Source organism: Pangasianodon hypophthalmus, chromosome 3 (assembly GCF_027358585.1).
Source record: "Pangasianodon hypophthalmus isolate fPanHyp1 chromosome 3, fPanHyp1.pri, whole genome shotgun sequence".
Classification (NCBI taxonomy): domain Eukaryota; kingdom Metazoa; phylum Chordata; class Actinopteri; order Siluriformes; family Pangasiidae; genus Pangasianodon; species Pangasianodon hypophthalmus.
Genome location: NC_069712.1, coordinates 30,699,063 through 30,760,010, shown reverse-complemented (window position 1 = coordinate 30,760,010; position 60,948 = coordinate 30,699,063). Strand labels below are relative to the sequence as shown.

Below are 60,948 nucleotides of genomic sequence, written 5' to 3'. Positions count from 1 at the left end.
CACAGCTAATGAAGAAAACTTTGTGTACTACTGTATATATATATATATATATATATATATATATATATATATATATATATATATATATATATATATATGTATAGTAAGTGTAGTACACAAAGTTTTCTTACATTTCATTTTTTTCTTTCAGAATTTTTCTTATTACTAATAGCAGTAACTATTGCATGGCACAGCTTTCAAGTCCCTGACGTTAAAGACACTTGTACATGAGGTTCCCCGCCCTGCTTAGTACAGCTTGAAGAGGATCTGAGCAAAGACATGCAGGCAATAACAGAGCTGTGAATGCTCTCTCATGGCTCCAAAATACGCTCCCAGTCTTCGAGCCCGGCTTCCACCTGTGGCTCTTCTTCTGCAAATCGCCTTTATTGTCATATTCACCTTTTTTGTGGAAATAGGGGACTATGAGAAGAAAAAGGCAGAAGAATTCATTTTTTCATATGCAAGTAAGTGGATTATGCGTTAAACAGATGTGTACAGTGTGTGTGCATTAAGACTGTGTCTGTTTTTAAAAATAAAATTAAACAGACACATACATCTGTAATATGTATCAGCAATTCAGTGCAAATTCTATATTCTTTTCTCTTTCTTTAGCAAATCAGTTTACGCGGATTTGCCTCTACTGTGCTTATTTGTAGTGTAAAACATATCTGAGGTGTGCTGGTATCATCTCAGAATTATATATACACAATATAAAGTGATTTACACTTATTTATGTCCACGCATTCAGTGTAAAAGTGTGTAAGCTTGCCATGCCGTTGGGGTGGGGATGAAATACACTACTGGGTTTGGGTGATAAGAGGAATCCAGAAAGCCAGGACAACACCTCCACCCCTTAACACACCACATGTGATGTCACTTGAGTTTGTAAGCATTGATTAAAACAGTATTATTTGCACAAATGTATTGAACACTGCTACGGAAATGTCACTGTCACTGAATATTTTACATTTTACATTGCTTGGAAGCAGTGTAATCTAATCGAATTATGTTAGGATTACTCTTGCACTATTTCTGATCTCATTGGTTTATTAGATTTAGGTTTCTGTGTAGAATGATATTGTACAATTTCAGTGAAAATATACTTATTTTATTACCAAACCTGAGCTGAACATAAAGTGATTGTTACATTCATTAAAAAGAACAAACGTAGAGAAGTGAAACATTTCCGTTATATTTTGATATATAGACAAACAGCATATTAACATTAGATGGGATCCTTTAAGATCAGAGAGACACAATCAGAAATGGATGTTTTACCTCATTAATTCATGTTAAAATACAAAACGCCTCTTTTCCCTCCATAATATTACATCTAAATGTATACACACACACACAAACACATTACACACTCCTGGGCATACAAAATGGCAAAATATTAAGCTTTTAATGGTCACACACACATATATATGTATGGGAGAGCTTTTCCCTTTGATTTCTTTAAATGTTTAAGCCTTGTGGGAGTGAATTGTGAATTTCTAGCTTTTCCCCAAACAGTTCACTTCAGCAAAAGTAAACCAGCAAATGGTGGCACAGGAGCTCTCAGTGCATTCGTTTAATTCTTGCTAATTTTCTGACCAACGATTTGTTGTTGAGATCATTAAAAGCTTCATATTTGCCATGTATATATATATATATATATAGATAGATAGATAGATAGATAGATAAATAGATATATAGATATAGATATATCTTAAATATTATGTTTTATGTTCACTTTGGAATGCTCACTTTTCATACATTAGGATTTCGCTAAGTGATGTCCTAACACTTCACCATATACTATCAGCAGCTACTACGGCTCAGTCCTGACACAACCATGGAATCCTTGCATGCATAGCAATTTCTCTTTTTTTTTGTCATTATTCACTCCTTACATTACACATTTAATCTGTCATTTAAAAATCCTTTTTCACACAGAGTTCCAGGATATCCATGTGATGGTGTTTCTGGGTTTTGGCTTCTTGGCGACGTTCCTGACGCGCTATGGTTTCAGCAGCTCGGGCTTCAGCATGCTGGTTGCTGCCCTGGCCGTGCAGTGGGCCACCATCCTAAACGGCTTCCTGCTGTTTCGCAGTTTCAACTGGAAGATCCGAATCCAGTTAAAAAGGTTAAAAAAATGACTACAAACTCCATTTCATACTAGACCACATCCCACCACTCTGTCGTTGATTGTTTTCCTATAACAGCATGCCCCCAAGTGTTTTATTCCTTACATGTTTCACTTATTGTATTATGTAAATATGGTAGTTACATTACTATCACACCACAATCAGCACTTATTCCTCCTTCAGTCTGGTAGACGCTGAGCTGTGTGCAGCTTCGACTCTCGTGGCTATGGGTGCCATCTATGGAAAAACCAACCCGGTCCAACTTCTGGTGTTCGCTCTGATAGAGGTTACGGGGTTTGTGCTAAACCAGTGGCTCATACAAACAATGCTCCAGGTGAGGTGACAGACGTTCTGCTATAGATACTGTAACTTAGGTTAGATTCGTTAATATGAATGACACAATAAAAGACCACACCACACTTTACTGTTGATTTATTTTCTGTAAAGTTGAACAAAAACATTGAACATCATATGTTGTGGGAAAAAAAAATACAAGAATCTCTCCATCACTAAGTCATATCCACTTCTAACAATTTCCCTGAAATCTGCTTAATGGACAAAAAAGAAAGAGAAAAAAAACGACATACTTCATATGTGACTTTTTTTTTTTTTAATCAAACTGTTTATGCTGGAATTGCTTTTGTTCTGAGTGACAATTTTGCAATTATGAACCACATTTCTACTTCAGTATATATTTTCCTTCTATAAACAGAATCAGCAAGAAGTCAGTAAGATTGAAGTATGGATATCGTATAGATTAACTTATAGAAAGTGCCCATTACTGCTCTTTTATCAGACACGGACACATTGGCTGTACAGCATCGTACTCATCAACATCTTCGGAGCTCTCTTTGGTGTGATGACATCACGCTTTCTTTTCCATAGCGAGATGCAGCTGAAGCACGAGAAAGAGAAGGTCAGCAGGATGACGGGCGTCTTTGCCATGTTTGGTGAGTGAATACAACACCTAATCTGCTCAAATAATCTTAATCCTGCTTGACTATTCCTCACTATTCCTCAGTTTCTACTCAAAGTGATAATTATGCTGCACATCGTTTAATTACAGATGATCTCTCTCTGTCTCTTTTTTTGCCTTCTCTCTCAGGGACTTTGTTCCTGTGGATGTTCTGGCCCAGTTTTAACTCAGTGGTGGAGCAGAACACTGATGTGATGTGTAGCACGTATCTGTCTCTGGCTGTCAGCGCCGTCACAGCAACGGCCGTCTCCGTGCTGTCCAGCTCTAAAGGCAAGATCAACTTGGTGAGTCAATGTAAACTAACCTTCAGCTGTGTTTGAGTTTCAGAATGAATCCTTCTCTCCATACTGACAGTTGGGAAATTTTTCTCAACATATCCTCTAGCTATTCCCCTCTTTCTCTGCATTTTCTTGTACCGAGAAAAGAACAGAAAGTCTCTTCCAATGGAGAACACCTTTGTTGGTTCTTTAGCCAAAGGAATTTGTAAATTACACTTAAATCTGTATAATCCATTTGAAGATGGTACAACTTTTTACTGCAAAGGTCTTAGGCACCCTATTTGTTTTAGTACAAACTTTGTTATAGATGTTTATTTTCTGACTTCTACATTATGGATTCAGTACATAAACATTTTAAATCCAAACATTAGTTTTCCAGCACAAAATTAAATGTTACAGAAAAATGTTTGTATGTCAGTAAAGAAAGCAGCAGATTCCATAAGAGACACTTTTCAGATAAAAACATAATGAAGGCTGCTGGGTTTCGCTGCAGAAATAAGAAGCGAGCTGACAGTCAAAGTCTCCAGAAGAACTGTGGCTGCTTCTGCAAGATGCTCAGTAACACGTACAGCTCATTTCCTTATAAAACTGCACAACATGTACCTGAGACTACTATTTTTTTTTTTAAAAAGTGAAGGATTGTCACACCAAATATTGACTTTGTTTCATTTATTACTGTTTACTGCTCTTTATAGTATTTTTTAAAACGTAGAAACATTTAATTTCATTATTTTTGAAGGCATCTTTGCTCTACAGCATTTCTTTGCATGTGCCTAAGACTCTTGCACAGTACTGTAGTTATCATAGTTCAAGATAAGCACAGCCTCAGTGCCTTACATACACAGTAAACAAATTGGAAACCTACAGTAAATTAAGTACTATTTGGACAAGTTTTAATTAACTTGGGTGCTATTAATTAACGTTGCTGGAGGAATTATGATTGAATCGTGTCCAATCAGACGAGGTATAAATTACCAGAGTTTATTTTACTGGTCATTTTATAGAAGGGGAAATACAGTGTAATCCTTCCAGATACATAAAAGCACAGGTCATAAAACAAAATGTCTGACTCCAGACTCAGGCAAGACTAGAATCCTATAGCTACACCAGTAATAATTACTTTACCCCACCTCCCTATTACAACTAATCTAATCCGAATAGTGCTTACTAGCTGCAGAGTTGCCAATTAGTTACTGTAATTAATACTTAAACAATTCATACTATATTGTACTGTATTTTTTTTTACAGGACTACGTATTGATAAGAGTGTATCACTGTAAAAAACATAACAGCAATTTGACAGTTACACTATACTCTTTTACTGTCAAATATACATTTTATGTAAATGGGTTATCCTATGAAATATCAGTCGAGCTTGTGAACGTAAGTCACCTAGCCAAGGTTACAATTGTGTTTTTGTCCCACTTTGCTGGTAAAATGGATGAGATGAATAAACAGTGATGTGATTTGCCCTGAAGGTGCACATTCAGAGCTCCATATTGGCCGGCGGCATCACTGTTGGAGCCGTCGTGACCTCGGCTCCTGCTCCCTGGATCGCCATGACGATCGGCTTGTGCGCTACTCTTTTGTCAACTCTAGGACTTCGATATTTGAAGGTAGAATTCACAACCACGATAACTGTTTACAAAACTGATAACAATCACGTTTTGTCATATGTGCATTGTCATTAGTGCTGATACATTTAAAACAATGTAATTTTTTTTTAAATTACTTGATACATTAGTATATATTTAATGCAGTTTTAAGAATTTTCTCCTGTATTTCAGTATTTGATTAGAATGAACTACTGTAAATCAGTACCTATAATTATACAGTAGGTATATAAATATTATAAAATATATAAATAAATAAAAATATATAACTATAAATCAGTACTGTAATTACAGTACTATAGGCACTATAATTCAGTATTCCACGGTATTGACTCAGTAATATAATTATAAGATCCCGTTTCAATAATAGACTTAATACCATTTTAATAAAATACCGCATTATAGTTATGAATTTTATTTGAATACTACAATTTAGTATTTCACTGTAAGTCACTACAGTAATTCAGTATTTGATTAGAATTTAGTAGTATAACTCAGTATTCGATTAGATTTCACTATTATAATTCAGTATTTGATTAAGATTCAAGAGTATAACACAGTATTTGATTAGAATTCACTACTATAATTCAGAAAATGACTAGATTTCAATACTATAAATCAATATTTGATTGTAATTCAGTTTTAAAATTCAGTATTTGATTGTAATTCTACACTAGAATTCAGTATTTGATTGTAATTCTACACTAGAATTCAGTATTTGATTATAATTCAGTACTTGATTAAAATTCAGTACTTTACTATAAGACAGTACTTGATTAAAATTCAGTACTGTAATTCAGTATGATTAGAATTCAGTACTATAATTCAGTATTTGATTAGAATAATTACAGTTCATTATTCAATATAATTTAAGTATTATAATTTAGTGATTAATTGTTTTTTATTAGAATTCAGTACTATAAACCAGTATTTGATTAGAATTCAATACTATAATTCAGTATTCAGTTAGAATTCAGGACTGTAATGTAGTATTTGACATTAATTCACTACTATATTTCAGCTTGCCTTCAGTAGTTTTGCTTTAACTATGATCATCCTGATTTGGGTGTTATTTATATCTCTGTCCCTCAGGACCATATGCTATTTGCTTTTGATTGCCACGATACCGTCGGTGTCCTGAGTGTTCATGCAGTGCCGGGAATTCTGGGATGGTCTGCTCAACTCATCTTGCGACTGGCGACTTTCAGCAACAGCACAATGTAAGACATCTTAGATTTTCTATAATCATGAAACCACAAATAAAAAAAAAACAAAAAAAACAAACAAACACTTACTTATTTACCAGGTAAACAGTCTGAAATGAATAGTTGATAGTCAAAACCTGCTTAAGCTACAACTCTGTAACGTATATATTCTGTACAATGTATATAAACCTCTGGATTATGTTGTTAAAACTTCACTCTATTCATGCCATTGTTTTTTTTCTTAGTGCTGTCCGGTTTGCGGTGCATCACATCTGTATTTTGCTCATTACAGTCTGTGTGAGTCTGGTGATGGGTGTTATCACAGGTCAGTTTTTATTAGCATTCATATATTAGTGTTAGTATATGTCTAAGTTCTTGTACTAATAAAATCACTAACATTTTAACCTGTAGATTTGGTTTTAGTAGTGAAAGCTAAGAGAATCGATTTTTATTAATCTGCTTGATTAACTTGAGAATCTAAGCTAGCTATAGTACTACATTTATACTGCATGTATAAATGTATATCAAAACCAAAACATTTGAGGCTTGAGTTGAATAATAGAGTAAGTTTATTTTTTTTAGAGTAAGGTATATGAGATATTGGTTTTATCTAAACATTTTTGTACTTATATTAATTTTATTTTACTTCACTGAAAATCCACATATCCTGTGGACACCTGCATGCAAAACCTGAAGAACGTTCATGAGATAGATCATAGATCTGCGCCATACAGATCAGTGCACTTCTGTGCAAGACTTCTTATTAACCACTGTGCATTATTAAGCACTGTCTGTGGAGTGATTCTCCAACATTCAATATACATTCACATGAAGAAAGTGTCACTCATATCCAAAATAGATGTTTGAGTTTCAGTACTACAATTCAGTATTTGCTTTTCATTCAAAACTGTAATTCATTCAAAATTTCAGTATTTGATTAGGATTCATTTTTATAATTCACTGTGTGATTATAATTCAGTATTAGCTTATAATTCAGTATTTCATTATAACTCACTATTATATTTCAGTATTCACTTAGAATTCACTATTTAGTATTTATTAGTATAATTCAGTATTTAGTTTCAGGTCAGTACTATAATTCAGTATTTTATTAGAATTCACTACTGGTACTCAGTATTTTTGATTAGGTTTCAGTACTATAATTCAGTATTACATTAGAATCCATGACTATATTTCAGTTTTCGATTAGAATTCACAACTATAATTTAGTATTTGGTTTCAACTCAGTACTATAATTCAGTATTTTATTAGAATTCACTACTGGTACTCAGTATTTTTGATTAGGTTTCAGTACTATAATTCAGTATTACATTAGAATCCATGACTATATTTCAGTTTTCGATTAGAATTCACAACTATAATTTAGTATTTGGTTTCAACTCAGTACTATAATTCAGTATTACATCAGAATTCACTACGGGTACTCAGTATTCACAACATTTCAGTATTTGATTAGAATCCACAACTATAATTTAGTATTTGATTTGAATTCACAACTATAATTCAGTATTTGATGCACTCACCTTCAGTAGTTTTAGTTTAGCTCTAACAGACCCGATGAATATGACTCATATGTAGTTCATCTGTGAATCGTGACTATCAGACTTCACTTGTAAAAGCGGTTGTTACATTTAGTATCACTTCTGATATGAAAGTTCTGTTTAGTCGTCAACATGCTCCACACCAACATGTTATGTAGAATTATGGAGGATTTTCTGTATATATTTTCCTTTTTACTACAATTTACAGGACTGCTTTTGAAATGGAGCTTCTGGAAACCTCCGCAGGAGAATAAGTACTATGATGACCAGGCCTTCTGGGAGGTGCGTGGGGGTTTTTGCAGTAAAATCTGCCATGATTCTAGTTTGGGAAAATCTCAAATGGCTTCCTATTCACTTTCCTTGTGCCTTATATAGATAATATAACACACCCTAGCAAGTAGTGTAGAAACATATTTGAGATTCAGACCCAGAAAATGCATGCCTGCTTGTGTGTGTGTGTGTTTTGATGGTAAACGACGACACACAGTTGCTTCCTGTTTTATTCCAGATGAACTCATATCTTTCAAACGACCTCCTCAAAGTTTAATGTAAATACATTTAACTTATTCGAGATCTACAAATCAATATTTACTGCCTATATTTGCTTTTGTCTTTTTTGCAGTTCCCACATCTGCTGGTGCACAAGTGAGACCAGTGTCGATGACCCTAAGGAAACATTGTAAAAATATAAGGACTTGTGTATGCGTTTTCTGTTTATGATTTATCTTGTGTATGTGTGTGTGTGTGTGTGTGTGTGTGTGTGTGCACTGAAATAAACATTCAACCATGCTCAGTAGGATGAAAATGCACTCAGGTTACCTGAGACTGCCGAAACGGAACGGTGATGGAGGTTATTGTTCTTATCACATCATTTTTCAACACGCTTTATGATGTTACTTCGCAGATAAAATGGGAGTGGGAATAAAATTAGTGGTATACTATTTAAAAAATACATTTTCAACGTGGTTTATATGTTATATTGGTACAACTTGGAAATGTTAGTGAGAATTTGGGAAGGTTTTCATGTTGTGGTACATTTAAGTCAAAGTTATAAACCTTCTATGCCATGAATAGAAATTAAATTCTTGAGGATTACTTAGTTTTAGTTATTATTATTAAATCATACATCTGCATTTTATATACATTACAGGCCAAAAGTATGGCGTTTCAAATATAATTTAGAATGATTTTAATTTCTCAACAGCTAACTTATTTACTGGAATCTAGTTTAAGAAGATACAATATTCCCTTTTCAATGGCTTAACATATTACACACTCGTCGATTTACAGACTCCTAATTTAACCCCTAACTCAGCCGGTCAAGCCTGAATATAATTAATAAAATTAATATTTTTAACACAAACTGCAAAACAAATGAAGAAACAGGGAGCTGTACACTACTGCTGTATGCATTTAGTTAGTTTAATAAATTTATTATTTGCTATCTCGGTGGGAATCTAGCTTTTTTCCCCCCCTCAGGAAGTTAGTGCTGATTCCAAAGTGTTTATATTGTCCTGTAGTTTTACTATATATATATATATATATATATATATATATATATATATATATATATATATATATATATATATATATATGTATTTGACTACTAGTCACATGTCTTTATGGAAAATCTCATTACAAAAGCTAAACTAGTTTTTAAACAATTGTTCTATATCAGTGTTCATGGAAATGATTATGCTAGTTTTGTTTACTATTTGATCCAATTTACATTTTTATTTTACAGCACATCTATGACCTGTTTGCGTCTCATCGATCCATACAGCTTACTGAACTGGCATTAACACTGCACATAGAAAATATATTCCAAATTAAAAAAAAAAAAAAAAAGTCAGGATAGTACGAGTTCTTATAGTAAATCATCCGAAAAATAAATTTCAACCTGAAAACAGTGTGCGGAGAGTTTCTGTCATTTTATTTTTTTTTCGACAAATACGGTTGCAAAAAAACAAATGAAAAAAAAAAAAAAAACTGTCAGACGAAATGAGAGTTTACATTCCTCTAGTGTTTTAATTTAATAAACCTTTCAGACTGATTGGTGCTGGACAGGCTGCTTTTTTTTTTTTTTTTTGTGCTTGCATTTATGACGTCTTTGCTGTACAGCAGCCGTGTTACATAAATAGAGTGCAAACGTAAAGCTAAACATGTACAAAAATGAATACATGATACAGAATAGAAAAAAAGGGATTCGCAAAGCTGTTTATCCGTTACAAGAGCGTACACTTGCATTCTTACAATAAGAAAACGTGAAATTTAATGAGATGCTTATGACTTTGGAACAAAAAAAACAAACATCTGAGACCCACAGAACTCAAGTGAAAATGTTATCAAATGCATCAAATTTGCTGATGAAGCTGGTTAAGTGAAGATTTGCGCTTAATTCCCATTAACAGATACAAGAAGCAAAAAAATTAATGTTTTCACACGTGTTTTCCCCACAGACTTCCAAAAGCAAGTGAGGAAACAACATAATGTTCCCACTCGCAGGTAAACTACTTGTTAAATATCCCAGTGAAACAGTGAAGGCGACTCCCACAGACTGGAGTAAACACGTGTGGTGGTCTGGGAAAACCTGGAGACGTGGCTATGGCTGAATTCTGGAAAAAAATTCAGGGTTTGAATAGAAGGACCTAATAAAAAGACATTTGGTAGACAGGACAGAAGCGAGTGGATGAATCAGCGATTATTTCTGATGTACCCATGTAAGTGAGAACAGAGATCCGTCCAATGAAGAGATGACAAATTATTATTAAAAAAAAAAAGAATAATTTCTCATTTTTACAGATTTTTTTTTTTCATCAGTAGCTTATAAATGATCTTAGCAATGTAGAGGTAGGCGGGGCATCTTTCATTGGAATTAAGATTAAATCTTTAAATGCGACTTTAAAATGCTAGATCTTTACTTCTATATATGCCACATATTCAGCAAAGTTTGTAGTTTTGAGACCTGTATAGAGTACAAAATGTCTCAATCTGACCAATTTGAAGGGTTTTCCCAGGCCGCCACACGCACCAAGCGTGAACAAGAACTAAAACGAATCTGAGGGAACAACTAAAGCTAAATGTGAGGTAAAAAGAACAGTGCAACGTGAACAGGAGTGCAGAGCGTCATTAAACAAACATGTTCGCTACGTCAGTGTTCCCTGTCTTCTTTTTTTTTCTTTTTTCGCCCGACATTTCAAAAAAACGTCTAGCTGAAGTACTTTTGAATTCTGAGGCTAGATGCGTCACGCTTGGTTTGTACGACAGCAACTCGTCACTGTTTATCTCGACACACATCTGGCAGTCGCACAGCAAAAAAGGGGGCGTGCTTGTGAATGGGAAAGGGAAAAAATGATAGAGAAAAGAAAAATAGTACAGACAGATTCAGGGTGTATGATGGTCAGGAAGAGAGGCTTTTCACTGCCACAGGTCCTCTGTGCGTCCAAACTTGAACACCAGACCCCTGTAATAATAATTAAAAAAAAGGAAGTATAAAATTACAGCTTAAAGGACGTATAAAATTATTAATATATAAAATAATATACTAAATGTAGTCATGGAGTTGCATATGTCCTATAACAATCTACCGAAGAATAAAAGTAAAATTATAATTATAATAAAATTATAATTAAATTTTTGTGCCTAGACAAAGAAGATCAGGTTTCAAGAGATTTCAATCCAACAAAATCATATTTATATTAATCGTATTAATGGTTTTCAAATAATAATTACGGCGTTAATATAGTTAATGCCTTAACGCATTTTCATTGGATGCAAATACTCTGTTTAAGAAACATTAGGCTTTCCCGTTTTCACATCGTACCCAAAGAAGATGAATGCGTTCTGGAAGAAAACTGCAATCCCAGGATACACTGCTGCCTTCGCTGTTAACCAAAAAAAACAAGAACAAAAAAAAAAAGAGACTCAAATGATTCATATGATTAAAGCAATAACAGCTCATCGTGGATTAAATAATGATGGTAAAGTCACATATTGTCATATATTATTGTTTTGCCTGCTAGACATAGCCAATAATCTATTTTCATGACTTATATTACAATACAATGTTTTTTACTGAAGCAGACCAAGAGAACGATTTAACGCAGTCATGCATAGAGTTATCAATGCGGCACGATTTTCTTTATCATGTGACTTGTTGTCGTTCTTGCCTCTACACTCGTTTGTGGAGCTTTAAATGCCTGGGCCAGAGCTCTAACTATCCTCCCAGCGAGTTCACACCAGTCTCGAGTCAGGTTTAAGTCGAGGTTAAGGTTAAGGCGTCTAAAATTCACATCCAGGTCAAGTCCATAGTCCCTAGGCTGCTATTCAAGTCGAGACTGATCTGGATCCTGAGATGGAGAAGGAGGCTGTAGGACATGTAGTGTTATTTAATGTTGAAGAAACATCACCTAAAAGAAGATTTCATTTCAGAAATGATCTTCAGGTCATTGTATAACACTGGTCCGTGTATAACACCATGACTGTTGTTGTTGGTCTTGTCTGGGAGTACCATATGATATGCGCGAAAGAAAAAAAAAACACAAATGTGGTTCACCAAAACGAAATCTTACCAGGCACAACAAAACCTCCAAACAGAATCCACATGGAAGCAATGAGAGAGCCAAAGGCCAGCATGAAGCCGATGAAGAGCCACACTCTCGCACCTGTACGAAAACACGACACACACAATCACACAATCAACACCTACGCAGCACACAAGAGCATGTCTGTGCCATATAATGAAAAAAAAAAGGACAGCTGTCTTTCTAAATGCAATAGGCTTCATCTCACACAGGTTTAAATGAACACGCTTGTTTCCATAGTAACAGTTCATTCACAGAGACTTAAAATAGCAGACACTCCACATAATCGAAGACTAATAAGAAACCATTTAAAAAAAAAAAAACATGCTGCTGTTTAACAAGAAAAATGTCTAATTGTTGGCATGGTGAATGTTTTTGTAAGAAGTGGTTTATTTACCATTTTTGGAAGGAGTCTCCAGTGTCAGCACTGAAGATTTTGCATTTTTGTTTAATTAATTAATTAATTAATTAATTAGTAACTTCAAAAGAGAGAGAAAAAAGAAAGGCAGATGGGACCTAATTTGTTTAAATGTAACTATGAATGGATAAAAATTCAGTAAAAAATGTTGGGAAAGGTTTAGCTCGTTCACAGCATTTATGGACCACAAACAATATAAAACACAATTCACTTTGGGTTATGTTTTTTTCTTTTTTTTTTTTCTTTTCAAGAAGCTGTTTTTTTCTCCTGCATTTTCAATAAGAGATTTAAAGAACAATATAAATGTGGAGTTTCCTGACTGTATTTGACGAGAGACTAAACTTTTTAGTCAGTCTAATTTATAGTGTGCGGGCTTAAAGATTTTGTAACAGATGTTTATTTTATGACTTCTGCATTACTGAGTCAGTACAGAAACATTTTAGATACCCAAACATCACTTTGCCGACAAAAAGAATTTAAAGTTACAGAAAAATTTGCATGTCAGTAGAGAAAGCAGCATATTATGTAACAGATCACTTTTCAGACAAAAAAAAATAAAATAAAATAAAACACCCCGTAATGAAGACTGCTTCATTAAGACTTCTGCACAGTACTTTACATTGTGAAATTTTTAAACTATACCCTGATATACGTTTTTGGCCCATTACTACGCTTTATTATTGATTTTAAAACATGGAAAATATTTAAAAATGACTGAACCCCTTGTTGTGTTGATAACGTTGTGTAGTGCTGTATGTGACCATGGACAGGACGATGATAAATATCGATCTGAGCGGACTATATAGTGCACTGAGGATGTGAGAGAGCAGTACGGGTATGCTATACTACACTGGTATAAACGATACAAGGGTGTGTGCTTTACAATGTGCTAGATTAGGCTACTTTTTAATAAATAAAAAAACGCATGCTAGAATTGCATTACAATCCTGAAGGCTTAGTGTTGTACACAATACAGGCCCCAAACCCCTACAATCTCAGCTGACATTCTTCTCAGTTCATACACACTCCCTGTGTGAATCAAGCCAGACGAGTTTGTCTGCTCATGGTCAGGCTATTTATACTCCCCGCTTCTGTTCAGCGTTGGGCTTATGTTAGGTCAGGAATTATAAATCTGTCTTAGTGGTATTTCAGATACACACACCTGTCTGTCCCATGCAGCCTTCGCTGTAGCTGTCACCTCTCACCTGGCCGTTTGACACTGCGTTGATCCTGCATGAGACATAAACAGAGAAATAAACGCGGATCTGTCTGCGTTGTGTTGACCTTCTCCACTACAAAGCCATTGTGCGTGGAACTATACAGGAGTGCGCGTGAATAGAATTTCGACGCAGTAAAAGGTGTGACTTACATGAGGAACGCTATAGTGGCGATGACTCCACAGGTATGGTACGCGTGGTGAAAGTCCTCCTCTTTGGGGTACATTATTGCTGCGTCGATTATGATCCACCATCCTGTGAAGAACTGCACAAAACGAGACGGAGCTGATTAATGAGTTGAGTCAGGGCAACTAACAATTTTATGATCAATGAGAGGGGAAAAGACTGTAAGATATATATATAAAAAAAAATTATATATCTGTTAGTGTATTTGCATATTAAGTAGAGCTGGCAGGAATTATTTGAACACCACTTTTGGTATTAGTTCCTCTATTTCGTTTTTTTCCCCCCAGATGATCTGTCTTTACCTTCTGACTCCCTATACAAGTGCACTGTGTAGTAGGGGTGGGTGATATGACAAAAATATCACATCACATCACATCTACAATACACAATATGCATCATTATATTATATAGCTTTCCTAACAAACTGCCAGTAAAAAACAAATCTTTCAAAAAATTGTTTGATGTCTACAATAACAAATGAGCAGGAATTTTTTTTTAAGATCTGTAAAAATTGTAAAATCACAATACCTCAGAAAAGTGTATCATGATATAATTATCACAATCTTGATATTATATCATCATACTGCCCAGCCCTATTATGTAGGCAGTGAAATAATGGTTTCTCCACTCTGTGTAGTGCACTACATGTTCAAACCGAGAGCCATTTGGGACTCAAAATGCAGAAAACATCTGGAAAGATTGTCATGTGACCTAAATAATGTGCTGCCTTTCACGTGACACATGATGATCATGTGCTGCTTTTAACGTCAGTCTTAATTTGTGCAAGCACAATCTAATACAAATAATATGTTGTATAAAGTACTTGACATCAAATCAAGCTTATTATTGCTTTAAAAAAGCTGAAAAAATATATATATAAAGATATAATTTGATGTATGCAATGTGGAATGAATTTGGACACACAAAATGTACACCTATAACTCTTATTTTTAACTTTTTGCTTATTTTCCTTCTCTTGTGCAGCTTCTTAGGAGGCACGTGTTCACTGTTATGTCATTGTTTTCAGCTCTCTGTGAGCACTGCTTTTTATGGAGTTTTATGGACGTCACTAATTGCAAATCTAAATGCTAATTTAGGAGTAAGTGGCATTTATCAACATATGGATGTAAGCATGAAAAAAATCAGCACTACTGAAACGTTCGTAAATCTGACAGGAGCTGAGAGTTCAGTTTGGCGTACAAAAACACTGACACACAAATTCACTAAAAGATAGATAATGGACTTAGAGATAACAAAAGTTATTTTCATATAGCACTAGAATACTAACGTGACATCATTGTGGCCAGCGACACACTCTCACATAGTGGTTTTGTGGCGATTCTGCGGTAATTACATCCTATTTCTGAAGATTTTGATAACCATTTGTCATGTGAGCCACAAACCATTTAGGCGGCATCGCTCAAACCATACACGTGGAGACTCAAATCCCTCAAACTAGCTGGCAATGACACGGACCCTACGTTCAGGATCACTATAGTGATGCTAATGGAAATTGCTTAGCACTGACAAACATACAGGTGGATAGCTAAATAGATGTACTTTATTGATCCTCAACTGGAAATGTAGTAAAAAATAAAGTTAAGTGTTATGGGGATAATGCAAATCTAGGAAATTTAGGAGTAAATAATACTTATCAACATATGGATGTAAGAAAAATAAAGTCAAACTCCGTGAGATCAGGACCGAACCCAGAACCCTGCAGCTGTGAAGTGATTACGCTACCCACTACATCAGCTGTACTCTCTCGTGAAGCCCTGATTAAAGTATAAACGGATACGCCTAATCATGCATTTCGACATCCAGAGAAAAGTAAGTTGTGATCTCGAGAAAACAACTTTTATTATCTTGAGATCACCAAAAAATAAATAAATAAACCAACAACTCCCAGCCTTTCTGGCCTTGTGTAACCCAGTGATATTTTATTTAGTGTTATTCATGATTGCGTGGTCAGACAGTTGAACTCAGGCCACAGGAGATATATGAAATATGATTTGCATACCAATACTCCAGCTGCTATTGAGGCAATGGTGTTTCTTTTCTCTGCCCAGTCGATGTTGCATTCACAGTCCCCACATCTGATACCATCCAGGAATCCTGACATCTTTCTGAACACACACACAAACAATAATAATAATACTAACAATAATAATAACAGCAATAATGATAATAATAAAATAATAATAATTTCAGCATTTATATTTATTTATTAACAGCCTGGACATTCTTGTTATACAGTTTGACATCCTGGAAAGCTCACATCTTTCTGAACAGAGAACATTATAACCTTTAACAACAATTTACTGCATTCATCTTCATTAACATCTGCTTAGGCCAATTATATAAAGACTTATAAAGCAAATATGACGTGTATATAAACACTTCCGGAACAAACAGACCAATAAATAAGTTGCACAATTTTGCATAGGCTGAATCCCAATCCTTCCTCACTCCCTACATTAGTGCACTACATGACGTACAGATGAACTAAAATGAAGTGCACTACAGGTCTAAAAAGTAGTAATTTTGGATGTAGGCAGTAAATACACTGTATGCAGTATTTACAGCCACACCAAACCCAGAGTTAAGAATATTTGTATGTTAATTATATTCTAATTATAATCCTTCTTATTAACATTTAAATCCAGAAGGAGGAAAAAAAAAGTTAACTGTCGTTGCGCAGTTGAATTTAAATACCTTTGTACACACAGCTAACCAGGAAAAGCTACAATTAGCTAATGCTACAGCTAGTTTTCGAGCTTGAACAGACAAAATGGTCAACAAAGCTAAATTTAAAAATACGAAATAATACCAAATATGTGCAGTTTTAACGCTGTCAAGTTACAATTTTGCGAAATTTCATGTCACCTTTCTCAGCATAGCTAGAGAAAAATAAGCACTTAGCGAGCAGTCTAGGGCCGAATCTCAAATCGCTACATCCTCCCTACTTAAGCGCACTACATTATTGTTGGAAATAAAGCGTTCTACCACCCTACCTAGGGCACTACATGTCAATTCGAAATGCAGCCACCCAGACTGGTTAGCTAGCGCTGTATTGTTTGGGTAAGAATCGCTCCATCATCCTGTACACTAAACAGACTGCTGAGTGCTTATCAGATTTTAAACCAGGCTAGTATACATTCTTATAAAAATATCGATGTTTATACGATTTAAATGTGTAAAAGTCCTCACCTTACGATGTTGTTATCGCCTGTAATCCACAACCGAACAATTCTTTCTCTTCCCTCAGAGGCTCAGTAGTGCGCATGCGCAGACAGGCGCCAGTTTGGCCTTGCAATACAATGGCAACTGGCTTGTTTATTGCACATCATAAAGCATGGGAAGAATTTTTATATTGGATTGGATATGGTAATAGTTCTATATGATAGAAGCTATTGAGATTATAAATTAATAAATAGATACCAGAAGTTTGTGGACATCTGACCATTACATCCACATGTGTTTGCTGAACATCTCATTCAAGATTTAGTCCCCCATTTGATATTATAATAAGCTCCACTCTTCTGGGAAGGATTTCCACTAGATTGTGGAGCGTGGCTGTGAGGATCTGTGCTCATTCAGTTCATTCAAGAGTATTAGTGAGGTCAGGCACTGATGTTGGTGAGGAGGTCTGGGGTGCAGTCGGTGTTCCAGTTCATCCTAAAGGTGTTCAGTGGGGTTGAGGTCAGGGCTCTGTGCAGGACACTCGAGTTCTTCCACTCCAACCTTCACATACCATGTCTTCATGGAGCTCGCTTTGTACACAGGGGCATTGTCATGCTGAAACAGGTTTGGGCCTCTTAGTTCCAATGAAGGGAAATTGTAAAGCTACAGCACACAGACATTCTAGAAAATTGCGTGCTTCAGACTTTGTCACAACAGTTTGAGGAAGGCCTTCATAGGGGTGTGATGGTCAGGTGTCCACAAACTTTTGGCCATATAGTGTACTTCCACATGGCAGGCTATAGCAGCCCATAGAATGCTTTGTATACTTTTTATTAAATGTGGCACAGTGATAGAGGACAGTCTCAGCTACCTTCACAGCAATTTTGGTGTACGCCACTCAAGCTCTTTAGCGCCACAAATAGGGCAAATTTGGACATACATTTATTATAACGACTCTGCAATGCAACATCGTAGAAACACTTTCCTCTGATTCTTTGGGTCAACATTCACCTACAAATTGTTGTCCAATCATCATGAAATTTGGATCAGAGCATCAGTCTGGAAAAAAAAAAAAGTTCCATGTATTTTTGATGTGTCAGGATTCGTCCATGCAATATCTCAGCAACAGCTTGACGGTTTGCCTTCAAATTTAGCATGTCTTTGGGAACAAGTGCTGATGAAGTGACATGACGTGACGTGATTTGTGGCCAAGTATGGTGACCCATACTCAGAATTTCTGCTCTGCATTTAACCCATCCAAGTGCACACACACACACACCGCGAACACTCACCCGGAGCAGTGGGCAGCCTTTTTTGCTGGGGCTCCCGGGGAGCAGTTGGGGGTTCGGTGCCTTGCTCAAGGGTCTCACCTCAGTCGTGGTATTGAGGGTGGAAGAGAGCGCTGATCATTCACTCCCCCCACCTACAATCCCTGCCGGAGCCAAGACTCAAACCCACGACCTTCAGGTTCACCTTCAGTTTGCAAGTCCGACTCTCCATCCATTAGGCCACGACTGCCCCCCCTCTTGGTCTTCCTCTGTCGCTAAGGGGTGGGGACAGAAAGTGCTTGGCTCCCATAATCGCTGCTCGCAGCTATATTTATTATTGTTATTATTATTACTATATTATGTTGAAACTGGCCATATGGAATGCCGGAAAAGAAGGAAGATTTGGATCATTATTTATTTATTAATCTAAATGCACTCACTAATTAGGCAACATTCATCTTCAGTAACTGCTTTATCCTGGTCAGGGTTGTGTTAGACCCTGAGCCTATCTAGGGAACACTACCCATGAGGAAGTGGGAGGAAACTGGAGGAAATGTGTCACCTTGCTGTCCATTTAGACAACATATTATATCTACAATTACTACTTTGTTTTTCTGCCTGAAAAAAAATTGATATTAAAATAAACTACTTTCATTTCATACTTTCAAAAATCTAATTTAATCATAATGTCCAAGTATAACAGACTAAATGCCTAAATGTTCATGAAATGGTTATAAATCAAACTAGCCAAAGGAATATCTTTATAAAAATTCACCCATTGTTATTTAGGAGAATGGGAATGAAATTCACAATCATTTTTCTCCATTATGCCATTTTATTATGTAATGAGACAGTTTAAAATAAAAATGTCCACTTTTATTCTGATTTTAATAGCATGTGAAATACAAGACAAATGAAATGTTTTTTTTTAAAAAAAAAAAAAACCACTAAAACAGTGTTCTGTATATTTGTGACATATAGAAACAAAAATGTTAAGCTAATGCTTTTAGAAAGGAAACATAGGGTTAGTGCTATGAATCAGAGTTCATAGTTCTACAAAAGAAATTCATTTCATACACATGTCCACATTCTATATAAGTGGACGTTATGGTCAGTGTTATAAACAAGCTATCACAGGTTTAGAGAAAAATGCCTTTAAACGAAAACTTGGTCAGCGCCATATATGAGAGTAGAGCTTAATTGTATGCTCTTAAATAACTCCAAGCAGTTGCAGAGCAACAGACAGGGACAGGATGATCACTCCTAAGAGGCCGATATAGCCGTACGCCCCGTTCATCCTCTTGGCCGGGTCTAAAAGGAAAGAAAAGAGAACACAGAACAGTGAGCATGACATGAGGTGCCTTCATACTTCCTGGTTGGTCACTCATTCATAGATCATAAGAAATGTCTGGAAGTTCTTACAAATTCTGGATCATTACTGAATTATTTTTTCATCTGTATACACATTGCTACCTCATAGCTACAGTGTCCCCGGTTCGAACCTGAGCCGGGGTGACTGTCAGACTTTCTATGCATGTTCTCCCCATGTCTTCGTGGGTTTCCTCAGGGATCTCCGGTTTCCTAACACCTCCCAAAAAACATGTCGGATTGGCTATACTAAATTACCCTTCAGTGTGAATGGGTGCGTTCAATCCAGGGTGTATTCCCACCTCACACCTAGTATTCCTGGGATAGTCTCTAGATCCAGCATGACCCTGACCACCGGTTATTGAAGCTTAATGAATATATGTTTGCAATTGATCAAATCAGACCCTCTCTCAGTGATTGAGAGCTTTGGCTACATGGACAGACAGCATAGTTGCAAAGTAGCATGTGAAACCATTAAAAAATATATGTAATACAGTGAATTCATCCCAGTATATAATCATATTCCTAACTGCACTGAGTAACAAAACAAATAAAACCAGAGGACTTACTGCCGGTGTAGTAACCCCAGGCGTAAGATAACCTGCTGGTCACCCAGATAACTCCCAGAACAGAGGCCGCCGTCTAAATACAGGGGAGAGAGAACAAAAAGGAGAAAGATTGCTAAATGAATTTACAGCACCTTACATACGGGAAGCTGGATGCTTTTTTATGCTTGTTATTATCAAAGATAATTCGTGGAAGATATCTAATCTGCTTCCTTTCTTGAGACTTGGAATGGCCCCCATTGCTTGTCAGGTAATTCACTTTATGTTCGGTTCATGTTTAGTATTTATCATTTCTTTCTAGTATACAGGTTTTGCTGACTGCTTTTCTTTTCTTTCTCTTTGGTTATAAACTTCTTCACATCACATCTATGTTTGATTTAACGTCTCTGTTTGCTTTAATCTGCCCTGTTAAACATTAACTAACAGCCTAAAAACTGTCCACCTCCACAACGGATGCTCCTGTTTGAGGACAGGGAATATAAAACGAGAACACAAGAGTTTTCTACTCACGGGATATACTAGTGCAGCAATGGTCTGGAAAACCAGCCACTGTGGATAAACCTCCAGTGTGTTCTGATGAGCTCTCTGGATGCAGTTAAATATTTCGTCCTTAGTGCTGTACATAGTGGGGTACTGAAAACACAAACAAGACAATGTACGTTTGACTCAAGCATCAAAACACTTCACTCAAAATCAAGTAAAAGGCACAAAATTAAATCAAGTAAACCCTAGAAACTTACAATTTTACTTACAACGCATAAATACAAGATATATACAAGATAACATTGGTCAAATGATTGCATTCTTTCATGGAGAGCATGCGCCATAATTGGGAATCATCTGCACTTGTGAAGTGACCAATAACACATCACTCCAGATCACAATGACAGATATGAATTATATAATTTATACGGTTATACAAGCATTTTATAACCATTAAAAAGAGCTCTTCAGTAGTTTTCAAATAACATGTAAGTTGAGAAATCAAACACGGAAGTTGGGCATTTTAGCCGACTTTGGAGCTCTATTTTCCCTGGGTCAGACACTTTATTTATTCAATCAAATTTTTGGGAGAAATAAATTGATTTGTTTATTTTTGAGATATGGTGATCCTGTAGTACATTTTGTTTACAATATTAAACCACTGTTCATAGCAATTTTTTAATAATTTAGTTTTATACAGACCAGACGCTTTTTTACATTATTTATGATTCAGACATAAAAAGGGAGTCTTCTCATTCACAATTTTTCTTCATTAAAATTTTGTTCAAAATATTCTGAGAATCGAACTGAATCAAATCCTGAAGCCAGGGGGGTCTGGTCAGATGACTGTATCCCTATCATTAACCGTGAGACATTCCCACTTTTTCCATTTTCAATATTAGATCAAATATTAGAGTATTGACCAATTCCAGCTACTTACATCCTCTTGGTCCCTGAGCATACCCATACTCATACTACACACTTACATAAAACATCAGAGACATAACGGCAGCATGCTATAAGACAAGTTGTGTCCTATGTTGACCGCAGGAATGAGTTCTGATTTACACAAACCTGACATCACATCACTATGGCGATGTAGTTTCTATTTAAGTAGAAAACTTGTTTTTACTTGTTATGTAGTGTTTATGTTGTGAAAACATGTTTTAACAGCTTTGTAAATTTTATAAGAGTTTTTTTAATAAATTATTTTTAAGAGCAAAGATGCACAAAAGAGTTGACTCCCCATTATACCTCTCCTCTGTTCGATAACCACACAGGAATAATTCATGTAGATCTTATTAATATATTTATCAATTTCAGAGACTTAGGCTGCCTTCAGGGACTTAGCTTGCGAAGGATTGCAGCATGATGCTGACAAATAAATATGTCAAATCTATTATTAAAAATGATTTCTGAAAGGATTTTTTAAATTCAATTGTATTTATTATACACATCCTATGCTTTACATGTTCACTCTCTCTATTATGTAAACTCAACACTTCACGCATGTTCTCAGCAGCTGTATCACGTTTTTGCGGATGCTGCTCAGCATCTTCGGACTGACACACACACACACACACACACACACACACACACACACATACACATATATATATATATATATATATATATATATATATAAACGAATTAAAATCACAGATTGTGTGGGGTAGTGGGCTATTCTTATAAAAGTAAAATCTTTACAGAACGAATATGGGTTTGTTTCCTGTCTTTCTAATCAAAGACCACCAGTATTATCCAATTATAACCAGTATTATTCAGTTATAACAGGTTTTATCCAGTTAAAACCCGTATAATCCAGTTATAACCAGTATTAACCGGTTTCATACCGTTAATATCGCGATGTTACATAATCTCGTTCAAACTTCCCGCCAGTTTGGGAGCGGACTCTTCACCTTTCCAAGATTTGCATATAATTATCTAATAATGACACAGAAAGATTAAACTGTTTGACATAGTCCTTCAAAAGGTTTTACCGAGTAGTAGCAGCACTTTTATAAACCGTTTAACATCTGTAAACAGTTGTTATGCTAATGCTAATGAGCTAGAGTTGAACTGGCAGGTAAACAAACGGCGCAGATTGACAGCACGCGCTAGTTGTGGCGATAGCTCTACAGCAAAAAAAAAAAAAAAACATATACAGGACTTTCTTTGTTCCGTTTTTTTAAATAAGTACATAACATCTTCTGAAGTCAATTCCACTTCGTTAAGTTTACCTTGACATCATACTTCTTCCTTGCACGTCCAACGTTAACGCCAAGGTAAGTCAACATGACCCAGCTGTAGAAGTAAGTCAGAATCACGTAGCCGAAGTTGGCAGGGAGGATGTCCAAAATCTCCATCGTTCAACGCTCCAGGTAAAACCTTTCTCCACGACAGATTCCGTGCAGACGTCTAGACTATTTAAAAGGCGAGTAAACTGCACAGTCACGATGCCGTAAATGATTTATATCTGTACAAAGGGAACGAGGGCACAGCTGCCTGCGAAATCTCGCGATAAAACGCGCAACATTTCGCGATGTGTCGTTTGTGGGCGGAATCGGCTCTTTTAGGCGAACAATGACAGTCGACTCACATACAGTATATGTGCCGTGTAAAATTACACGAAACATTTTCAACACTCTCTGGCCAAAGTATCGCAAACTTTTGTATTGTTTAGAAAAAAACCCTGTAATTATTCGTGTGGGGAGCCGCCTCTTTATTTGGTGAGTTGAATCAAATGAACTGACTCATTCAAAAGACTCACTAGGACAACTGGGGCCAAAGTCACTCTGTTTACACTTACAGCACTTGCTATCATGCTACTGATTGTATACTTGGAAAGCATGCACATTTATCTGGTTCCCTACATACCATCACATTAAAAACAGATTCCCAGGCGTTTATTTTTCCTGCTCCCAACACACCTCATTCAACTAATCAACTAATTAACAGGGAAAACACTAAAATGTGCAGGACAGGTGGTAGTCCAGGACCCGGATTGGGAACCTGTACGCTAAGAAACTGCCAGAAACACCAATCAGTGTGTGTTTTGTTTTGTAATTTCCTGGTGATCAGTATAGGCTACTTTTAAATGCAACCTGGTTACCATAACTGATAAGGTTATGCAAGAGAACCGACACCTTTGCACTATATTTTGGTAATTATTTCATTTCGTCAATATTTATTTATTCTCCACATGAATTACATGACCGATGACACACATAGACTCATTGACTATTTTATCAGGAGAGCATCTGCCCTTTGTACATGTACATTTACTACGTGCATCACAGTTACATCAGCTCAATTGCTCTTAGCCTCAGTTTATCAAAAATATCTTTGGTCATGCCAGTGTAATAAACAGTAAATACACCTGGCCTACACTGATTGGCCATTTTTATCTCAAACACATACCATATAGGTTCACATTGTAGATATATATGATTACTGTTGCTATGAAAAATGTATCAGCCTCCTTCTACACTCTCAATCCAACCATTAATGAAAAGGACCACCACTTACCAAATATTAGTTGGTAAGTACAGCAGTGACATTAACATTGCAGTGGCAGCATAGTGTGTTTGGTGCTGGTGTGAGTGCATCAGATGGATGTTTTAAACACCTCGGTGATATAAAGATATACAGTATAAGAGTACAGAGTATTTTGGACTAAAAATGTAGTTAAAGAAGTAATAAATAAAGAAATATGCTCTCAAGAATGACAGTAATATCACAGGTAGAAACCACACTAATTCCACAATACTAGACAGGTTCACAGATGAAATAAAATTAAATACATTTAAGATTCAAGAAATGTATTGTCATATGCTCAAGCTACTTTGTACTGTGAAATTGTAGTCTGTACGTTCTCATGGATGCTGAAGTAAAAAATAAAAGTCAAACATGTTAAAAAAACATGTTGTGGTCATATTTAACATAACCTTACACAGAAACTGCATAGACTTGTGTGATGGATTTGTGCAATATTGGAACACAAAATAACAATATGGTTAAAAAAAATAAGAAGAAGAATAGGAAAAAGTTATACAATTAAGAAATATACAAACTATGGTTTAGACGTAAATAACAGTAAAGGAACCTTGGTCATATTTATAAGTTATAAGGTATTATAACTGTTGAGAGAGGCGTGCAGATTTTTTTGTTTTTATTTTTTTTTTTAACTTTCATTAACAATAAAGATACAAAAAGCCTGAGTTTTAAGAAACCAAAAACATTAGTGGGGTTTTTAATATCATATTATCATTTAACAAAAATAAAACCCCTACATTCCTCTTCACTAATACTTAAATTTTTATCATGAAAATAATTTAAATTAAATTAAAAATAAAATTTAAAATAAGTAAATATGTTTGAAAAATCATTCCTGGAAGTATGAGAATGAATCCAACTAAAGGAAATATGTTCTGTTGTTTCAATTAAAAAAAAAAGAAAGAAATCACTACTTCCTGTTTCTACGCGCTTGCGTCATCTCCTACCCAGCTAATGCGTAAAATCTGATTGGTCAGTCGGGGACAGGTCTGTTCCAACGCATGATCTGATAATCGAAACTTAAACTCGTTTCTTCCACCCAAAACGAAAGTTAGTCACACGAATTCAGTGTTAAAGCACAGCTGGTTGTGTTTACATCTAACCGACGGGCCGGGAAGTAAGTTTTTATTCCTTACTGAGTGTCAGATATCTTTATAAATAGTGTAAAAACAACCTGAACGTATGTATGTTTTTGTTTCAGCAGTCTGGGTTATTTCAAATCTTCTAAATGGACCCCGGGCAAAAGAATTACGTCGGTTTTCTTAATGAATACGCACAGAAACGAGGCTGGTCTGTGCGTTTTGATCTAGTGCAGACTGCTGGACCAGAGCACATTAAAACGTAAGTAGACTTCTGAACCATATTCTGCATGTGCATGCAATGTAACCAAGGCATAATTCATGTCACAACAGCAGTAGATGGTGCAACCTTTTCTTTTAATCAGGAAAGTGAAACTGAATGTGTGAAAAAAACATCTGAATACAAATTCCAGAATTAAATGTCCAGCTTTTCTGACTTTAAGTTGTTTGATTGTCTCCTAGGTTTACTATGAGGGCGGTGATGAATAATAAAATATATCCTGATGGAGTTGGACAGAACAAGAAAGAAGCCAAACAAAATGCTGCAAAGAATGCCCTCAACTTTTTGGAAAATGATGACTCGGTTAATACAGTACGTATTTCTGCTCATTAATTTACAACCATATATGTTAACAGCTTTGAAGAAAAATCCCGTCATAGTCTGAGAACAAATCTGTGTTTATTAAAAGACATCTAAGACTTTAGACGTCATACCAAAAATTGTCATACCAGACTACTGAAAACATAGAGGTCTATTAAACACTTGAAACACTACCCTACTGCACCACCGTGCTGCCCTCTAATTCGCACCAGCTCCACTAAAATTAATGGACAGTTACAGTTTGTTTTCACAGCCAGAAATTCTGCACATGTTGAACTACACATCAGAATTGTTTGGCACAGTGGTGCAACAAGTAGCATTGCTGCCTCACATCTCCAGAGATTAGTTTACTCTCTGCCCGTGTGAGGTTTCCTCCATGTTCTTGTGTTACCTCCCAAAAACATATCACAGTAAAAATTGTGCCTAGGAATGATTAGGTGTGTGAATTTTTTGTGTGCATGGTGCCCTGTGATGGACTCGTGTCCCTTCCAGGGTGTATTTCTGCCTTGGACCTAGACCTAATGTATTTTTGGTAGACTTCAAAGCACTATTGTAAGTCACTCTGGATAAGGGCGTCTGCCAAATGCCATAAATGTAAATGTAAATGTAGTGTTCCCATGTTCCCGTGCTCTGGATCCACCTTGATCCTGACCAGGAAAAAACACTTACCAAAAATGAATGAACATCAGAAATGTTGCAGACTTTGTTGATGGGAGAACTTAGAGTCTATTTTTTGTCCACTTTTCTAAAATGGTCTCTGCTTTCGACTCCAGCTGGGTTACTTGCATGAATTTATCCATAGTCGACTATTCTAGTTAATTCTGTTCTTAAGTCTCCACAGTACATCCTGTCTGAAATACTTTGTGTGTAGGGAATTAATAATACTGGAATGTGATTGAACCGGAAATGTCGTAATGCTTTTCTGCAGGAAACACATTTGTCCTCTTCTGCCAGAGCCTCACCTGTAACTCAAGCCAACTACATCTGCTGGCTGAATGAATACTCTCATAAGAAAAGATTAACTTTCAATCCTAAGGAAACCACCAAGATGAGTTCAGGCTCTAACATCCAGCAAGTATCAAATGTTAGAGACATTCATTGTTTAATAACTGAACACCAGGAGATTTTTAATTGTGAGTTTTTTTTTGTATAGAGTGTGCTCGTATGCTTGTAAGTATGTCTGCGGTGATAAAGAATTCCCTGAAGCTACCAGCAACAGCAAGAAAGAGGCCAAGGAGGCAGCAGCAAAACTTGTTTATGAGATTCTTACAGAACAGGAACAAGAGCAAGTAAGAAATGAAATGTTTTAGCTAATATTTAAAACCAATGAAAAGTTTTGGGCTGTTTTGACAAATCAAATCAATTTCGTATTAAAGGTCCTTGATGAAAACAGAAAGGAAGAAAATCTTAATATCCAAAACCTCAGGTAAGCCACTGTTAAAGTGTAATATGTTAACTGATCTTTTACATCTCATTACACCAGTGAGAAGAGGAGCAAAATCCTGCTAATTAATGTTAGAACAGATCTCTTATTGTCTTTCTGTCTTATTGTCTTGCCTCAGCACCAGTCTACACCATCTAAAGCTGAGCACACCTGCAGATACTGAGAACACAACAGCAGAAAAAAACTTCATAGGGCTCCTTAATGAATACTGCCAAAAATCTAAACAAGTACCCGATTTCAAAGCCGTGGACCGAAGAGGGCCTGCGCATGATCCCGAGTGAGTATTTAGTAATCTTGACTATTGAATGCATTTTTTTTGTGCTTGAATATATCCAGTATGACTGACAATCTTTTTATCTGCTAGATTTGTATACAAGGTTGTTATAAATAAAAAACAATATCCCGAAGGACGGGGAAGGACTGCGAAAGAGGCTAAACAAAAAGCAGCTCAGCTAGCCTGGTTTGAACTTTGTGGCTCTGATTTAAGCAGTCAGGTAAAGCTGATATGTTAATTTCATTTTTCATTTTGGATTAGGGATCCTTTTAAGTAAAATTTAATTTCTTTTCTTTTTTTTTTCAGATTTCATCCCCATCCTCAATGAGGTAAGATGGAAACAAAAGTGTTACTTGGTGATATGGTATTGTACCTATTAAAGAAGAAACATTCTTGGAGAAACGTTACAAATGTTAATACTAACAGTGTTTGTGGGGTTTTTTTCTGTATCTAGTGAGTCAACAGATGATGTCAGCTCGTCACAGAAGACTCCTAAAAATCATAGTCAATCTGAGTCTGTCATTTTCGCAAACTTGTCTTCTGTGAGTACATCATTTGTGGTACTTCTGGTAATACTAGTGTCAGGATTCTAGTGATACTAGTGTAAGGAGCACCATGCCTAGAACACTGAGCAGACAAAATATATTTTCTGACGTAATGAGCCATAATGTACCGCTATTTTGTGGGTTAAATTTCATCAAATGCCTACTCTGCTATGTATAGTTTAAGGAAAATTAGGATGAAATTAATTCACAGATTTAAAATTGCCTATGAGTGATGCGAAGATAGAAAAAAAAAAAACCTTGGGCAGGGTTGGTTTATTTAAATTCTAAAATAATGTGATTATATGTTAATTTGTATTTAAATTATATTTTAATATGTTAATGTGATTTTAGACACCAGAACCACAACCTTTAGATGTTAAACCAAAACGACAGTAAGTGACACGTTCATTTTAAAAAAACATATTTGTTTTATACAAGGTACGATTAAACAAGTTTTGTCTTCTCTTTTAGACTAGCTGCAAAATTTCAGAATTCACCAGTAAGCAATAAAAAGGTATTATGTTAAAATTCTACTCGGCACAGTGCATGTCACCATCTTTAAGCTATTTTGTCAGTAAGTTAAACAGAAACTCCTGCCCAGACACTTTTACTAGGCCGTTTTTCTAAAATGCACACGTTTCTGTGTGTTTTTTCCCCATAATTCTCCAAGGAGCAATCTAATATTAATGTGCTCAAAGTGGCAAAACCCTCAACAAAGAGTACCACAGTCTCCAACCATTCAACAAAATCAAGGTAAATTATTCCTAAATTCTGCGTAGTTTTGTGTCTGTGTATATATGTTTTTAAAGATATTCTTTGTGTAGGACAGAAAAGAAAAGCTTTTCTCCTGTCTATGTCAGCGCATGTGTTTGTAATATACAGTAATAATGAACAGAAGCTTCATATCTGACTGTTCCATCCTGCGTGAGAATAATTTTTTCTAGATATTTTATATATAGTATAATAGAGTTTGTTTGTAAATTTATATATTTATATATTTATATATTTATATAAGGACATTCGTAGAAAATTAAAATCAACATAAATATGAAAGGGTAAGACTTTATAGCTGCTTTAATATTTTAACTATTAGTTTGTTTGGTGTGTTTGACTAAGAATGTTCTTTGGCAAGTCATATTACTCATATTCAACAGAAAAATTTTTTTTTTTACTCTCATTGATAAAATAAATAAAATTAGTAGTTTAATTTCTCTGAAAATGCTCTGATGAGACTCAAACACTAGAGGTTTTCAGAGGTTATTTCTGTTACTTCCTGTAGGTTTTTAGAGGAGTTTGATTCAATAACTAAAATTGGCAAAGGAGGTTTCGGACGTGTTTTCAAGGCCAGGCGAAAGCTTGAAGATACAAATTATGCTGTCAAGATAGTAAAGTTTAATGAGTGAGTACATAAGACCTAATTATTCTACTGCTTTTACCATGTTACTCTTTGACATGCCTTAACATGCACTGTATATCCCTTATTTGTTGTCTTTCACAAAAAAATGGTGTATGTGCTCTAGGAAAGCTCGCAGAGAGGTCAGCGCTTTGTCCCGTCTTGTCCATGCTAACATAGTGCGTTACCACACATCATGGACTGAAGAGACTGCGTACAGAGATGACGCATCAGAAACTTGCAGCACTTCATCGTAATTCATCTTCATTACTTCATCATTACTTTTTAGACATTGGAGGAGTTAAAAAGAGGAAAAAAATAAACCATTAGTTGGGATTATATTAATAGTATATCCATTGGTGTTAACCGATGAAAATTATAAGGTCATAAGGTTATAAGGTTTTATATTCCACATAATTTTGTTGCAGTCATTTATTTTAATGTTTTTTATAGCTCTGGCAGTGGATCAGAATTCCTCTATATTCAGATGGAATTCTGTGAAGGAGAAACTCTGTGTCAGTGGATTGAGGAAAGGAACAGTCACCCTAAAAAATACCCAGAACGGAGGCAGGAAGCAGCAGCGATAATAAAGCAGGTCTTGGAGGCAGTGAAATACGTCCATGTAAAGAAGCTCTTCCACAGGGACCTGAAGGTAGGCCACTAACTAAAGTCCTGCACCTTAATAAACACTAGCAAAGCTAACAGTGAAAGAAAGCCAGTGTATAACGCTAAGTTTCATCTGCTATTTTTCATTCCATTAAAAAAAAGTCTCATAACTGAAGTATTGCAGTACTGTAATTTATAATACTGCTTCTCATTCTAATTTACAAGTGATTGACAAGTTATTCCTTAATTTGTATCAGCCAGCGAACATAATGTTTGGGCATGACGGAGGCGTGAAGGTGGGAGATTTTGGACTTGTTACCAAAGAAGAAGGAGATGATGATGGAAGTCTACTGGAACGCACTAAGAGAGTCGGAACTCGTTCTTATATGAGCCCAGAACAGGTTAGTAACTTACTCACAAAATTCACATAAAATCGGTAACTGTACTGTACAGTGTGTGTTTTATTTTCATGTGTCTCAGGGACAACAAGTCTATGGCAGAAAGGTGGATATTTATGCTGTGGGCCTTATTTACTTCGAGCTGCTTTGGTGTTTTGGAACACACACTGAAAAACAAAAGGTTGGTGAAATTATACATTCGATATACAAATGTTCTGTTACTAATTACTAAAAATCATTTAAAATGTCTTATCTCGTCACAAAGTAAAGCTAAAACATTTTCCACTCTATCGTTTTTAGCTATGGGACGATATACGAAATAAGACGTTTCCAGAAGAATTCTCCAAAATGTTTGATTTTGAAGTAAGTGAGTTGCCATGTTCACAGTAGTGACACGTTAGGATGTAGTGATATAAGGCACCAAATACAACCATATGTTTCCAGACTGTTTTGTTCTGTCCTATTGCTTTTAAGCAGTAAATTTGTATATGCTTATGAATTGTCCATATAACTCTAACACTTTGTTACCCACATATTTTTTATAATAGCACACGCTAATTGACCGAATGCTGTGTGAAAATCCTAAGGGACGACCAGAAGCCAGGGATCTGCTCACAGAGCTGGACCAGCACACAGCCGCCACAGCCTGTACAGAGCACAACGTACAGAAAGTAAACAGAACATACTGATGGATGAACTTCACTCTCACACTTCAAGATAATATCCAGGAGCTCAGTGTGGAAGTGAACAACATAAAATATTAATATGTAGATAGCTTCCATGTGGCATTTTAATGATATCGAATAACGGCATCCTGTGGTATTTTCGCGGCACTTTATTTGTTTATGCTAGATCTTTTCAATCATGCCACAGAAGCACATAATGTTTTATACAGTCTTTTAATGAATGTTTTAGCAAGGCTAGAAATCATGAATTCCATCTTAATAGCCATTTATGGAGTAGGTTATTAATGTTTTGTTGGAGAATGAGCAAACATATTTATTCAAATTGTATTAAACTACAGCTAAATTGTTGGCATGATTATGGGAACCCCATAGGTCTGATCTTCTCTACAATTTAGTGAAATAGGTTTGGGTCTCAGTCTGAGTCACATCAGACTCAAGTATCAAAATACACCAATGTATTATTATTATTTAATATTTCTGTTTTGTGTTTAAATCATTACAGGATTCACATATAGGACTTATATGTGAATTCTCAATAGTGGTAAATCATGTATAAAAGATGGTCGCTTTCTGTGATCAAGAGAGAAGGGAGAACAGGTTTGTGCATCAGAGGAGAAGATGCGGTGAGACCAGGGACAGCAAAGGTCTCAGAAAACTCTTCAGACTGCAAAGATGTAGCAGTTGTTGGGTTTTATTTTGTTGTGTTGCTTTTCCTTTTTCATTTTTTTCCCCATCAGTGGACTCATGGGACATGGTGGCTTAATGCTTTGCACCCCTGGGGTGGGAGGTTTGAATTCCCCTCCCTGCATGCGTGGAGTTTGCATGTTCTCCCCGTATTTCAGGGGTTTCCTCCGTGTACTCCTGTCTCCTCCCCCAATCCAGAGACATGTGTTGTGGGCATTTCCACATTGTCCATTGTGTGTGAGTGTGTGCACGATTGTTCCCTGCAATGGGTTGGCACCCTGTCCAGGGTGTCCCCCACCCTGTGCCCCAAGTCCCCTGGGATAGGCTCCAGGCTCCCCGTGACCCTGTGTAGGATAAACTGTACGTAGGATGGATGGATGGATGGAATCTGTTTTTGTGTATCAAAAACTGTGTTCATTAAAGAATACATCTGACAAGGACAACTTGGCCTAGTGTTTTGTGTTCTTTTCATAATTTATTCTTTGTCTCATTTGTCATTTTAAATATTTTTGAAATCCCTAAAAATAATTGTACATTTATTTACTGTGTAAACGATATATAATTTTTTAAAAGTGTATATTTTTGTGGGGTTGCATCTGTTTACAGAAAGCTTTCAAAACCATTTAAACAATTTAAACATTTGCATGTACATAATTATTTTACACATCATCCCCATATTTAGTGTTTCTTTCTCCAGAGCATGGTAATTACTATAGCTAAAAACAATTACAGTATTGGATTATTGTTCATTTGTACTCCAATAGTAATGGATGAGCCGTTTTTTAAATGTAAATATTTACCAAAACTTGTCTTTATAGTCTACTTGTATAGAAATACTTACTATAAATCATTAATATCAGTGAAAAAATAAACAAATACTTTAAAAATAATTAAATTCACAGAAAGATTTTGATGAAATTTGAATCTCGGTGACGGTTGGATGAGGGGCGGAGCTTCTGGAGGTTTCTGGAAACTTCCAGTCCATTCGATGACGGTGACGTCAGCACGTTTCTCTAAGGAGAAACAACCGACCTATTCCGGTTAACAGCCAGTCAGCGACGGTGCAAGTCCCAGCTCCAGTTGAAGCTTTGTGTCGCCGAAAATCTTTATTTTTATTTTTTTTTCCTGAGGATATACATTGGTTCTTAAGGTAAAAAGGTGTTATTGTTGTTATATCGTTTTCACGTCCTTTTTATTTGTCTTTCTCTGTTTTTTCCGTCGTGCTAGCCTTAGCTGTTCCTCACTAACACGTTCTTACACCTTCATTTTAAAATTAAAATGTATTTTCGGTGCTGTTTTAAAACGATACGATAAAGCTGTGTATATATAGTAAATTAATTACATTTCTCTAAAGTTTCTTTTGTCAAATGAAAAGTCTGTTTATGTGCCACCTCTCTAGCTAGAAAGCTCACATTAGTTATATCTCTGATAGAAACTGGCAGTGAAAAGACTTGACAAAGCTATTAAAAAAACGATGCTTTTTAAAAAAATAAGTAATATATACAAGTTAATACAAGTAATTTGGACAACTAGTGTAAGAATACCCCCAAATCCTCCGCTAGACTTTGCTTTATGAGGTTTTATTTGTGTCTATGCGTTAATGGATAAACAATACTCTTAAAGAGAAAAACCCTTTGTTTTGGTTTTCGGATATCTAGCGTGGAATTTAAATGTCATCAGCTATATAAGTGAACAGTTGGCCTTTGTTTTGTTAGAGAGATAAAGGTGTTTTTATTTCATCATTGGCTGTTGTGTAAGGGCTGTGGGAGGAGTTTGGGTTACACAAGGTGACCTATTTTGGTCTTCATGTTCTAGCACATTCTTCAGTCAGCAACTGCTTTCAGTTTTCAGTACATTTCATGTGATGTCGTGATTTCTGAGTATATTTACATAACATTTAAAATTTTTATTCTTGCTCCTATTCAACACTCTTGAGGCTCTAAAATCGATTAAAAAAAAGTATATTCATTTTGCAGGTTTGACAATGAGGACTGAAGATAAGGTTCAAGTCCAGCAGAGTGATCTTGGCGAGGGAATGCGGCTCATTTTCAACCAGGAATCCTCACTTACGCCCAGATCTTCACGCTCCAGCAGTCGCAGCAGCAGCAGCAGTAGTGATAGTTCTTACTCCAGCAGTGATAGAAGCAGATCCCCCTCAGTGTCGTATAGGTCACGGAGACGACAGCGCCACGGATCACGCTAATCTTCATCTTCAAGCACGAGCTCCAACTCTCGTTCTCGTTCACGTTCTCATCCGCGCTGCTGCCGAGCTTCAGATCGTTCCCGTTGCCACCATCGCCGTCGATCTCGCTCTTACAGCCCCTATCCCAGGCGCTCATCCCGTTACGGGCGACGCAGATACTCCCGCTCTATCAGCCGCTCTTTTTCCCGGGAACGTTATTACAGGAGGTCACGGAGGTCTCGCTCTCGATCCTCAAGCTACAGGAGAACAAGAGGTGCTTACACTGGCAGGTTCAGGTGCCGATTCTCCCCCTCACCCATGAGGAGTTACTACAGGCCCAAATCGAAATCTCCGGAACGCTCCGTGTGGCTGAGTCAGAAAGGTAAACGTAATATTAGATTAGATTAATATGCTATTAATGCCAATTCAAATGATGCCAAAGTGTTTGTAAAGCATGTAGGTGTTACAGTTTATTTTGATACTGTCTCTCTCCAGACAAAATGGATCTCCTGAACATTGCCAGAGAGAATGCAGCGAAGATTCTGGGAGTAGATGTGGTGAAGCTGCCTGCAAGTGTGAAGTGTATCGAGGAACAAGTGAAACAGACGTTAGAGTCCGACGCTGAGAAAAGGGTGAGAGCAGACCCAGTGCCACTGAAGAAACCACCACAGGTGAGTGTTAAACACGCGAACGTACTCATCCTTATCGACCGGAATCAGTGACCCACTGCTTTGTTTCCCTCTTCCATCTAAAATGGGAAACGAGTTTTTGCTCTTATAGATGAACAGATCTGGTTAAAAGCTGTTAAAACTGTATAGGCCTTTACTTTGCATGCACTTGAAAGGGGCTATTTAATCTTTGGCTTAGATTTTATCTTAGTGTCATATACTTCTGTCGTAAAGCAACCTGGGTCATCGTGTAAATTATCTCCTCAGACATGATTGTTTTTGGCCGATGGATGTAATGGAATCGTGATGAAGACAAAAAATATAGACCACCAACCCCTACATACTGTCTTGTCCGGATTAGGTAAAAATACAAAACAAGATTGTGTGTGTGTGTGTGTGTTTGGGCGTGTGTCTGTGTGTGTCCCTGTGCAAAAAAGAGCAAGTGACATGCAACACATTTAATAAATTTATTTAATTTTTTTTTTAAATAAATATCTTGGTCAATGTCTGCCGGAGCGCTTCAATTGCATTGTGTCTGTATCATTTCTGTTCCTGTAGATCACATGACAGTGGTCTGCACTCCTCCACCCTTGGGAGTAGGAGAAAGAGGGGGAAATCATTTCACTTGAGAGACGCCATTTTTCAAGACGGTTTAAAATCTTGTAATGTGCAAAGGTCAAGTAACGTCAGTGCAAATATAGTTAGTCCTAGACTTTCCTCATGTACTATATTGACTGATGCAGCACTTCATCATATTCATATTCATATTTTACGAGGCGGGTAATCCTGTCTCAGAGCACATACCTCTATCAGTAGGACTTGAATGTAAACTTGCTGATGGTTGAACTGGGTACGTTGTTATTCACCAGAGTCTTCCTCAGTTTTGTGTGAAGAACTTCAGGCGTACGGACTGGCTATTAGAGGGGCTTAAATCAGAAGAACCCTCGTATACCAAAGACAAGTCTGCGCACAGAGCGCTGGATGGTGGTTTGGAAAAAAAAATTACATTTACTGCATCTTTATTTAGGATTCTGTGTCTTATTATTTTATGAGCTCTGCTTTTATACATGTTGTTTACTTTGTCTCTGACTGCAGCACAAGCGGTTGGCAGAGATGGGTAGAAACATAAGCACTACAATGTCAAAGTCACTCTAAGTAGACTCGGTTTCCTTGTTATTTCATGCATGTAAAACGTTTTGTTAAAAAAAAAAAAGAATGATTAACTATTTTAGTGTTTAATATAATTGTCTCTTCTTTTCATTTCTTTAGGACGAAGGCGAGGCAGATGAAGATGATGTGATTTCTAGAACATCTCCAGGAAGAAAACCAATTACCTTCAGCATCGGTGTAAGTAGAGAGCAACGGGGTGCCACCGTAGATTTTTTTTATTTTTTTAAATAATATATTTCTAATTATTATTATTATTATTATTATTATTATTACTTTTCTTTTTCAAGTACTTTCTATGGAACTAGAATTCACAGATTGGTCAAAGAGTAAAAATTCAATAAAAAATTCAACTCTTAAAGCCCCTGTCAACTTATTTTTCAAGTTGGTTGTTATTGTCAGCTATAGCATCTGTGGAGAATTAACCATTGTTGGTCAGGAGATTTCTCACTTTCTTTTATTCAGGCTGATTGGAGTAGGGGAGGATTATATTTAGTACATTTATCAGGCAGAAACAAGGGTTTTTGTAGCCTTTTGTTATAATGATTGTATGTAGGGATATATTTCTGGAATCTACCATCTGTGAATGCTTATTTAATGATTGATCTTTAGTATCACAAAGATTTTTATTATTTATTTATTTTTTTAGTCATATGAACTTGTCAGGAGCTTTAATAAACAGGAAGCTGAAAATGCCATTGGACAATAAATTTAGTTTGCTGATTTTCTAATTTAAGTTTCCTCTGTCCTCAGAACACTGTTGCCAAGCCATCGAGCAGCCCAACGGTTCACGTTACAGAGAGTAAGGTAACGTCCAGAGCAGACAGTGTGGGGAACAGGATGCCGTATGGACAGTGGATCCCTGTCAAGACAGTTTCCACTAAAAAGCGCTGATCCTCTAGCGTTGGAGTTTATTAGTGCTGTATATATTGTAAATAGTCTGTACATATAGGAAGGAAATGTGAAATAGTGGATTCATCAGGCATGTTTTCTTTCAGATATAAAGTGATTTAAGTTGGAAGAAGACAAGTGGATATCAAACAGGTGGGAGGTTTCGTATGTGAACTTGTGTTTTTTTTGTGCTTTGTAAATAGTTTCTAATAAAGATTCTGAAGTGAAATGATATAAGAAAATTGTACAAACAAGACAATAAACTAGTAAAAGAATTTCACGAGTCAGTGTGTAACTTTGTGGTTATCACAACATTTTCAACACATTAACAAAATTGCTTTTGACACAGTATTTAATGTTTTTCCATCTTAGTATTTGTGTTAATGGCATATGACGTATGTTGATCGTTATATATTTTATCTCTGTCAATAAAATGTTGGAGAAATGGTTTAATTTCAGCAGATGGACTTATATCACATCAGTAAACTGCACTTAGTTAGAGACATTTATCCTCCAATCACTTCATACAAACATGTCCTTAAAAAAAGGCTTATCTTTTAGGTGTTAAGGGATCACTTTAACCAGGACATGAACCATGATCCTACCAAGCCCTACCCGTACCTGCCCACTGAGCCACCAGTACACACAGAGCATGTGCTCTGAGTCATACCACAGGTCTCATCCTTAACAAAGCTTAAATTACTTGAGGTTGTATGGCGTCAGTCTGTGAATATTCAAGGTAATCTTTTTAAAAAAGAGGGCTGCTCCTGTGAGACTTCATACCTCTGTGGGAAAGTGCTTGCCTCCTGTGCCTGAGGTTGCTGGTTCTAGTCTCGCCTTGTTTTTTTTTTTCTTTTTCTTCCCCTTCAGGTGACTGTTTAGGCCTTTGAATGATACATACGCTGAACCAAAACATTACTATCCGCATGTATGGCTCCATTGATTATGGTAAAGAGTAATGTAGTAAAATAATATGAAATATGAACTGTAGTATAACTAAATTATTACTGGGACATGGTCCAGGGCAGCATAACCCCTCCTTTCACCTCTCCAGGAGCCCCAGGTGGGACAGACCAGCTCTTCTCTTTCTTTCTCTCTTTGCTGGATTTAGTGCCCCACCTGGTTCCAGCACCTTCAGCTCTCCTTCAGGCAGTCTCGATCCTGTGTGTCTCACAGTGACAGGTCAGACCTCACCCTCAGACCACTAAGCTACTGGTGCCTTCAGACAAGGCTGCTTTTTTTTAGGGGTTTATCATTTATTTTACATTACCTACATGCACAGATGTGCGTTTATAAAGAAAAGCCTGAGCTTTGAACCATAGTTGTTAGAGTGAAAGCCCTACTTACCTACCCACTGAGCCACCCAGGACTTCAGATAACACACCTTTCTTTAGTGGATTTATCTTTTACTTTACATCACCTACATATACAAAGCTGAGTGTTTATAAAGAAAGACCCAAACCCAGCCTTGAACCATGTTTATCAGAGCAAAGCACACAGTTACCTGCACACCGAGCCACCAGTGGACCCAACGAGCAGCTCTGTTTTAGTGACACTTAACCTTCACTCGTGTTCGACGTGTTCTGTCTGTAGAAATATATACAAGATAACTATAAGCCTGTTGCTGGCTTGACTGTAACCTCCCCACCTCTGTGGTGTGATGTGATGTCTGGATTAAGGAATAGGTGTTGTGGATTTAACAAACCACCAGAAAATATTGAAAACTACACCAAACTGAGCAGCGCAGTGGTGCAGTGGGTAGTGTTATCTTTCAGCTCCAGGCTCTCTAGCGCAAACCTGAGCACATGTTACCATCTGTCCTACCTTGTTCTCCATCTTGCTGCGATAGACTCCAGAATCACAAGCATCCTAACCAGGATGAAGAGTTTGATGAAGATGAACTAAGGTCAGACTTAAGTCATGTGCAGGGACATCAGCTTAAAATAAGGACATGGTTTATTTTATTAACAAGCAGACAAATGACATAACTGAGTGCGTGCAAACTGTTTAACAGGATCTGATAGTTGCAAAAAAAAAAAAAGATTTTGCCATTTACAAACACTTAAATAGTGTGGTAACGGGAAACATATTGGATACATAATTCCTGCAGTAATTGGGATTTCCGGACCTGCCAGAAGTAATGCATTTTAAAATCTGAATGTGCTGGAATGAGTTATCACTGAAAATATGCTAAAAACAGTCTTCCTCCAATAAAAATGGCATGTGAACAAAATCAACAAATGAATCTGGAATGATTGACAGTTGGGCAGGAGTTTTGAACCCGCCCCCTTCCGCTGTTTTACGAGTACTCATGGTGCTCTTGTAGGTTCAGCTTAGGTAAAAATTAAACAAGTATGTAGTTAAACACCAGTTAACTAAATTTAATAGGGATGCAGTGAAACCTCGGCTTCTGAAAATGGTCAAAAGAGGAAAAAATGCAGAAATTTTTGACCAAAAAAAAAAAAAAAGATTAAACAGTCCTGTGGAAAAATGTCAATTTTTTATGTGAAAGGACTATACTGAAAATGTACAGTACTTACTGTTCACTGTGCAGTTCTCTTGTAGACTGGAATTGAATGAAAAGATTTGGAAATAAGGGCTAGTCTCTGTTATTCCACTAGGTGGCCAAATAGAGCAATAAACACAGCACCGTAAGCTCAGCTACTGACAAAATGTGCTAATGATTAATATATAATCCTTTAAGAGCAAGCTAAAATCTGACATATAATCCCACTCAGATGCATTTCAGTTCCAGGTTGTAAAGTTCATAAGGGGTGAATGATTATGTAAGACACTGCATTGTTAAACCACAATTTGGAAAATAAGTTTTCATCTGTTTTGTATGTGATAGATGTTCAATCCATTTGTGCATTCAGAATGTACCTTTCAAACAAATGCTGATAAATGAACACATTTTAGAAGAGTTTAGAGGAGATTTGTTGTTGGTCTACTAAACTGATTTTCTTTTGTGGCCCATCATCTAAAACAAGCTTAGCCATATATGACAGAAACTGATATATTTCTGTCACATTTCCATGATATCATTATTGACGTTCATATATTAACAGCTAAATTGTTGTTCCCACATTGTTGGCACCCAATGAAGCAGGCAGAACTACCTCACCTTTCTGAATCACCTCCTAAATCTAAAATCTAACCCTCGGGTGTATATGATAAAATGGCGGGTGGACGGGATTCACTGGAAACTCGGTGTAAGTAACTACGTGAGATGGTTTGTATTTTGATTGTATTTCTTTGCTGCAGTTTACTCTTAAGTGAGTAACAGGGTTGAGTAGTTTCTTAGCTTAGAATTAGCAAATACACAAAATTGACAAAATACACAATGAGCACCCATGCCACTGGAGTGAGGACATTAAGTAATTTCTAATGATTTACTTACAAATATTTTTCTTAAATGAAAAATTTATTTCTAGGCTATAATTTTGGTAATAGGTCGTACTTAACATAATTGTAAATAAAGAAAAAAGAATGAAAGAACCTAATTTTCTTCTTCCCATGATCATCAGGAAATTCGGATGATGCAACTTCCTGTGAAATGTACATTTTTCAGAACCTATAATGGATGACTCGTGGAAAAAGATGTTTCAAGCATGACATGTCTTGTCACTCATGACAAGTCTTTTCATGATTTTATAAGGTATAGTGTAGTTAGTGGGCCGGGACGGGCAGAAATGCTGTTTTTTATGTGCTGTGGATTTGGTAGGTTTTAATTAATGTTTTAAATTACAGTATTTATCTGAAACATGCCCACAGGCTGTTCTGAAGGACACTTTACCTGTGTTTAAAACATCATTTATTTTCCCTTTATATACATATTTATAAATGTAATATCAGTAGAATCACCCAAATCGTGACACTTTGAGTCGATGGTGAAAATAACCCCGAACCCAAGTGGAACAACATCCCCTAGATGGTGGTAGTGCTGCAGAAAGGTCAGCCTCGTAAAAGTTCTGCCTTCTGCGCACGCGCGGCACGACAAGGTCCGTTAAATGGCGGCTTTTGGTTTGACAAATTGTTTAGTGCAATGTTTTCCTGCTCCTTCTCCCTGAACTCTCACTAAGCTGCACATGTTACTGTTTTTCCAGCTCTATCACATCTGACTCAACTCATCAGCTCAGTACTAAGCTGTAAAAGAAAGAAAGCAAAGCAAAAAGCCAATTTCCTTTAATCTGTTTTAATGCACTGCTGGCAGGCCGTCTAAACCCACTGGTGTTATTCATCATGCTTTTAGTTCCTTTAGGTCTCTGTTTATCTCCTTGTTGCTGATATGTATTCTTCAGTACACACTGCTGTTGTCTAGAAGTCTGTTTAGCATCTGTAACTTCACTTTTGGGATTAATAAAGTGTATTGCTCATGGCCATGTACAAGCACATCCTCTCATGATTGCTAATAGCATCCTAAAATGTAACGAGATTGATTGATTTCATTTTCAAGGCTGTCTTTAAGACAGAGACAGTAAACTGCATTCCCACATGTATATCTGAATCATTACAAAATCATAACGACTATGAATTTAGTCCATCAAGCGTTCTGTGTTATGGCTCATCATGATAAGTAAGGAATGAAACACGACTGAGTGGTCTGGTATAGGAAAGCGAAGTGGAGAGCCGTTATCACCCCAAAGTAGTAATTTGTCAAGGTTAATGATATTTTGATATGATAATTGAAGAACCACACATATCTTTTATCCATTTATACTTGCACTTACTGTTCTATCACTCACCCTATAGCAGCTATATACAGTCGTTCTCTCACCAGCCTCACTTTTTTCTCCTCTCACTCTTGAAGTTAATGAGACAAAAGCACAGCTTGTCACCTTACCGAGAGGCACAAACGCCTCTGTCCTCAAGACTTTACCTCTGACTTTCACAAAGCGCTGACACTGGAGACTCCTTCCATAAATCTCCTCACAGAAAACTTGACCATATCGACAATAACAAGCCATATTGAAATCCGTTTATGCTGCTTGTCCACCATGTAAGTCCACCATATAAGGTGTTACTACAGAAATGCTAACAAATGAGAAAGAGCGCATTAATCATTAATATAAACCTGTGCTTTGTAGCTGGAACAGACAGAGCTGCTGTTATAGAAAATTAATGAACACCTTCTGATCGATCAGATCTGAGAATTCAGCAGCACTGTGGTACATTTTCTATTATGAAATCATGAATTAAAATATCTCTTTGCTTTTAATAGTATGCTATTAGTGTTGCGCTAACCACTTGTTCCAGGTTATTGAACAGCTGACAGTAGAGGAACAGGTTCCTTCTGATGCATGACATTTATAAATTCATGATCACTGTCAAGCCAATTTATTTGTACATCAAATCAACCTGTCAGAAAGAGACTTGGTTTTGGCAGATGCCCAGCTGAACCAACTTTGTTCTCGCTTTCAATTATAAATATATAAACAGGCTGAATTCTTTTTGGCACCTTCGTCTTTTATGTTGTGTCAGATTCCTGAAGTTTGCCTTTACATACAGTAATTTCCATTATACAATACTGGAATCAAGCTTACTTACTTGTGGAACAAACAAGCGATTGTGGAAGACACATCATCAAACTCAGGAATAATTTTTTGGACTTTGATGGGATAAGTAATTGGGAGGCTGAATGAGTTCTTGGACAAGTTCCTGGTCTGTTTTTTGGTCTCAGTAGTGCTGGTGTTGGAACTTCCTGATCACAAGATCTACCTCATGCCTGAACTTCAGGGCACAAAGTGGCTAGTGTGAATAGTTGCACTATACCATATACATAGATGATGTTTTGTACAGCATTCTTAGCTGAGAGATTTATTAATTTTAGTGATTGTAATAAAAATGGACACATCCATGTAGCAAGAATACTTCACCAGTATGGATTTAGGCACTGAACCACAGAAATCAACCTTGGGCCTTTCCTCCACTGGCACCTCTCGTAAATATGAGATTTATAAAAAAAAAACCAGAAAGAGAGAAAACTCTGTGCAATACAGCTGTAGGCCAACATCAACTCGATCAACTTTTTTTTTTTTAAGAACAGAATTGTTACTGTTAATTTTTCCTAAGAATTAGGAACTGTTACTGTTAATGGAAAGTTATAAGAAATAAGGTCACGCTGCACAAAGAGAAAAGAGAGAACAAGGACAGTGAATGCACATAAAGGGACCTGTTGTTAGTGATGCACAAATTGTCTGTGAATTTCACTTGAAATACAACAAGCCTTTGAAGCAAACTGCAACTGACGTCTAATTAGATGTCCTTAATGCCACAGCTGCCAGGCACCTATTAAAGCCAATCACATGTGTAAAATACTCTCTGTGGCGCCTGACTCAACAATTATTTAGCAATAAAACTGTCTAATAAAATTCACTGACAAATTGTGGGAACTGCTCTGTATTTCAGCTGAGTGGCTAATCAGTGATCTGATGTTCCAGCCCTAGAGCCTCTCTAAACAACATGACCATGTGATTGGCAAGTAAGTGAAGGAAAACCTGAGTCTACTCTCACAGTACTTCTACAGCATTATGATAAGTAATAGGTAAAGTTAATGCTTCTCAGAAAATTTGAAAATATATACTTTTTTAAAGCATATATTTTACAACTCCAAAGTGGATTATTTTCGTTTAATGGAAAATCATGAAGTATAATACGATACTAAATATTACTATATAATACTGTATTATATATATATATATATATATATATATATATATATATATATATATAAAACTTTACTATACTATTTTTTTTTTTTTGAGAGATGGAATTGATGGATTATCCTTGCCAGTCTGAGCATCATGTGCTCACAGTGAAGTGAGACAAACATCCAAATATAATCCAGACCAGGGCAAAATATATAATTCAGAGCAGCATGGGAATGGTGATGCATCACTTCTTGTATCTGTGCTTCGAGGCTGATAGACGTCATGCCCAGCTGTTTCCGCTAACACACACACACACACACACACACACACACACACACACACACATACACACACACAAGCAAAACGTAAACTGACGATTTTTATTCAAGACAACAAAAAATACACAACATGAAAGACTCCATTTTCACACAACAAACTGGTACATGAATAGTATTCATTTACACTAACAGGATTGTTCAGGCTGATCAGAGCAGTGTCTATGTGTCAGAGTATTAAAAAGAGCAGTAATCGAGAAAAAAAAATATACACAAAAGCACTGATGATGATCTAAAGAAAGCTTGCCATCTTGATAACAACACTGACAGCTACACTGCGGTTCCTCTCTCCAGGTTCTGTTTGATCTCGGCGGTGTATTTTCCGTAGAAGCGCTCGGCTTTCTTGTTGAACTTGGCGTTTCTCTCGTTGATGTAATCAATGTCGGCGTCATCGTTGTAGGCTCTGCGCCTGCTGAATTTGGCGCGCTTCTCGATTCTGTTAGGAGGAAAACAGAATGAGCGCACCTCAAGTCTAAAAGGTTTTAAAATCATGTGTTCAGACTCAATAATATGTACAAATGTTTTGACAATTTATGTCATCCTGTCTGGCAGCCACAGCCCTGTAGAATTTCTCATAAAAAAAACAACAAAAAAACAGAGATGTTTTTCTCTACAGACCTCAGCTCTCTCTTACACACACACACACACGTGCGCACACACGCATGAACACACACACGCATACGATTCTATAAACCTCGTCTCTGTTACTCTTACTGTTTCTCGACGTCCTCCTGCATGCGGTCAATGGCTTCTCTAGAGGGAACGTGCGTTCCGTGGATCAGACTGTTGGAGGTGGGGTGAAAGTCTTCACCACTGAGAGGAAACATGGGCAAGAGCTCGGGATTTATCACCATCATCATCATCATCAATAAACATCATTTCTAATAAACTGTAATGTTCAGAACCTTTTTCAACACTGTATCATTTTCTATCATCCAACAGGACTAAGTTACTAAGCCTTAGATTAAGGCAGGTGACTACAGCTAATACAATAGCTAAATAATTAATACTATCAGGAAGAATCAGACATCAGCAGGGAAGTGTAATTGGAGTATGTGAATGCTCACCACTCCTCTCTTTGTCTTTCGTAGGTTTCCATATCAGGCTTTATCTGTTTAGTGAGCCTCTGGTATTGCCTCAGCTGGGCCTCGGCGTACCCTACAGAGAGAACAAAGAAGTAATGAACAAATAAAACAGTCCCCCAAAAAAAGCACGAGTAACGACAGATGATGGGGTGACCGAGGGCAGAACGTAATTACCGTAACTGATCACAAACAGGGGTCGAAACCTAAACCAGGCCCGCTTCAATTTCTACATCGTTTAATCTCCCAACATTGCAGACACACTGGAGAGACTCAGCTCCACTGAGAAATTCAGCTTTTAGCTCACTAACATTTAAAACAGCATGAACTGTGTGCCTTTTACAATATCACTGATTAAAAGTCACTTTTAATTTTCCATACAGTATTTCTAATGCTAAGAAAACAGCAACTGGTAATAAATGTCCTGTTAAAACCTCAGCTCCAGTTGTAAACACTATTATAAAATACCCAGTAGAGTTCAATGTGGCAACAATATCACTTCACAATACTTTAAGATTATTAAAGTTATTCTATTTTTTGTTGAGCTCTTATAGATATTATAGATATTAGCCTGTTGGACTGATCAAACCTCACTAAGTCACATACTGTAATAATGTCAGCTTGGACCCACTGTGTTTCTGAAAACAAAACTCTATGGCTCCAGAATACTACTGTACACATCTGTATCATGAGTGTGATATTTAAGTTCAGTTTATGCTCATATAATAAATCTGTGCTGAGGGAATGTGTGCAATTTATTTTACTTTCGGATACAAAACAGTTGAGAACAACTGTTGTACAATACACACTCTGGGCTTTGTTCATTAAGTTGTGTGTAAATGTTTGCGTAAGCCAAACTGAAGTTTTCTGCAGGATTTACAAAAGTAATTTTCTTCATACTTGTGTACGTATGTTGATCAGCCGTAAAGTGTAAAGCGTGTTCCTGTCACTGCTCATTTGCATTTAGTGACGCCCACAAAACTCCATAAAAGGTAAAGTGCACACACACTGGAGAGACTCAGCTGGGAGCATGAAATGAACAATCAGGGTAAAAGCTGAAAGACAGCTTTCAGCTGTCTTTATACTAAATGTGTACTAAATACTGTAAACATAATAAAAATATGCAATTTAAACCACACGGTACATTCCAGATATAAAAGTGCAGTAATTATATGATTTGAAGTTGATCAAGTCGATCACACACACTCAGGAGCATGAGTAAGATATGAAGGTTTTTCTGAATTTACAAGATTTTCATGAATACCAAATTTCTTTATATGTGTAAATGCTCGTACAAATGATTAACAAATAAAACAAATAAATCTATTCAGCCCATTGTATCACCGACAGCCGTGGCCCATTTTAAGTGTGAAAACGTGTGTTTCAGTGATAACGTCTCATACAAATCATTATTTAACAAGGAAAAGAAAAACAGGTGAAAAGCTTCCAACTGTCCAATCAGTGATTTGTCACTGTGAATAAGAATAGATTCGATCTCTCAGAAAAGTATACTGTGATGAAATGTATCACTTTATCGATGTCACATCGCCAAATCGCCCAGCCACAATACGTCTTTACTTAAAGCTTGATTATTACCAACACTGGATACACTTTGAAACAGACACACAAATGTGCTTCATGTGAATCAGAATGCTCCTGATGAAAGGTGTGTGCTCTCAACTAAAAAGTTCAACTAAAATCACCTTTGTTTCGCAAAATCAATTTAAAATTCCTTAATGACAAACACAGTCCAAGCTGTAATATTTTTTCCCTCGTGCAGATATGAAAATAATCACAGTGCTTACTAATATAAGAAACAGTTACATCCTAATAGTGTTAGAATGCTCAAATCTTTCACCTGAGAAGCCAGGATCAGGGTTTTTCTTCTTCTTTTTCCTCTCCCATCTCTCAGCATCCTCGGCGCTGATCTCCAGCAGTTTCACACGGTTGTAATCCTCCCCTCGAGCCGCACACTCCTAATGCGCATACAGTTAAGCTGATTTAAAACTGGTGCAGATACACCAGAGCACGATGTCTCGCTTTAGACGCTTCTGCATTTCTGTGCACGAGGACTTGCATTATTGGTAGCAAAGATATAAACCTTGTGGTTACATGCATAAGGAGGTCACGTGTGACAGCGCAGTAAGACCTACTGCTCTTTATACTCAGGCAGAATCGAAAATTCCAAATGCAGCTTGTGATACTGATACCTGATACTGGACCCGAAGTATTCGATATCTTATAAACACCGCAAAACACATCTAGACTGTTGTCATAGAAACCGACTACACTCTAACGACGCAGGGAATCGAGCTGCAGGTAAAAACCACTGGAGCATTTATTTTGGAATGTTTATACCAAACAATTTGTATATTGTAAAATATAATTTCAGACAAATTACATCTTTTTAAGGACTTATGTACTCTGTAAAGAACAAAAGGCTTATTGTTTAGTGTTGCATTTTGTACAGTGCTGAAAATTCACGACGTCATCGTGTTCTTTACCTTCTTCTTTTCATCCACCATGAGCTCATACTCGAGGCGAGCTTTCTTAGCCTCCCAGTTGGAGGGCAGCTTTAGCCGCTTGTCCTCCTCCACCACTTCCTGATGATTCAGTTTACGAGCCTCGTTCTGCAAACAGGAGAATGACAAAGCCTCAGTAACATTTATTATTTCTGCAGATACTTTAATCTAAAAGTGACTTACAAGCGAGGAAGAATTCAGTCTAAGCACACGGCTGAGCAGCTTGATGGCCCAACACTGGCTCTCTTGTAATCCTGAGATTTGAACTCTCTTACAAGATTTTGATGTAGTACATACTGCACAACCTTAACTGTTGACTTTTATTGTAATAAATGGTACAAACCTAAACATAAACAAGTTACAGACACGACAAATACCATGCTTGCATTTCTACAGTAAAGTACTTTCTAAATGAAGTGCAAAATATTATGTACAAAATTGCAAAATCAGGTAAGAAACTCTGTCACGTGTCATTCTGTAATACAAAGTTCCAAAAATAATGGCACCCCATGCCCAAACACATTCCCTGACAACCACAGCTACATTTCTTTGATGTTTTTTTTTTTTTTTTTTTAAACCCCCCAAGAGCATAAACTAATGAGTTTGTTAAATAACTTTTTGACATTTTACCTTTCATTATTTAAACAGTTTTTTGTATTTGTGCCTATATGTGGTGCTGTATATCAAGAGTCCAGAAACAGTGAGTTAGAAGAATAGGAGAATGGAGCTGAATCTTTCCATAAACATGAGTATAAAGTGATCAGTTTGTGTTGTCTTACCCTTTTTAAATGAAGCTCTCGGAACTTTCTCAGCCTTTCCTCTCTCTTCTGTGATGCTAATGTTTCCGTCGGTTCCTCATCACTGACTGATCCACACATCTACATTGAACAAGACAACACACAACAGCTCATTTACACAGCAAACCCGGACACAACCTGTCTGTAGCTCATCCGTGGGCCTTAAACAGAGAGTAAAATCAATTAAATCACAACATATAAACCGCACAAAGCAGCAGAAAAGCATCACTCCGATTAGCCAGGAGAGCTAATACTAGCTAGTTAGCTTATATCACGGACTGAGGTCAAAATTGATGTCAAAAACGACATTATAAATTTAAAAAATGTGTCTTGTAATTGGTATTTTGCAAATAAACACAATATTAAATCTAAACAAGCAAAAAATGCACTTTTCTTGATTTCCTCGCTTGTGTTTACCTCTGTGCCGGACGCCATGTTGGTTTATTGCAAAACCGGAAGTGGTCCGTTACCGTACTACAGTCCTGGCGGACTCTTAATTTGCGAAAAGTAGTTCCTACGCTTTAGGTAAGCTTTGTGTTGCCCTTTAATATTTACACTTAAAAAGCTTAATAGATTAAATAAACAGACACTTATTTACCCAAAATAAGTTAACACGTGTTGACTGGCCTAATAATGCTTTCATAATGATACAACAAATAATAAAATTAATTACAATAACAATCTATAATTCCTGATGGTCTTGATATTTGTAAAAAAAAACAAAAAAAAACAGGATAAGGTGCCTTGATAAAAATATTCTTGAGTCTTTGATGCAAGACACTACAGGTGAATGTAGCGAAATTTATTCATTCATAAATAAATGTACATTTATTTTTGCAAATGAGTATGCACTGTTTATATATATATATATATATATATATATATATATATATATACAAGCTGTATTTAAAAAAATATCAGAACTGTATTTGTCCACTTGCAACCACCACATTATATATATATATATGTATATATAATGTGGTGGTTGCAAGTGGACAAATACAGTTCTGATATTTTTTTAAATACAGCTTGTGATCATGTACATGCAAATGTCGAAGATGTTATACATGTAATTTATCCAAAAAATCAGAAAAAAAAAAGATTTTTTTCAAGTAGTGACTTGCCATGTAATAGTCTACCAGTCTGTGTGAGTGCAGTAGATTTTCCAGGCAACCATTTTAAACTGCATCTAAATTAAGCTGTTTAGAGAGATATAAACAGAAGCTAAGACACAAATGCACACCCAACAAACAAATTACAGAGGATAATCCACTTTGGACACTCTGTTAACTGAACAGCTAAGCAGAAAGGATGAACACGACAGAAAGAGTTAAACCTTCGGGCCTCTCACCGTCTTCAATGCCTCATTAGCAGTAACATGTTGCTCAGACCCAGTGGCCACTTTTCCTGCACGATTACTGTTGTTATAATTAAACGTGCTTTTTTGGAGGATGTAATTAAGTGGAGTTTATAGTGTTAGATTAAAGCGATCTCCAGATCACAGGCAACGTTAATGGACTGATGCACTTTAAGTGTACACCAGATGGAATAGCAGCATCGCAGCTATAAGATAGCTATATAAAGCTCAGCAGACCCCCATTTGTCAGCTCAGGCTTCTGGATAACTGCACACAAGGGGACACTATCATGCTTCGTTGTATAATTTGTGTACTGGTAACAGAAAAAAGCTACATATTTAAGAATTCTGCACAAATGAAATATTTCAGCAGGTTTTCTTTGACACTGAATAATCTTCCTGCCACCCAGTGCTGCTCCCCACGTTGCAGTGCAGTCCTAACGCAGCTGCCTAACATCTGGTGGGATATAAACTTTGTGGCCAATAAAATCACCCAGTTTCCTTAATTACTATTTCTGTCATTTCCGCAGCCAAGAACTTATTAACGCTGTGCCAAATCAAACATGGCCCCTTCACTGGAGGCGCTGCTGCACTGTGTGCCAGGCCTAGTCTGCGCACGTACCCGCTGAGGGGAAACCCACACACAGACTCGCCCTATTGTTCACCACATCACCTCAAGCCATCATGCACATGTAAATAAAATGAATGGTTATTGTCATTGGTTCCGTTACCACCACCCAAACGAACCACAGCTACAATTAAATTAGCTCCTAGATATTGGCCATGTTCGATTGCTTTATAATTGTTTTCTGTGTTTCTCAGATTTCTTCCTTTTAGCCTTTGGCGTCCTCCTTGCCTCCTTAACTTTCCGCTCCCTCACTCGCCATGCAAGTGGTTTGGCTTTCTGTAGAGTCTAGGAGGAAAAAGGCATTTATGAATCTCTTCCTGTAGGAACAGTTTCTCACCTAAGACAAGCTCTCATTCCAAAATTCGTAAAATTACTAAAGGAGAAGTGGAAGAAACATGGTCAACATGAACAAAAGTTCCACAAACTCTATAAAACCCAACCTCATGTCCTCTCTACTCAACCGAGACGTGTGGATTGAATCAGAAGCAGGATGTTTAAGTTGTGATCTCGAAGAGCTGTATACTTGGCACTGATTTCATGCTTTTTAACATGCTGATATCAGTCGTGGCCATGGAGCACCCATGAAAAGAACTGCTTCCGAGATCTTGTTCATGTATAGGATAAAATTTGGATGAAAATATCAATGAAAATAATTGTGATGCCAAACAAAAGTCTCACAGATCCAACAGCATGCGTTTCACGTCTTGTTAGAGCCAAATACCCTGAACATTTTAGTTTATGTTTCTGTATGTGCTGCTTTCTTAATGGCCACAGGCTAAAATATCATATGGATGTGGATCATAGTGTTCAGTTTTTGTTGTTGTTGTTGTTGTTGTTGCTGAGGCTTGCTAAGACGTTGGACCAAACAAAATACAAAAACATTTCAAGAACACTATTAGACAAGCAGTCTGTGATTTTTAGAGCCTGCTGGTGGCAAAGAAACACTAACAAGCTCATCTTTATCTCTGACTGACCACACATCCTCTGTTAAGATGTGAGGCAGCGTGGGAAAACCCTTTAGACACATTTTCGACTTTATACACAGCTCTGAACAGACTTTCTTGAACTGAAAGTAAAATTCCAGTAGAGTGTAAATACCCCCAGCAGTGAAAAGGGAGAAAACTCCATTTAAAGATTGAGGCGCAGGAGTTTCACTGACACTTTGACAGCTGGTATCTGATTACATTAGACTTATGTCCATTTCACTATGGTACCTAGCTATCTGACGATCTGATCAAACCATGACATTCACTGCATTGAGGAAATCACACTGCGAGGTTGTAGACATCTTTAGGCACACTGACTGTTTATATCATCACATTTGTTCAGCTGCTTCCTTACCAACATGATCTTTGCAGGAAGATAGATTTAAATGTAAATAAAAATGTTTCCATGTCATTTAGGTGAAATATACTTATGGTTTCTTAAAGCTGAAGTGTCACAGTATGTTACAGACAGAAGAAACCTCATTCTGAACAAAAACTTTTCTTCTTTTCTGCCAAAATTCAGCCACAGTGACACTGATGGTTTTCCCAGACCACCACACATTATGCCTCATGAGTCAGCTTCTAAAGAAAAGGGACAGGGATGATCAGACTAAAGTGGAGACTAAAATGTTCAGACTAAAATGTTCAATATCCTCCTCATCTTCTTCTTAATATTGTTTTCTTCTTCTTCTTCTTCTTCTTCTTCTCCTCTCTTTTTTTCCTTAACACTTACACACTGTGGCAATACAAATGTACCATGTGCGTCATGTCATTAAAACATCTTAACATCTGAACTGAGTTAAATGAATTGAATAGAAATGGAAACAGAAGCCTGAAATTAAGTACTTACTAAGATCCATTTCATTATAGTATTGCAAATCATAGTATATATGGCATTATTGTCTGATTATTAAATAGTATATAAAGTATTACAAGAATTTATAATGTAAAAATATAACAGTATACTATGATAATATGACACAACTGTTGTACATGTGAATATGAACCACACAGCAGGTCAATGTTCACTGTGATTACTGACGATACCTGTGATGTGTTCAGTCAGTAATTAGCAAAGTACCGTTATATCACCTACACTTGTGACTTGGTTGACAGAAATTTAATATTTGCACTCAGTTCTTCCACCTGCCTTTATTTAAAAAAAAAAAAGAGCTCCTATTAAGAGCGATTAAGTTTTTCCCATGAGCAAGGAGCAAAGGAAGATTGTGGGCGAGAAAGAGTCACCCAGTCCTGTTTCACTAAAGTACACCAGCTCTGCTACAAACTGTATTCGTGTGATTATTGTAGAGAGACGAGAATATGAAGCAGAGAGAGTAGTTTTGATTGTCTGATCAGGGATTAATACACTTGTTGAAGAGCCCAGTTTGGCTTTCTGTCAGGCCTGAGATTTGAACTCACAACCTTCGGGTCATTAGTACAGAACTGTTTAACCTCTGTGCTTCACATTTAACATCAAGCTCAACAAGGAACACCAAAACTAAATGATTTATTTGACATATCATGAGTCTATAGGTACTGAAAAGAAGTTTTGAAGCATGCTGAACTGTACTGTGCTGGAAAAAAAAAAAAAAAGGAAGATCAGTAGGGGGAGCTACGCATCACACAATGATGGCATGAGAGCTTTGTTTTGTGGTAAAACATGATGTTCTGTGCACTGCAAAAAATGTATTATTAATAATTACATTGTTGTCAAATGTATCCAATATTTCTCATTATGACATAATTATTAAGTAGTTATAAGACTATTAAACTTATTTCTAGGCATTTATTTCTAATTTCATGTTGTCTTATTGTATTGGCAGACTGCTTAATGAAGTTATCTGCAAGTCGAAATTGAAAATTGTAAACAATTTGCCAGTGATGTTTATCAGAAACATCATATCATAGTTTTTATTAGTTTATAGTTGCCATTAATATTGTGGAACATCTACCAAACAAGTTAGTTCCTATTCCTATCATCATATGTTACCAAAGCCTTCCATCCTGAATTCCTAAAGTTACAGCTTTACGTTTGACTGTTACAAAGCACTGACACTGGAGACTCCTTCAAACCTGTGATTTGAACCTGGGATCTGAATTACAGTCTGAACTACATTCAGAGCTGCTATTATAGAAAATTAATCAACACCTTCTGGCTAAATAGTTTTGAGAATTCAAAAGTGCTATGATAAAAGAAACTCTCGTATACAGTATAATGGAAAGTACATTAGTTGTCGTACATCACAACATTCATCAAATGCATCCCATAATGTACTTATCCTACTGTTCATATCACCTTGTGTGTCTTTCAGTCTTTAATATTTCAGTGCAAGGACAAGAGAGAATTTAAGGTGAACCCAAGGAGCAGAGAAATAAGCCTACAAAGATATCCAATGGAATTCTCAGTCAACTCAGGCAACACACACACACACACACACACACACACAAATGTCCGAGAAGAGAAGAAGAGCTCCCACATGCAAATGTTATTCCCATCCCTCTCTCCCTATCTGACCTTAACTGGCGTGTTTCTGAACAGTAGGCCGTTGTGGAGGTTATTGCGTCGCGAGGCTGACACTCAAACAGCCCGTGGACACACAGCTGTGGAGAGACACAACCCTTTCTCTTATCTTATAACCCTGTGTCTTGTTGAGAATCACAGAGGACATAAAATGAGAGAGAGAGAGAGAGAGAGAGAGGGAGAAGAGAAAACTCTTGATTTTTTTGCCCAGACCAAAGAGATTCTTTTGTTCTGCGTTCATCCTTTCAGTGATCAAACATCAAACATGAGCCAATTCTTAAATCTCACATCCTGATCTGATCACGGAGCGTTTTTGATACGAACGTTTATTCTGAGAAGTGCTTTTCTTCAGAGAGTAAACAGGTTAAAGGGAAAGAAGGAAGGACAGGAACTGGGATTGATTATCAGATCACTTATGGCAGATTGTACATTCATCCATTTACATCTTTTCATTTAGCAGAAGCTTTTAGCCAAAGCGACTAACAAGTGACACAAAATCCAAACAAGTACAGAGCTGACACTGATGCAGGATAAGTGCTGAAATGTTCACTAACTGACCAGAAACTAGTGTGAGATGGATGCTGGAAGATCAGCGAGCCATAGCTAAACACGAAGGCACAATAAAAATTACCCTAAACCTTATAAAATGTTTTTTTCTTTTGTTATTAAATCGCTTTTAAGGAAAATTGCTGTGGTTTTCAAGGAGAGCTGAAAATGTTTGGAAAATCTGAGTTAGTACTGAATACATGACAAGCTGTGTCCAAAACACAGACGGCTGCCTCGATCCCTTGCTGCTCATAAGTCCTCATCTTAGAAGGCAGCACACTGATAGTTAAAATGGTATGAGACACTCTTTGAAGGCAGCAAAACATCACGACATTGCCAAGATATCGACATATGCTAATGGTCTCTAACAAATATAGTCAGAAATAAAACCTTTTATTAACCTCAAAAACAATTACAAAGGAAGTATTTGTCCTGATTCCTGGATTCAATCTGAAAATGCAGGACATGTAAATCTAGGCTACAGGAGGAAGGGGGCGGGGCATGCATAGTTGTGCTTTTTCCAAATTGCTGGAATCTGTAATTCTTCATAAGGGTATAAAACTAATGATTTTTTTTCTATGTGAAATTATGTCCGGCAATTTACATAGAATATACACAGTAACAGAGGTGGACCAATATTTATTATCAATCCACCAGGCAAGTGGCAAGACATTGGAGAAAGACAAGGATATGTTCATTATCCTCTTCTAACAGCATTTCTAATGAAACACATCGTGTTTGTGCCCCCAAGACCAAAGTATCGGCTATGAGATCTCACATCACATGTAAAAGATGTTCGTTTCTGGCTAGCGTCTGTATTTATTTATAGCAGGAAAGACAGCTTAGTGCTGGACTTCATTTTGCTCAGTTTTGCTCAGTACGTCCACAAACCTGCATGTTCTTGATTCTGAAAAGATCATCAGTCATCCATGCACACTTATTAATCCGACTAAACAAAGTCAGCCAGATCTCTGTGTGTAGTGCAACAACCCGTAGGATTTGGAAGCAATGAGTTACAGTTACAGTAAAAAAAAATAAAACTATTAGCCTGGACATGAAATCTGCTTGTCCCAGGCACGGATCTGTCCATCCATGAGTACATACACTATATGGCCAAAAGTATGTGGACACCTGACCATCACACCCATATGGAGGCCTTCAACTGTTGCCACAAGTTTGGAAGCACAGAATTGTCTAGAATGTCTGTGTGCTGTAGCTTTACAGTTTCCCTTCACTGGAACTAAGAGGCCCAAACCTGTTTCAGCATGACAATGCCCCTGTGCACAAAGCGAGCTCCATGAAGACATGGTGTGTGAAGGTTGGAGTGGAAGAACTTGAGTGTCCTGCACAGAGCCCTGACCTCAACCCCACTGAACACCTTTAGGATGAACAGGAACGTTGACTGCACCCCAGGCCTCCTCACCAACATCAGTGCCTGACCTCACTAATACATCTTGTGGCTGAATGAACACAAATCCCCACAGCCACGCTCCACAATCTAGTGGAAATCCTTCCCATGAAGAGTGGAGCTTATTATAACAGTAAAGGGGGACTAAATCTGGAACATTATGTTCACCAAGCACATCTTGGTGTGATGTCAGTTGTCTACAAACTTTTGGCCATATAATATACACTTTTCCATTCTTCAAGACATTTGCATGTTTATAGGCTGTCTTCTTCACATCAGATTTGATGATTTGCTTCTTTTGAAATTATGGATCTGTTGATTTGCTTCCTCTTTTAGAGCGTTGTCTAGTTGCAGGACACACCCTTGTTTCATTCTTGGGATTCTTTCTTTTTGCAGATAAATTGTAAATTGTGAAACACAGATACATTTTTTTCTGAGGAACCAAGTTAGATTGAGTTTGTTAGAAACCTCATACAGCCCTAAACACAAGTTAGGTAACATAAAGACAAGTTCACCAAGCAGTGACGAAAGTTTATCTAAATAAAGTGGATACAATGTGGAGTCCCATTACAACTCAGAGGGCTGGACAAATTCTGTCTCTGCCAGGAAAGGTTGAGAGATGAGCTGAACCGCGAGTGTGTTTGGTTTATTGCTCTCTTTCAGCGATTATGGAATATCTTTCAGGACTGCTGGCAAGGATTACATCATCGCTGTTAGATGTTATGTTATTACAGTGGAGAGTGCCAAACTGTAGTCTTGCTTCTTCTTCGTTTAAGAGTTTACAGTAGGAACTGGAGTCTTAATAAAATATAAATAACATATTAAACACAGCTGTGCATACTTTGTCCTGTGACAAACTGTTTCTTGTGTTTAAAATTGCCATTTGTGTTTTTTTCTATATCTGTAATAATCATATCATTTCCAAGTTACTTTAATGAAAAAAATAAAAATAAAAGAAACATATATGTGACTCAGCGAATGATCATGGGATCGTTGCTAAAGCTATATGTATATAATTGAACATATATTAAAATTATGTAAAGCTTATACCTCATCGACTTATCTTAAAAATCACAGAATCGTTAGCTAGAACCCAAATAAACAAGTGCATCTATAGGCCTGCTAGACGCTGTAGCTGCGTCTTGTGTTATTCTGCTGAGAGTTGGACCACATCGTTAATCTACGTGAGCCAACTGTAAACATGAAATATAATTACTTTAAAAAAGTGGGGAGCACATCCAGTATGATCCTCTCTTTCTGGTCCACCGAGGGTCTCTTCCTCACCCACAGCGGTTAGTGGCTTTTGGCACACACACACCGCACACGTGAGTTATTAGAAAGCTGCTGTGCGACGCTGTGCTGTGCCAAGCCATGGTGCATGAGCTCACTTCCCTTCCCCAGTTACGGTGGTTTGAGATTGGCCTCTGGTTGGCGTGACGGTTTGCGCCCCTGAACAGAGGCGAGTGTACGCTAGATGAGACGCTTGTGGTCATCATCTCCAGCTCTCTCTCTCTCTCTCTCGGGGCCCTTAAATGGGCTTTGTTCCTTCCATATAATGCACAGGATTTAGCATTTTATTAATCACCCATGCATTTAGCTAACCCATGTCAGGTGTTTTACACACAACAGTGTGTTGCAAGGTATTTGAATCTTGGTTAATGCAGTGATGAGGTATTTGGAGGTACACCCAGGTTTTGGTGGTTGTGGCCAGTGTGTGTGTCCCAATGTGGCATTCTTTACTCAGTACAGATATCAAAGATGCTAATTGCCTCAGGCCAGACCACTACGGTGGGATATGGCTTTGTAACCCAAACCCATGAGGTAGTCAAAGTCAGATATCAAGCAGCGCACATGTTCTGAATGACTGCATGGCCTGGAATGACTACAAAACGTCTTATCATGTACTTAGTAATGGATGCACTGTTTGCTCGGGATCGTTGACCTACTGGCCTTTTCTTTTGATTTTATAACACCACACGTGGTGTCACATGGTGACGGTTCCCTTCAAGTGGAGACTTCCGGGCTTACTCTGATTTGCCAGTTTATACAGTTCTAGATGTACCAGTGTATTTATATCATTACATTTCCAACTTTCATACACACCTACTGAGTACCTAATAAACTGTCAAATCAGGGTTGAGAAATGACAAACATTTCATAGGCTGCCACATAATATTTAATTCAGTTAAACTCAAATCAATCATTCATCTTCAGTAATCACTTTATTCTGTTCAGGCTCATGGTGAATCCAAGGCTTATCCTGGGAACATTGGGAATGAGGTGAGAATACATCCTGGATGGGATGCCAGTTCATCACCAGGCACTTTGCATACACACATTCACACACTCATTCACACTTAGGGGCAATTTACATACACAGAACCTCCACAGAGCTCAGGATGAAACCAAAATGATTTTAGAGTGTAGCAATTTTACTATATTCCAGGAGAACCTGTTCTAATGGTATTTTTGGAACATGACCTTGATGACGCATGTTTATTAACAACTGAAATCAGACAATCTTGTGATTAAAAATGGGCATGGGGTTGAACATCAGGCAAACAGAGCAACCCAGGGCAATCAAAATCAAAATGAAGGGCAGAAGAAGAAGAAGACAATAAAAATAAGGAATAATGAACAGAGAAAACAACGCTCAGAAATGCAGACTGAAATTCGGACAAACTCATAAATGTTTCTTGTTGAAAATAATTTTTAGTCTCATTCCACTTTTAATAAAAAAATCTACAATGGGAACATGGAGATGAAACTAGCCTTCTGAGCTGAGCAGCGCTCTACTTCCTGTTCAAAGGCAAAACCAGCTACTAATCGGAATATTTTTCTGTGCCTCTTGTGTTTGTGGCTTTATAGTTTCACAGTCGAGCGACTCTGCTTCATAGGCGCCCGCCTCACTGCACCAGGGCCAGGCTTCCAATAAAACCTAATCGTTTCAATTTCCTCATATCTTATTTCAGTCGTTTGCTTTAATCTCTTTGGCTTTTTGTAGAGATGCCAGCGTTACCCATGAACGACTCTGGTAAAGAGAGAGACAGAGACAGAGAGGAAGGAAGGAAGACAGAAAGAGATGGCAGAGAAAGAGAGAGCAAGAGAGTGAGAGCGTTTATATTTTACTCTGAATACTGAAATAGAGGTTTTATGGATTTGTAAATGAGACGATTGGGGGAGCAGATGACTGATTTTTCTCATTAAATATGCTGAGTCTGTTTAAGTCTGCTTCAGTAAACATGTTAAAGGCCTTGATTCATCCATTTATTGAATTAATTCAGTTTTATGAATTAACCCTTTAATGGTACAATGATGAATGCACTCGAAAATACTGTACCAGAATAATAAAAAAAAAAGGGTCTACTTCAGTGATTCTAGTTTTTTTTAAAAGTGAACTATCATGGCTTCTGTAGCAGATCCTTTGCTGCATCCAGTCATGTGAATGTTTGTAAATTATTTAGCTAAAGGCAGCTCACTGAGTAATGAAGAATTTTCACAAATTTTCTTAGATTTGTATTTCACTTATTATCCACATCAAGTTCAAAATAGACATCTCATCTGTTCAGAGTCTAAGGCCCTAGTCAAAAGTGTTAATGTGAAGCGGCACTAGGAAACAAAACCTAACCAATTCAAATTCTTTATAGCCATAAACTAATCATTATTGGTGAAACATTACAAAGTGACTGTTATTACCATTCAGTCATGTGATTTGGACACTTGTAAGCAAGGAATTGAATGTAGCTGTACTTTCACATAGTGAAAGTTGAATACCCGTGCTTTAGAGTATAGAGCCAGTTCACTTTTATATGTACAGTACTCATCTTAGGCATACTGTAATAGTTTTATATGAATTTTGTCTCTTTTTTATATTAATTTTGGCATTGCCTTAGCATGACAGTAGAAAATGATTATTTTCTCAAAAAGTAAACATTACAGAGTTTTGTATGATATTGTCATTAAAGAAAGTGATATTTTAAGTAAGACACTGTTTTTTAGATCAAAACATCATGGAGGATGTCTGGGATTTGTAGAAGAACTTTGATGAGGGTTCTGAGATGCTTAGACAACCGCTAGTTTATTTCCTTGGTCACAACAAGTTTGCTGTTTTTTTATAATAAATATAGTCAATAATTTTTCATTTAATTCTTTTAATTGGCTTCACAGAATATCCATATATACATCTATGGATTATTTGCATCATTTTTTCAAATATTATTTTAATATTTCCTGAATGAAATCAGAATTGGGCATCATATCCTCAGAGTCCACAGGAACCCATGAGTGCTCGTGAGGAGTCTCTCCTTCGCTGATATGAGTGTATTTATTGGAATTCAAAAAGCAAATAGTGGATGAGCGCTGAACCACTGGCACACCACACATTCAGACTGCACTTTGTGTTCCTCGGACTGTGGTTAGCTGCATTTGCTGGAAGTGGGCTGTGGGTTCAGGGCTGTTTTCTGCCATTAGTGCTTTTTTTGCATTTGTTTGTGCTCTGTGCTGAACGGCGAGTACGGTAAATGCCTCCTGTCGGTCAGCCACATTGGAGGGAACGGCGGCCACACGAACCCTGGAGATGGAAGACAATGGATGAGGTGTGTCTTGCTCTCTCTTAACGAAATAGAGCGTGTGTGCATGTGTGTGTGTGTGTGTATGTGGGCTGTATATCTTTCTAATTCTGAGTGTGTGTATTAGTTCTGTAGTGAGTCTGAATATGTGAGTTTTCGCTAAGTTTGCACATTTTCTTCCACCCAAACCAAAACCGAAACCTCACAAAGTGTAGCTTTCATGTGGAAAAACCAAATCAACAAAATCATTTGGCTTCTTGTGTGATGTGGAAATAAGAATTTTCCTCATGGAAACTGGCAAAAAGTGACTCAAAATGTCACGCTTTCTTGTAAAAGTGGGG

At 36.9% G+C, this 60,948-nt stretch overlaps 6 protein-coding genes across 9 annotated transcripts; 3 read left to right on the top strand and 3 right to left on the bottom strand.

Annotated features, from left to right (window-relative positions):
• Positions 1–208: 208 nt before the first annotated feature.
• rhd (Rh blood group, D antigen) lies at positions 209–8,559 on the top strand. Its single transcript, XM_026939174.3, has 10 exons — positions 209–464; positions 1,939–2,128; positions 2,313–2,463; positions 2,926–3,079; positions 3,235–3,389; positions 4,862–4,999; positions 6,089–6,216; positions 6,447–6,526; positions 7,972–8,045; positions 8,386–8,559. Exons 1-10 carry the CDS (start codon positions 314–316, stop codon positions 8,410–8,412), a joined length of 1,248 nt encoding a protein of 415 aa, XP_026794975.3. The 5' UTR covers positions 209–313; the 3' UTR covers positions 8,413–8,559.
• A 1,116-nt stretch (positions 8,560–9,675) lies between these two features.
• Positions 9,676–17,505, bottom strand: tmem50a (transmembrane protein 50A). The gene is made up of 7 exons (XM_026939504.3): positions 17,378–17,505; positions 16,188–16,293; positions 14,134–14,246; positions 13,927–13,994; positions 12,335–12,427; positions 11,587–11,647; positions 9,676–11,226 (listed from the first exon to the last, which is right to left on the bottom strand). Exons 2-7 carry the CDS (start codon positions 16,287–16,289, stop codon positions 11,181–11,183), a joined length of 483 nt encoding a protein of 160 aa, XP_026795305.1. The 5' UTR covers positions 16,290–16,293; positions 17,378–17,505; the 3' UTR covers positions 9,676–11,180.
• A 2,046-nt stretch (positions 17,506–19,551) lies between these two features.
• On the bottom strand, positions 19,552–23,532 carry mgst3b (microsomal glutathione S-transferase 3b). The gene is made up of 4 exons (XM_026939152.3): positions 23,276–23,532; positions 21,063–21,185; positions 20,556–20,628; positions 19,552–19,929 (listed from the first exon to the last, which is right to left on the bottom strand). The coding sequence occupies exons 1-4, from the start codon at positions 23,399–23,401 to the stop codon at positions 19,829–19,831; spliced, it is 423 nt and encodes a 140-aa protein (XP_026794953.1). The 5' UTR covers positions 23,402–23,532; the 3' UTR covers positions 19,552–19,828.
• A 2,015-nt stretch (positions 23,533–25,547) lies between these two features.
• eif2ak2 (eukaryotic translation initiation factor 2-alpha kinase 2) lies at positions 25,548–32,743 on the top strand. Of its 4 annotated transcripts, none has more exons than XM_034303166.2 (20): positions 25,548–25,707; positions 25,792–25,931; positions 26,132–26,261; positions 27,199–27,341; positions 27,424–27,559; positions 27,647–27,696; positions 27,833–27,991; positions 28,079–28,208; positions 28,295–28,317; positions 28,443–28,530; positions 28,885–28,925; positions 29,005–29,032; positions 29,204–29,286; positions 29,813–29,932; positions 30,054–30,179; positions 30,380–30,578; positions 30,790–30,933; positions 31,013–31,111; positions 31,231–31,293; positions 31,479–32,743. In XM_034303166.2, exons 2-20 carry the CDS (start codon positions 25,819–25,821, stop codon positions 31,617–31,619), a joined length of 2,016 nt encoding a protein of 671 aa, XP_034159057.2. In that variant the 5' UTR covers positions 25,548–25,707; positions 25,792–25,818; the 3' UTR covers positions 31,620–32,743. The 4 variants fall into 4 exon arrangements, with proteins under 4 accessions (XP_034159057.2, XP_026795317.3, XP_034159059.2 ...); XM_026939516.3 differs by having other exon boundaries at positions 29,005–29,047; XM_026939517.3 differs by having other exon boundaries at positions 25,557–25,707; positions 25,795–25,931; positions 29,005–29,047.
• Positions 32,744–33,294: 551 nt separating this feature from the next.
• rsrp1 (arginine/serine-rich protein 1) lies at positions 33,295–37,483 on the top strand. The gene is made up of 5 exons (XM_053232921.1): positions 33,295–33,450; positions 34,277–34,864; positions 34,978–35,153; positions 36,420–36,497; positions 37,071–37,483. Exons 2-5 carry the CDS (start codon positions 34,801–34,803, stop codon positions 37,209–37,211), a joined length of 459 nt encoding a protein of 152 aa, XP_053088896.1. The 5' UTR covers positions 33,295–33,450; positions 34,277–34,800; the 3' UTR covers positions 37,212–37,483.
• A 6,741-nt stretch (positions 37,484–44,224) lies between these two features.
• Positions 44,225–49,131, bottom strand: syf2 (SYF2 pre-mRNA-splicing factor). The gene is made up of 7 exons (XM_026939039.3): positions 49,012–49,131; positions 48,577–48,675; positions 47,780–47,905; positions 47,134–47,251; positions 45,261–45,351; positions 44,908–45,006; positions 44,225–44,629 (listed from the first exon to the last, which is right to left on the bottom strand). The coding sequence occupies exons 1-7, from the start codon at positions 49,027–49,029 to the stop codon at positions 44,464–44,466; spliced, it is 717 nt and encodes a 238-aa protein (XP_026794840.1). The 5' UTR covers positions 49,030–49,131; the 3' UTR covers positions 44,225–44,463.
• Between the last annotated feature and the right edge of the window lie 11,817 nt (positions 49,132–60,948).

Excerpts from the sequence above, each read along its gene's own strand:
- rhd (XM_026939174.3), top strand. The coding sequence starts at position 314 with ATGGCTCCAAAATACGCTCCCAGTCTTCGAGCCCGGCTTCCACCTGTG. Across the intron at positions 6,527-7,971 it reads GGTGATGGGTGTTATCACAG|GACTGCTTTTGAAATGGAGC; the intron begins GTCAGTTTTTAT and ends TACAATTTACAG. Across the intron at positions 8,046-8,385 it reads ATGACCAGGCCTTCTGGGAG|TTCCCACATCTGCTGGTGCA; the intron begins GTGCGTGGGGGT and ends TCTTTTTTGCAG.
- tmem50a (XM_026939504.3), bottom strand. The coding sequence starts at position 16,289 with ATGTCAGGATTCCTGGATGGTATCAGATGTGGGGACTGTGAATGCAAC. Across the intron at positions 14,247-16,187 it reads CAATAGCAGCTGGAGTATTG|TTCTTCACAGGATGGTGGAT; the intron begins GTATGCAAATCA and ends CGTTTTGTGCAG. Across the intron at positions 11,227-11,586 it reads AACGCATTCATCTTCTTTGG|GGGTCTGGTGTTCAAGTTTG; the intron begins GTACGATGTGAA and ends TTATTATTACAG.
- mgst3b (XM_026939152.3), bottom strand. The coding sequence starts at position 23,401 with ATGGAGATTTTGGACATCCTCCCTGCCAACTTCGGCTACGTGATTCTG. Across the intron at positions 20,629-21,062 it reads TTGCTGCACTAGTATATCCC|ACGGCGGCCTCTGTTCTGGG; the intron begins GTGAGTAGAAAA and ends CCCTGTATTTAG. Across the intron at positions 19,930-20,555 it reads CTGGGGTTACTACACCGGCA|ACCCGGCCAAGAGGATGAAC; the intron begins GTAAGTCCTCTG and ends CTTTCCTTTTAG.
- eif2ak2 (XM_026939516.3), top strand. The coding sequence starts at position 25,819 with ATGGACCCCGGGCAAAAGAATTACGTCGGTTTTCTTAATGAATACGCA. Across the intron at positions 28,926-29,004 it reads GATGTTAAACCAAAACGACA|ACTAGCTGCAAAATTTCAGA; the intron begins GTAAGTGACACG and ends CTTCTCTTTTAG. Across the intron at positions 29,287-29,812 it reads AACCATTCAACAAAATCAAG|GTTTTTAGAGGAGTTTGATT; the intron begins GTAAATTATTCC and ends TACTTCCTGTAG.
- rsrp1 (XM_053232921.1), top strand. The coding sequence starts at position 34,801 with ATGAGGAGTTACTACAGGCCCAAATCGAAATCTCCGGAACGCTCCGTG. Across the intron at positions 34,865-34,977 it reads CGTGTGGCTGAGTCAGAAAG|ACAAAATGGATCTCCTGAAC; the intron begins GTAAACGTAATA and ends GTCTCTCTCCAG. Across the intron at positions 35,154-36,419 it reads CACTGAAGAAACCACCACAG|GACGAAGGCGAGGCAGATGA; the intron begins GTGAGTGTTAAA and ends TCATTTCTTTAG.
- syf2 (XM_026939039.3), bottom strand. Across the intron at positions 47,252-47,779 it reads TGGTGGATGAAAAGAAGAAG|GAGTGTGCGGCTCGAGGGGA; the intron begins GTAAAGAACACG and ends TATGCGCATTAG. Across the intron at positions 44,630-44,907 it reads CAGGAGGACGTCGAGAAACA|AATCGAGAAGCGCGCCAAAT; the intron begins GTAAGAGTAACA and ends TCCTCCTAACAG.